The 72089-nt window shown below is 30.6% G+C and overlaps 7 protein-coding genes, 1 long non-coding RNA gene and 2 pseudogenes across 10 annotated transcripts in view; 7 read left to right on the top strand and 3 right to left on the bottom strand.

Moving 5' to 3' along the window:
* Nucleotides 1-3727: 3727 nt before the first annotated feature.
* On the top strand, nucleotides 3728-12534 carry LOC107170798 (immunomodulatory peroxidase-like). 2 transcript variants are annotated; one of them, XM_089216597.1, is made up of 10 exons: nucleotides 3728-3801; nucleotides 3951-4193; nucleotides 4283-4509; nucleotides 8005-8163; nucleotides 8244-8440; nucleotides 9900-10438; nucleotides 10951-11104; nucleotides 11772-11948; nucleotides 12030-12219; nucleotides 12284-12534. In XM_089216597.1, the coding sequence occupies exons 1-10, from the start codon at nucleotides 3734-3736 to the stop codon at nucleotides 12493-12495; spliced, it is 2166 nt and encodes a 721-aa protein (XP_089072723.1). In that variant the 5' UTR covers nucleotides 3728-3733; the 3' UTR covers nucleotides 12496-12534. The 2 variants fall into 2 exon arrangements, with proteins under 2 accessions (XP_089072723.1, XP_089072722.1); XM_089216596.1 differs by having other exon boundaries at nucleotides 3734-3857; nucleotides 3932-4193.
* Nucleotides 12535-18704: 6170 nt separating this feature from the next.
* On the top strand, nucleotides 18705-19891 carry LOC149062421 (uncharacterized). Its single transcript, XM_089215322.1, has 4 exons — nucleotides 18705-18735; nucleotides 18819-19103; nucleotides 19165-19326; nucleotides 19593-19891. Exons 1-4 carry the CDS (start codon nucleotides 18705-18707, stop codon nucleotides 19889-19891), a joined length of 777 nt encoding a protein of 258 aa, XP_089071448.1.
* Nucleotides 19892-29898: 10007 nt separating this feature from the next.
* LOC149062418 (uncharacterized) lies at nucleotides 29899-38672 on the top strand (annotated as a pseudogene). Its single transcript, XR_016189906.1, has 8 exons — nucleotides 29899-30088; nucleotides 30319-30492; nucleotides 30853-30948; nucleotides 31360-31452; nucleotides 31573-31626; nucleotides 31701-31960; nucleotides 32053-32215; nucleotides 38545-38672. The product of XR_016189906.1 is annotated as an uncharacterized LOC149062418 (transcript).
* LOC149062420 (uncharacterized) lies at nucleotides 32789-34634 on the top strand (annotated as a pseudogene).
* LOC149062419 (uncharacterized) lies at nucleotides 34524-35312 on the top strand (the record flags this gene model as incomplete). Its single annotated transcript, XM_089221819.1, has 2 exons — nucleotides 34524-34917; nucleotides 34994-35312. Coding segments are annotated over 2 exons (525 nt in total), but the record flags the coding sequence as incomplete, so codon positions are not given.
* A 6858-nt stretch (nucleotides 38673-45530) lies between the features above and the next one.
* On the top strand, nucleotides 45531-46998 carry LOC149062417 (uncharacterized). The gene is made up of 3 exons (XR_016190389.1): nucleotides 45531-45726; nucleotides 45802-45883; nucleotides 46796-46998. It is a non-coding gene; the product is annotated as an uncharacterized LOC149062417 (long non-coding RNA).
* Nucleotides 46999-47702: 704 nt separating this feature from the next.
* Nucleotides 47703-48191, bottom strand: LOC149062416 (uncharacterized). Its single transcript, XM_089215321.1, has one exon. The coding sequence runs from the start codon at nucleotides 48189-48191 to the stop codon at nucleotides 47703-47705; it is 489 nt and encodes a 162-aa protein (XP_089071447.1).
* Nucleotides 48192-57077: 8886 nt separating this feature from the next.
* On the top strand, nucleotides 57078-58534 carry LOC149062415 (uncharacterized). Its single transcript, XM_089215320.1, has 3 exons — nucleotides 57078-57245; nucleotides 57337-57496; nucleotides 58386-58534. Exons 1-3 carry the CDS (start codon nucleotides 57078-57080, stop codon nucleotides 58532-58534), a joined length of 477 nt encoding a protein of 158 aa, XP_089071446.1.
* A 10724-nt stretch (nucleotides 58535-69258) lies between these two features.
* Nucleotides 69259-70023, bottom strand: LOC149062414 (uncharacterized). Its single transcript, XM_089215319.1, has one exon. It carries the CDS (start codon nucleotides 70021-70023, stop codon nucleotides 69259-69261), a length of 765 nt encoding a protein of 254 aa, XP_089071445.1.
* Nucleotides 70024-70356: 333 nt separating this feature from the next.
* LOC149062413 (uncharacterized) overlaps nucleotides 70357-72089 on the bottom strand; it is a 3600-nt gene continuing 1867 nt past the window's right edge. The window contains exon 1 of the mRNA XM_089215318.1: nucleotides 70357-72089. This exon is cut by the window's right edge and continues 1867 nt beyond it. Within this exon, the coding sequence (XP_089071444.1) occupies nucleotides 70357-72089 (1733 nt within the window).

Here is a 72089-nt window from a genome sequence, read left to right as displayed (position 1 = left end):
CAGTAAAAATATTTTTGTATAAATGTCCATACAATACTGCTGGCAGGTGGATATTCCAAGTTAAAAAGATGAAAAATCTTAAAACATATGTCAATTGCAGATAAAATATTAAACATTCTATACTTTATGGAATCAAAATAAACAATAATTTCTTTATGGTTTAATGGAGTACCAACGAGAAGAATGAATGGTTGAATAGGCATATTTTCATTTCCAAGATGCAAAATATATTCTTCAATTTCGCCAATTGTATTTTTGAATACAAAAAATGTATCTTGGGAATCTCTAATTGAGTATTTAATTTGATTTTTTTTCCCATTACCATCCCTTGTTACTTTCTTAGAAGTAGGTACAAATATGGAATGTAGTAAATAAAAAAAAACTGTATTTTTTCCACCTATAAACAAAAATGTAATTTGTAGAATTTTATATAATTTAAATCAATAATAACAATTATCTTTAGAGGTAAGCGTGGATAGGGTCCAATGGAATTAGGATTAATCATAGGCGGAGATCAGGGGGGTAAGACCCAATACCAATTTATTTTTTTACGGTAATATACCGAACAATTAAGTTACAATTCACAACATAAAATATTGTAATAATAATATTAATGTAATTATTGTAATAATAAATAATTATTAATTATATTGTGTTTATATTGTACATATTTTGTACCAATTGGCCATTAATATATAATAACATATTATTACAGGTACTGTTCTATTTATAGATGGGGAAAATATCATTTCATTTCTAATATTTGTTATTTATCGAGAAGCGATAATAATTAATGACCTGTTGTAACGTTTATCATGATTGAATGAAATGTACCTATTCGTACAGTAATTCCGTAACCTTGTGCGTAACCGTATTGACTATTTTGTACTTAATTTTATTTTACTTATTGTTTGATGTTCTTGGGAATACATTTCTTTTGAGATTGTGATTTAGATTTTTAATAAATAATTTAGTTCAAATATGTTTGAAATATTTAAATTTAAATCAAAAACAACTGAAGAGATACCGAGAGATACTACTGATCAGTGATCAACTTGAAGTATAAGTTGTCGACGATTCGGATTTAGACATGGGTGATTTAGAGTCTGGTCCTTAAAGACTATAACTAAGGTTAGGTAGTGAATTTATATACTAAAAAAAATATTTCACCTCAAGTATTTCCTAATTTTTATAAAATGATAAAAACCAAGTAAAAATTCCAAACTTCATCATATATGGGTATTAAATCCCCTATCATAAGTGAAAAATAATGAACAAATGTCATCATCTCCCTTGCTGTCATTTTTAAACGAAATTTACTTAAGTGTAGCTCTGTGATTTCGGGAGACAAATTTCCACTTTCAAGTGGTCCATAGTTGAAATTTTTTTTTCTCAGGTTTAACGTTTCCAAAGAGAATATCTGTAAGTCAATATAGTACTTAATTATATGACACAAATTATAATGACAAACACCCTCAAAAATGTCATGCATGATATCAACAACATAATTTTGTGTCACATGAAAACTATTTAACTTATTTAGTATTGATTCTTTATAAATACCAGTTTCGCTAAAATTATTTAAAGCTACATCTTCTGCATAATTTTCCATAGTACGCATAGATGCACTATTTTCTTCACATAGATTATGGGAAACTAACTTGTGTGATTTGCAAAACCTACAATAGTAATTAGCAGAAAATGATTTACTAAACTCTAGTAAACTATTTAGGCCCAAGTTATCTCCTAATACTAAACCAAGCACAAAATGAATTTGTATATTACCAAATTCAGTAGAAATACTAACACCTTCTTTTTCTATACTGTTCATCTCATTTATTAACTCTAGTAAACAAGCATCATTACCAAACTCTTTTATATCAGTTGCTTTAATTAATGCTGCTAAAAAAATGTTTGATAGTTTAGAGTTATTTTCAACAAGGGGAAAGCTATAATAAATAGCAGAGATTGATTGAAAACCAGCATGTGATGATAGTGGATTGTTAATTTCTACATCATCAATATATAAGAAGTATGGAAAAACTAACCTTCCTTCAAACTGCCTTATTTTACTTTGCCATAATTTACCTTGTACAAAATTAGAAATAGTACTATTATCTGTTCTGAGACTCTCTACTCTATTTTTCATATTTTTGAAATTGTCACCATGTTCAAAAAAATTTTTAAATTGAAATTTTAAAGGCATTAGAACACCTTTAGTTGAATGTTCACTATAATTAAGAGTACCCCCAATATTAACAGCACACATCTCATTATTAATTGTAAATTGTTGTATACTTGTGAGCAGTTTTTTTTCTGCATTTAACCAACGTATCAAGCAATACTCAGTGCTACAATACAGAAAAGGGTCTTTAATTACTGATTCAAGATTATTAAATTTAGAAAGTTTAATAGGATCTTGGATTTCAATTTTTACTACATTATTTAAAATTGATGCCATTGGTTTTAAAATATTATCCTTTATTCCAGTCTGTATATTAATGACATCACTATTATTAAAATTATTATTATTGTAGACTCAAAATAAACTGCACGGTAGATTCATAAAGTTGTTTGACAGAATTTTCGAAATTAAATTCATTAATTATAGTAACACTATTGAAAACATTAACACCTTGGTCCTCAGAAATCATCATATCACTACTTAAAATTGCATTATTTGTAACATTTTTTTGATTTTCTGGCACAATTGAGATATTGCTAGGTACCATTTCCATATGTTTTTTATTCACGTGCCTTTTAAAAGATGACAAGTTACCGAACGATTGATTGCACGAGTCTTCACAACAAGTGTAATTACTGTCAGGCTTAAGCATGTGGAACACTTTATAGTGAGCCACTAATGCTGGTAACCATCCTTTAATATATGACTTACAAATATAACAAATCATACTTATTGTTTAAATTAAGTTATACTTACCTATCGCCTGATACCGATGATCGATTTTCAAATAACAAAAAAGAATTCTCGCAACTTCAAAATAATTGTGTTTAAACACTTAAAGCACTTTAAACGATTAAATAAAGCATGTGTAGCTGATGAATAGAACAATATAACAGTCGCGGTTGATTTATAAGTCATATTATTAATATAACAATAATCTTTTCAATCTAAAAAAAATATTGTTGTCCCTTTCATATTGGTTATATATACTGTGTGTATACTGTTTATAAATATAATATAATAATCTATAAATAGTATTGTCGATTCAATAATAATATTATACATTATTCTTTTCTTGATAATACATTTTTATCGAAGTGACAAAAATATAATTAATTCAACAATTATCTAAGTTAATTTAAAAAAGATTTTGTCAAATTCACAGTGTTTGCTTTGTTAGCAGTCAACAATTTTGCATGATCAATATTACTAATGGTTTTTCTTTGGGTGTACATATTTTATAATGTATTAATATATTTCTCAGGATCTTTAAGTTGACATCTAAATTAGTCGAAAATCACTATACATAACTTAATCAAATAAAACTGTATTCAGTGCAATTCTAATTCTAAATATAATTTATGGCGTTAAATTTTAACAAGTTGTATCTGCTGATATTTTGGTGATTAATTTGTGAGGCGTACTTAATTGCTTATGTATATTTTAATGAAATCAACAATACAACTTTAAAAATGTTAAATGAAGTAACAGTTATAGCTATTAATTATACATTTTTTTTTTTAATGATTACAGCTTATAATTAGCAGAATGAGTATCTATTTAAGTATACGACTATTGATTTGCATGGTGGTATTCTTACCATCATGTTGTAGAGGATTAGAAGATCCTTGTATGGCTCCAGATCGTCATATTCTTGATTTGTGTGAACAAAGTAAATAATACAATAAGATTTAGCATAGATATGTTTGCAACAATTAAATTATGTGAACTGTGTATGTTGCATAGCTTTGGATATAAACTCAACAAACTGGTACCAACATCTCAAAATTACCGAGGTGAACGAAGAAATTCGAAAAATTGTTAATAAATTTGATAAACGGAATCCTTCGGAGGATAAGTTATCGGAAATAAATGGTTTAATAATTGGAAGTCCGTTTCATGGACAACTGATTGATTCACAGCCTTCTAAACATGGACATTTAGCATCTCGGAATGCTGAAATTATTATTGAAGTTACACGCAGTTTAAAGAATACATATTGTCTGAAGTAGAAGCATATAATAAATATCAAATAAATAAATAAATATGTATATGTATATATAATTCTAATAATAAGCCTAAATAAAATTATTCCAGACATGGGTTAAGTGATATACAATGTACCAAAGACTTATCTAATGTGAAACTAACCAGGACAACTTTGAGCGAGATGTGTTCACCAGAGGATTATTTCGACACTTTATGCATACAGAAGTACTTTATTTATCGCAGTGCTGACGGTTCATGTAACAATTTGAGACGATCTCCTTTGGGAAAGGCAACCTCGCCTTATAAACGTTTGCTGTTTCCAATCTACACAGATGGTAATATTTCTTAATTGTTTGTATGAAGCACTTTACTTATAACATAATATATGTACTTTTTTTTAGTAAAAAATATTAACATACTCATATTACCAGTGTTGAGCCCAGATAAATACCCTTTTATCTAGATAAAGATAAAGATAAAAAATCTACAAATCTATCCAGATAAAGATAAAAATGAACAAATCCAAAATTATCTATTTAATAGATAAAAGATAAACAAAATTTATCTAGATAAAAAGCAGATAAATTTTTAAATAACAATGATTTAAAATTAAAATTGTACTAGAAGTCTAGTAAAATTTAACAGACTTATCACATATAAAACATTTATAGCATTTGTTTAAGGCAAACGCCTAATTGTAGTGTAACTAATATAATTTAAAAATTATTTTTTTGTTTAGAATAAAAAAAAAACATTGGTACATTTTGCTATCCAATATCTTTATTTTTGAATCTTATTTAAGTTTTTAATTTTACAACTAAAATTGTATATATTCAATTTTAACTATGTTTGATCTCTATAAACAAGACAATACAAGATGCATAAAAAAAATATAAATATAGTTATATTGTTATATAACCTTTATTGCTCAAATTAATAATCATAAAAACATAAAATAATTAATTGTGTATAATGTATTTCTTACAAGTTTCTTATTTTCTATACAGCATACTTTAAAGCCAATTACGGTTTACTCAAGAATTTCCAGTAGAATTAATCTAGCCTTGAATGACTTTTGTGCACAGGACACATTTCGCAAATAACTTTTATCCGTCATTCTTATTCGATACCATGTTATAGTATTTACCATCGAATAAATAACTTTTTGATACATTTATTTGTTCTATGGCATAGCATGCTATCACAGCAATCAGGTTCTGTTGCTTCTTCAGATGCGTGTGGAGAGTCATCAGAATCCGAGGCAAAATAATTTTTAGTTTTTTTTTGAAATATCATTGTTTTTAGAAGATATTGCCACCAAAAACCGTTTCATATTTTATTATTTATTTTATTAACATCGTTCAAAATAAATAAATAATTTATTACTAGGTAATAGGTATCCTTCAATAAAAAAAAAAGTAACGATAGTTGTAACTGTTGTAAGTTCAGGAGACGATCGTGCCAAGAATGACGAATGCGAAATGATAATTACTCATTGGGTGTTCACTGTCCAGTGTCCACTGATTATTGTTCTGATACCAGAAAAATGTGTGTATACCGTGTTTTGGGGATACTTTGCACCAAATATCTCGTTTTCTCAACTTAAAACATACACTGTCACTTTAATAATTATGATAGAATTTTACTTGTTCCACGGTCCTGTAGTTATATATGCTAAGAATGATTCTGTGTAAATAAAATTTGATCAACATAAAAATTTAGTTTTTATTTATTTTTTTTTTATTTGGTGCAAGGTTATATGTGGTGTTGTGTAACTTTGCACCAATATCAAAAACTCACCTAAATTTAGTTATAAACAAAACTGGTGCAATGTTAGATACACAATTCCTAATTTATATTGTGTAAAAGACCAAAATGAACATAATTAAGAAAAAAAACGCTCAAGGCATCATTTAAATAACAAAACATTTATATTTTCATAACATTTTTTTTATTAATTAACATAAATGTCATGTTTCTATCACAGCTTGTATAGATTTTTTTTTAATTTAACAGTCTTAATATAAATGAAATAGGTTGACTTACCTATCATTTTTTAATACAATATACATTTATTTTAATAGTATTTTAAATAATAAAAATTGTTTTTAAACACTTTAATTTTTCTTCCTATTCTATCTAGGTAAGATTTTAGTATCTGTCTTAAATCTGTTTTGTTCACTGGAAACCCAAACTCACTCATTTTTATAATGTGCTCTACAAAACTTTTTTCCTCTGCTTCACTAAAAGCATTTGGTCGGCCAATTGATTTAGTGTGTCCTTCTTTCAATTTATAATTTATTGTACGACGAGGAATATTGTATGCTCTTGCTGCATTTCTTTGTGTCATTACCTTATTTTTAACATCACTGAGACATTTATTTAGTGTCTCCTCTGTGTAGTCATGATAACGTCGTGAGCCAACTGCTCTTTTGTGTATCTTGGGCATCCTAAAAAACAAATATCTATTATTGTTCTGTATATTACATTATAATTGTGTTACTTTGCACCAATCGTATTGTGGTGCAAAGTTGAGCAGAAATTAGACAATTTTGATTTTTTTTTACAAAAATTTTTATAGCAATGAAAAAAAGTTGAATTGAACTTAATATCATACATATTCTTAATGCTTATAATATTTCTGATAGAATAAAAAAAGATTTACCTGTGAAATTGAAGTTTGAGTTAACGAACAGGCACAATTTTCCCGAGCGTCGTTTTTGTGTATTTGTGATAAGCTGTTATCAAGAGCACACGTTTTGGAGGGAAATCGACATATTGAAGTTAGAACCATTTCAAAAGACATTTAACCGTAACAGGAACAAAATGATAACATTTATATTTTTCTATCATTAATTGTTAACTAGATATTTTGTAAAATAACTTTTTTTTTTTTGGTGCAATGTTACCATGTATGGTGCAAAGTATCCCCAAAATACGGTATTAAAAATGCGAAAACAAAATCGCTCCACGTGGAGCAACATGCATGTTACACTGACGTGTAATTCGTTGCACCCATGTAAATAATGCATCCACTGTAAATAATCAAGGGATTTATTTTCAATGTAATAATAATTATTTATAGTTATTAATTTCTATAAAGTTCAAGTCAGAGTTTGGGCCTTTCCATGTATCGACCTGGAATGCTAGTTGCCGGACGTCTGCGTTTATAAAAATAATATTTTATAATAAGTTTTATTTTATTTATATTATGTGATTAAACTATATTATTATGAACATATTTTATATTGGATAATATATTAATATAATATACTCTAATAAGAAGTATAGTAATACTTAGTACAGTACAGTACTACTAGTATAGTATTTCGTTAGTAATAGAAATATTATTGTTTCCGTATTTGTTGTTCTTGTAATTTTAGTGGCTCAGACACAGACACACGGTGTCCGGCAACTAGAGGGGAAAAATTGTATCGTCTGAAAGCACTCTTGGTAAAACTCGTGGTAAACAAAATTATTAATAGAATCACAATATTATAATTTTATTTATAAAATATAAATCGTTTCCGACCCATGCGATCGAAAATAGTACAATATGGTAATAAGTAATTATCAGACACAAAAATAAAATATTTCAAAAATAATTTTTTAAACATAAAATATATAGATAAATTTTAGCAGATGACTGAAATCTTATCTAAGATAAATAAATAGATAACATTTAGATTTTTATCTAGATAAGTCTCAACACTGCATATTACATTGTTTACTCATCTAGCGCTTGCTCCCTGATAAATATATTATATGATGTGTTATAATTTACATTCATGTAGATCTAATTCTGTGATTTTATTACTCGTTCATACAAGGTATTTACAATATGTCAGAAAAACTGCCCAATCCTAGACTACTGAGCACAAATCTTGTCAACGACGAAAACTTGACTGACGACGCAAAAACGATGGTTATGGCGTATTGGACACTTTTCATAGGTCACGATCTAGCACACACGGCAATTTCCACCATGGGTAAATAAATGAAACACATAAAAATATATTATTTTATATTCAGATTTATTATAATTAATGCATGCGTATAAAATCCATAGGGAATAATAGGTTTGTTAAATGTTGTTATACTGATGGAAGTATGCAATATAAATTGAACAAACATTTAAGATCGTGCAAGCCCATTTCGATACCGAATGATGATAGATTTTTTAAACCAGGACCTCACAGGTGCATGAACTACGTGCGTTCGCGACCATCGGTGCACTCCAGTTGCACATTTGGACCTATGGAACAAGTAACAACCATTCTTGATCAGTGGTCCTCAACCTTTTTATAGTCACGTACCACCTACACAATTTGAAAATTTTTAAGTACCACCTGACCATTTTTTTTGTTTATTAATAATGTATACGTTTATGTTATATGTATAGAATTTTGTTAATAAATTAATTTTTTATAAAGATAGATTTTCTTCACGTACCACCTATAAGCTTTCCGCGTACCACAGGTTGAGAACCGCTGTTCTAGATAATACCATATTAATTATCTTAGATTTATATATTTATATTTATTTATTTATATGTATACAAAAATGGAAAATTTCTGTCTGACTGTTTGTCCTTTATGAATTCCTAAATGATTGGGCCGATTGCGAGAAAATTTGGTACAGAGATATTTTAGACCTGTGGGCAAAAGATAGGCTAAGTTAAAAAGTGATAGGTTCAACCTCGGGAGGTGCTCAAACACGCATTTTGAGATTTACGATGGAAATTTTTGTTTATTTATAAACGGTTAATATTATATAAAAATATATCCTTGAATAATTATTATCGGTGAATTTTGTAATCCGTGAAAAATTCTACCTCTTATACTCGTATGTGTTTTTTGAATTTTTGTTATGTCATTTCTAAGCAGTTATGCAGTTATGCTTCGCAAAAAATGATCGATCGGTAGTTGAACCTCTCAAATATGAAAGAAAATGGCAATACAAGCTTATCAGAAATATATATATATATATATATATATAAATTAATTTCTGTCTGTTTATCCTTTATGCATTCCTAAAGGCTGGACTAATTGTGATGAAATTTGGTACAGAGATATATTAGACCTATGGGCAGAAGATAGGATAAATTAGAAATGATAGGCCTAAAATTATTCAATCAAATATTTTAATTATCAGGCTGTTCTTGATAAAAAGAATAAAATTACATAATGATAAACTAAATTCAACATCGTTGTAAGATTATAAGCATATTTTAACCGTTATCTTTCTATATACATAAAAGTTATGTTAGCAAAATGACAGGAAACGAATTTTAACACACAGTGTGAGACATACAGGGATCTGACCCTGAAGAGTTAGGATTTTTAACGGGCTACGAAGTGCACGGGTTCAGATGGTATTATTATTATAAGAATTGAAATTAAATAAATAATTACACTTAGTGAAGCGATTATAAAGGGGAAGGGAGTAAGGTTATGAAGGGTGTTATAGGATAGGAAAAATTACTGAAAAATTTTAACAGCAAATTGTGTAGGTATGTTAAACAAATAATTATCTTTTTGGTTAATTTAATATGTTTTAAATACACGTTTCAACTCCAATTAAAAATTTAAAAAAGCGAATTAAACTACAAAAAACACTGTACGCGGGTGGTACAATTATTTCCAGTATTTCAGTGTTTAGAACTGATTTTGTGCACCACATAAAAAAAAGTACCCATTATTCAACTCATGTTTATGTTTCACAGATGAACCAAGCTACTCATTACTTAGATGGGTCAATGATATACGGTTCATCGGAACAACAGACGTTGTCGTTGAGAAAAATGTCGGGTGGTGAACTTTTAACGAACTCAATCAATACCGACCAGAGGTATATGCCACTGGAAACCACCGAAACGGACGCGTGCCAGCATGACAATGGCACGTGTTTCAGAGCTGGCGATATCCGGGCAAATGCTTTTCCCCAATTGGCGGTTATGCACACACTGTGGGTGAGGGAACATAATCGGATAGCCAGGGGACTGGCCTATTTCAATTCGCACTGGAATGACGAACGCATTTTCATGGAGTCCAAGAAAATTGTAACGGCGTTCATACAGCATATCACGTACAAAGAGTGGTTGCCGGCGCTACTCGGCGTAAACTACACCCAAAACAACGGGTTAGGACTGTTGGAGGTTGAATACAGCAACACGTACAACGAGACTGCCGACCCGACTGTTAGCAATAGCTTTGCGACCGCAATACTGCCATTTGCCAATTCTATGCTCAGCGAAACTATTAGGTTTGAAAATATTATTATTTTTATTGTGATGCGGATAGCGTATAACGGATTGATGATTTTAAAGAAAACTTTGAACAATTATATAATTATTCAAAAATGTTTCGAAAATTTAAAACCAATGTGTACATGCGACAATATTGTTATTTTATTTCACCCATGTGAACCCGTATCAGCTTTTGATTTTCAAACGTCGAACTTTACATTTAAATTATTTTCTTACAATTTAAATATTCATTCGAATATTATAGTGTAATGATCCAATATATTTTGTAATTTAGATATTTGTAAGAATTGAATTTTAGTAAAGTTACAAATTTACGAATTTAAGGCTATATCGTTCTTATCTACAATAATTATTCTTACGAATAAATAAATATATTGTTTCAGTATTTAATTTATTAATATATCAAAAATTTAAGATTTTACTTGCAGACATTCAATAATATTATCATTTCAAAAAAGTAAAGCTTTATTAAATTGTTAATTATAAATTTAATGTTATACGTGTTTAGTCTATACAGGGAAAACCGAATGAGGTATGCAAGTCTTTCGTTAAAGAATCATTTCAACCGTCCAGTTTATGTACTGATTACCTACATGGATCAACTTGTTAGAGGACTGACCACTCAGAATACACAAAAAGTCGATATGCTATTTACACAAACGGTATAGTTTTAAAGCAGTGTAAAATTTGTTTTTTTAAACCATCAATGATGATAACGTTAATTTTATAGAATATACACTGTATTACACAATGTTTACATTATTATTTTGGGTACTTGTTTGTTATCGACCCGCCAGTGTTAAATAAAAAAATTATTATGTCAGATTGTTGGAAACACTGTAATAATTTGCAGCAAGCGAGATTCATGCATAATACCATTAACCACACCTATAATTTTGTTGATCCGTACACAGGGGTTGCACACACCCAAAGTATCGAAAGGTTATGGGGTTCTGCAAATTGGGGAAATAAAAAGCGCGTGGAAATAATGTAAATTTTTTGGAGTCCTATTTGGCTGAATTTATGTGGAGAACACTTCTCGGGAAACAAGATGCATTTCAAGCTATTTTAAAAGATATTTCAGAGTTCTGGCCTCCTTTGTAATTTAACATTATTTTGTTTAAATTTATAATTATGTTAAATTTTTAAAATTTGAATTTTATACTTCTATACTATTTTTAATAATATTAAATATTGAAGTTGTTTTTATATTTATTGTATTTTTTTATTAAACACTGGCGGGGCGATAATTTTTTTACGGGGCACTGGCGGGGCGATAACAAACAAGTACCTTATTTTGTAACATTAGTTTTTTGAATTTTCTTATAGTTAACAAATCATTTGTATAGTAAAGATTCAAGGAATTGGATAGGAATGGACATTTTTAGCTTAGATATACAACGGAGCCGTGATCACGGTATTCCAAGCTACACAAAATTTAGAAAATTTTGTGGATTAAAAGACATAAAAAATGTACAAGATTTGTCCGAGATTATGATGAATGGTGTAAGTTAAAAAAATTTAAATATTAAATAATAATTTACTAACCTAATTTATTAATTACTTTTTTCTGTGTGTTATATTTAGTTAGCCCATAAATTATTGAATCTATACACAACTTGGGACGATATAGATCTATTGGTAGGTGCTTTGTCAGAAAAACACGTTGACGACGCAATGGTTGGCCCAACAATGAGGTGTATTATTAGAGAACAGTTTGTAAGAACTAAAACTGCAGATAGATTTTTTTATGACTTACCAGGAGTATTCACTTTAGGTTAGTAAAACTGAACTAGTTTTAATGAATCAATTTAATCATCATATTTTTTTATAATTAAAAGATCAATTGAAAGAAATAAGAAAAATGACTCTTGCCAGAATCATTTGTAATAACAGTAATAATGTCACAATGATACAGAAACAAGCATTTTTGAAACTGAGTCCAGCTAATGATTTGCGGCTTTGTAATACCGAAATAATTCCGACGACCTTCATCAATCGTTGGTCAGAATTGGTCACAGTAGATCCAAAATCATCTCGTATAAAACATTGATAAATTTATATTAAAAAAACAATAATATTAGACATTAGTATCTAGTGGGTACCTTACTATCTATAATTTAATTTTGTATCTAATAAAGTAATAAACAATAACTATTAATTAACTCTTAGTTATACTTTATGCTTTAAATTTATTATAAAATGCTTTTTAATAAATATTTTTTTTGACTAATTATTAAAAGTATTTATCAAAAATTCAATAAAATATTTTTTTAATTTTTTAAATATATTTTTAGATTATTAAAATTCTATGATAAATATGATTATTAATAAGTTAAGCGTTTGTATTTTTTCTCATGGTGATAAGGTTACCTTATATTTTTGCAATGTTGCCATGATAGGCATTTAAAGTTCAAATTTAGACAAAATTAGATGTTTAAATTTAAATTTTAACATAAATTTGTTTTTAGGCCGGGTTGGGTACAGACTATAGATATTTTAATTTACTAATTCTAATCGATTTTCGTAAAATTTCGTTGTTGTGGTCACTTTTTAAAATAAAACACGTCTGTGTCCCCAACCCCCCCCCCCCCCATCCAAAGAAAATCTAGAAAATTTCTATCCAAATATTTTGTATGTCATTTGTATGAATTTGTTTGACTGTACTTAGAATTTGTACGACACTAGTATTCGAGCAGTATTGAAAATACTGAAGAGGGCTAATGACACATGTCTCCAGCCCCCATAATATAAATAATTAAGTATTCATATATTTTATACTGCCAGATTCAATAACTCAATTTGTATGAATTTGTATGACCATATTTGGAATTTGAATGCGACCCCCTCACGAGTTATAATCGAAAAATCAATTTTCCAGTGTCCCCCGCCCCCCTTCAACGGAATTTTCTACTTTTTCCTAGGCCAAACAATGAAACGCTATTTGTATGAATTTGTATGCGACACCCTCCCGAGATATAATCAAAAAACCAATTTTCCCGTGTCCCCCCCCCCCCCTTAAACGGAATTTTCTACTTTTTCCTACGCCAAACAATTAAACGCTATTTGTATGACCATTTTTGGAATTTGTATACGACCTTCCCTCGCGTAATAGTGGAAGTCTATGAACCCATTTAAAAAGGTATTGATGTATTGTAAAACCTACATTTTTTTGATTACGGCACAGTTGCGGTCAATACCTTTTTGGTGGCACTTGCGGTCACTATTTTTTTTTACATATTTGAACTGGTTTTTACAATACTGATATAATAATAATAAACTTAAACTTAAACTATATTAACTTTCCTTCGCACTTTTACAGGCTTAGGACTGGCAATAAATATTATTTAATATTTACTTGCGTGCTTAAAAGTTGTTTTTTTTAAAATATATATTTATTGTAAACTATTCTGATATAAATATAAAATATTGGTGTGTCAATATGTGTCAAAAATGCTATTCAAGGTTGTCATCTGAATTTGGAAGGAAAGTGGCACAAAATAAAACAAGGAAAATATTAACATGCTGTGAAGGATGTAACATTTTTATGTGTAGGTATTGTTTTATTAAATTCTATAAAAGTTCTTTGTAAATTATAGAAATATGTTGTTGCCCATAATTAACAAAAAATACATTATAATTATTTATGTGTAATTTTATTTTACTTTTATCTATTATAATAAAGATAACAAGATGTTGTAATATAAATTTATTTTATGATAACCTTGTAAAAAATATAGTAAGTCGAAAAAATTAGTTTATAAAGACTATCTATTGTCTTGTAGGGTTTTTTCACCCCACATGTGTCATAGAGGCCTCGTAGGGTTCAGTGACCCTACTTGATTTTATTAAGTAATTGGATTCTACTAAGTGAGATAATGATATAATGTTATTAGGTAATTTTTTTTAAATTCATTTTTTTAAGGTCAAATTGGAAATGTTTGTTAGACAATACAAGACAAATTTCCGTTAAACGATATGTAAAGGTAAATGACGGGTCAATAGACTCCCCACGGCAGTCAACCTGAATGCACGTGTATTTAAATTACACTTCTAAAATTACAGGTTAAAACTCACATAGAAACGTATGGTTAGGTTTTATAAGCGTACATTTTGCTATGTTACGTACTTGTAAGACGGAAACAACAAATTGTGTGTAACGTCTTTTTAACCTAATTTCAAGAACTTTTGTATCTATGTTTGTCAGAATGTGGGGTTCTTGACACCCCACAAACTACCCACGGGGCATGGAAACCGTGACCTGCCAGCCGTACCGCGTGGTAAGTCGTGAGACTTACGTCGGCAGAGCTGACAGGTTTTTTGAACACGCAGTGACAAATGAATGTCAAAGATTTATAATATAGTACAATATAGGTTACCCTGAATAATAATTGAAAATATGACTTAGATTATGGTAATAAAGAATAATATATTTTAGTATAGGACATTTAAATAATAATGGTCTCATTTCAGATAATAATATGTAGTGGGCATTTTTGGCAATAAGGTACAAAATAATACGTTTAAACAAATAAGACCAATTGTCATCTAGTATACAAGTTTTACAACGATAGTTTTAGCGATCACATAATATAGCGGGCACATGGCATATGAACAAATAATAAGAATGGGACAAGGAATAATAAGAATAATATTCGCAGTGACGCTAGGCTATAATATGTCAGGATGTGTCTTTCGATCACATTCGACTAATAATACAATAATAATATTTAAACGCCAACTCCCGCCGGGTTCGCGTCAGAGTAAGACGTTATGTAACCCGGCCATGCCGTCTAAGCATGATAATAATATAAAGGAGCGCAAATAATAATCATGTTTTTTTTTTTATATAATAAATTTGAATAATTATAAGCTTTTGGTAATAATAATCTGCGTATGCAAATCAAGATAGATGAAGGAGGTGAGAGGGGTCAAGGGAGAATATAAATAATAATAATAATAATACGTGACAGCATGGTTGTGTCGCAAAGCAGCAAGCCATCCGGCATCCCGGCCCTCAGGCCCCATGGCGGTGTTTCAGCCCATCATGTTGACTGCCGTACTGGGTCGAATAATAATATGTAGATGGTCGACGATGCCAAGTGGTGAATAATAATAATATGTAGACGGTTGACGTGGTGGTTGGTCTTCAACGGTTGGAAAAAGACAAAATTCTTTAAAAACGTATCGGCCGACGGCTAGTGGTTGTTGGACGGCTTGCTGACCAGTGCGGGTGGAAGGGGGACTTTTGGTGCAATATTACAATAATTGGGTAACAGGTTGCACTGTCTCCGTTGCCGGTAGCGCAGCCGCCCCGACCGACAGTGCCAGCGCGGTCCCCGCCGTTGGTGTTGAGGATGGAGCCTCGCAGAGGGGGGGAATGTGCGGTGTACTGGTGACATAACACTGTAGTCCAGCTAGTTTTTGTCGCGCGTAATGTGTGTTATGTAATATAATAATATAATTAAAACCAAGAAAAATGCTGTGACGTTACATTTTTTATGATTTATGAAACACTTATTTTGGGTATCTAGAAAGACAATTAAGACCACTGTGGCCCGTTCAATCATTTGCTATACCGATACAGCAGATAACACTTGACAGTTGACACCTAACCTTTTATTATACTTCATATTAACTTTTAATTTTATACGTGTTCAGATACATAATAATTTTGGTGGCGTCGCACAGTGGTCTGAAACGTAATTTTGGGCGCTCAAAAGTCTTATTCAAAATTTATTCAGAAAAAAAAAATGTCAAAACCTTATTATCATATGTTCCTTAACTCAAATATAAAATTTTACAATCATACATTTATTTTTACCTTGTGTGTAATTATTAGAATGTAGAAAAAATTGTACGTTTTATACGATTTTTTCGTTATTTTTGATACTTTATATTGTATTTATCAGGGAAATATAATTTTTTTTAATGTTATTTCCTGTATGTGTATTAATGATACTAGACAGATAAAAAAAATATTTTTTTTGTTTTAGAATGCAAAGTTATTTGGAAATTTTTTAAATTTCAAGATTTTTTTTCTGTAGCGTGTAAATAAAAATTACTCAATTTTACCCAAAATCTGATATGTACATTGTACATAAAATAAAGTAAATTCTCAGGATTTTGAAAATGTTATTTTTTTTTTGCGTAAATAGGGGATTATAGCGCATAGAAATTATTTAACCTAAAATGAATTGTGTTGGATATTTATTAACTTTGACATTGGAATTGGGTATTTTTATGTCATTAACAGATAAGATAATTTTTACGGCGATCAATTAAATTATATTGATAATAATCATTTGAACTTGTCGTCAGTCAGTGTGTAGATTGTAGTTGTGCCAACGTGCAGTTGAAATGACATATTTATATTTAACATAATATACTTTTAAAGTTATAGAGTTTATTCTCATGAGAATATACATTCTTGTATTATTTTTAAATCTTTTATCATACTAAAATATTTTTTATTAAATTAAGTAATTTATATAATATATAATATAAGCTGTAATTGATATTATGGATAGCCAATTTGAAGGTAAGAGAAAATGTATATATATTTTTAATATTTTTTGGTATGTATGATTATGCTCAATCGGTTTTTATTACGTATTTTCAGTTGATCTCGTAATTAACAATAAGCATAAAAAATGTATTTTGAATCGTGAACTGTATGAAGTGGTACGTAATAAATGTTCTATGCAATCCGTGTCAACTTTTAGTACAAGACAATTACTGTTTATTTTTATTCAAGATAAATTCAATGGTTTGAAGTGGAACGGATTTTATATTAAAGCAGTAGAAAGTGCAATTTTAAAGTTTTCTTTAGCATTATCCAAAAAATGGGTAAAAGCTTGCCGGAATAATAATAAATTTAATAAAATGCATACTGAATGGCTTGATTCGTACTTTAAAATATCTAACCACAATAATATTAAAGTTTCAACCTCGTTAAATAAAGGTAGACCTATTAAACATTTTAATCAATGTGCAGATAGTTCAAAAAGACGGAAAATTAATATATCAATAACTACTTCTACTATGACAACTCCTGAGATACATTACGCTTCACAAAATAAATTTTCATTGGCTGGATAGCGAAATATTGTCCAACTTTTTAAAGAGGTAACTTCATCCGATAAAGCTTCAGACTTTTTAAAGTCTTACGCCAAGTTAGACACTTCAAAAATTATACCACTTACGGCTGATGAAGCGTTGGCATTTTATATTGAAAATGATTTAACTAAACATCAATATTTGAATATACGATTAACTGCGAAACAACATAATGCTGATATTTATCCACCTTATGATACAATTATTGCAGCAAAAGCATTGTGTTATCCCGAAAACTGCATAATATCGGAATCGTTTTGTGAAATAAAACTTCAAGATCTTTTGAACCACACCTCAAAAATAATTTTTGAAATTCCTTCAATAAATTTTAATGAAGATTATTTAAAAGAATTTGAAATTATATATAAATGGGGTTGTGATGGAAGTAATGGACAATCTTTATATAAACAACAGTATCATAATTCAAATGAATGTTCTGATAGTGATTTATTTCTTTTTTCTATCCTCCCTCTCCAGTTGCACTCTTTTAATGAAACTAATGAAAAAAATATAGTATGGAAAAATAGAAGAACTTCTTCTACACGGTTTTGTAGACCAATCAAGTTTAAATTCCAAAAAGAAACGAAGGTTACTACATTACACGAAGTAATTGCTATTGAAGACCAAATACAAAATTTGTTGCCTACTCACATAATATTTAATGGTAAAGAAGTAACAGTTAAGCATACTTTGGTATTTACAATGGTTGACGGAAAGGTAAATAAGTTATAAAATATTATATTTATTTTGAGTTATTATTTACTTTATTTACTTGTTATTATCATAAAGGTATGTAACTCCATGACAGACACCTCAAGTCAAAAATGTTACATTTGTGGTTATTCTCCAAAAGACATGAATAATATTGAACAGGTAAAAAAGAGATTAATTAACCACAAATCGTTGAAATTTGGACTGTCCACACTTCACGCATGGATACGATTCTTTGAATGTTTGTTACACGTTTCATATCGTTTGGAATGTAAGACTTGGCAAGTATGTAAGATTGTTATAATATACAAAATGTATTTAATCAATAATTACATTAAACATTAAAAATTACATTTTAGGTTAGAACACCAGCACAAAAGCTAAGTTCTGCACAACGAAAAAAAAAACATTCAAGAACGTTTTCGCACAGAAATGGGTTTATTGGTGGATGTTGTGCTACAGGGTAAAAAACAAACTAATATTAATTTGATAAAATATGAACTATGTAAATTATAGATGTATTTACTCTTACAAATATATTTGCAGGAAAAGGAAATACAAACGATGGTAATACGGCAAGACGATTTTTTAAAAACCCAGAAAAGAGCGCGGAAATAACGGGAATTGATTTTACATTACTTAAACGTTTTGGGAACATATTATCTTTAATTGCTAGTGGACGTGAAATTAATCCAATAACATTTGATAAATATGCTTTGGCTACGGCTAAATTATTTGTACATCTTTATCCTTGGTACTATATGCCAGCAAGTATACATAAAATACTTATTCATGGAGCTGATGTTATAAGATTCGCCATTTTGCCTATTGGTAAACAATTAATTTTTTTAAATATTTTAAAATAATACTTTTATATATTTATTTTTTGTAGGACAACTTTCTGAAGAAGCCCAAGAAGCTAGAAATAAGGATTATAAACGAACAAGACAAAATCATACAAGAAAAAATAGTAGATTAAATACCAATAAAGATTTAATACACATGTTACTCGTCTCATCAGATCCATACATATCGTCCATAAGAGAACTACCGAGTAAATGTCCACTCACATTCAGTGATGATTAGGGTGCGGATTTGTATGTATTTACATATTTGTCATGAATGATAGTATTCGAATGATTCCTTTACAGAAATATGTTACAGGTCTATCTGATTATTTTAAGTTATGGTTGGTATTACATATTTTTACATATTTAATCTAAATTACATATTTTTACATATTTTACTGATATTACATATTTTTGTTAAATATTGAGCTATTTACAGAATTAGTAATGTATCGCCGTTTTATATTATGAGTTGTTGGTATTACTTGGTTACAAGCTGCTGCATATTATTGCGACAATTTTAGTGTCATTGAAGATGTGATTTCCAAACTTGAAATAGATGCTGTTTCAGTAGAAAATGCGAAAAATTTAATTAAAAGTACCTCATTAAAATCTAATTTAGTGTACATATCCTCCAATACTACATTCCTTGCCAATTCTATTACTAAACTCGAAGCTCAAAACTTGTCTCCGAATGATAGCCTGGGTATTGTCTCTAACACCGTCAACAAATTGAAAGAAGCCCCTGGGGAGGTTGGAATAAAAATTTAAAAAAAGTTGAACAAGTACTAAATAAAAACCCAGGTTTAAAGACTATTGAAGCTATTGCAAACATTCATAACGGCAGCGATATGCAAACTTCTTTTCAATTTAGTGTTGCTGAATATTAGGAGCTTTTAAATTTGCTCCTATAACTTCCGTTAATGTGGAAAGATCCTTTAGCCGCTATAAAAACATATTGCGTCCTAATCGACGTCGATTTACTTTTGACAATCTAAAAAAATATATGATTGTCAATTGTTTTGTCAAGAATAAAATTTTTTTTTACATATATTGTATTTTTAATTACATATTTTGTTAAAATTAAATACATATATATGTACATATTTTTGAATTTTTATTACATACAAATCCGCACCCTAGTGATGATTTACAAAACCTGTTAATGTTTCCAGAATACTCAGATCAAAGTACAAATGTATTAAATTCGTCATTTTCAGAAATGGAAATAAACGAAAATGAATAATATATCATATTAAAATTATTATTGTTTTATTTTTTAAAATTTCAAAAATAAATTATATAGATACGTGACATACATTTACCTATTTAATAATTTAAAAATATAAATGTACAACATATTATATAGGTAAATACAAAAGTTATATGTATATATTTCAGGTGAACGAAAAATAAGAAATAAAAATAAATCATGTTTTGTTGAAAATATTGCGATACAACTTACAGAAATAATTTCTATGCGCTATAATCCCCTATGGACGCAAAAAAAAAATAACATTTTCAAAATCCTGAGAATTAACTTTAGTTTAAGTACATATCAGATTTTGGGTAAAATTGAGTAATTTTTATTTACACGCTACAGAAAAAAAAATCTTCATCATGCACCAGGATTATGCGCAAAAGAAAAAACGGACATTGGAAAAACTGGAGATATGGACACGATGACAAACAAACCCCTCAGGCTCAGAAGGGGGGGGGGGAACCCCGAAACTGAGAACACCAACAAAGGTAATAGCACCAGTGGTGACACGGTCAGTGACAATGATGACGATGCTGATGCATCATCGTCAGGCGGTAAGCGCCAACTTCCATGTCCAGGTCGCATAGGGCAGAACAAAAAAGCCGCGGTGGAGGTTAGGGTGGCCAAACAAGAAGTGAGTTCCATGCTTGGTTGGCTGGAGCAGACCGCTCATGCGGAAAGAGCTAAGAAATTAACTGTCGGAGCTTCTGAAGGAATTCTTGAACGTGTAAAGGGCCTTAGAGATATCTACACTGATCTCTGTCTTGAAGTCTCTCGACTGAGCGGAAAGGCACAGGTAACTCAGGAACAGCTGCAGAGTATACTGGCTACCTTCAGCAAGTCGATCACCGACAAAACGGTAGATATCGCGAATCTCCAAAGGCAGAATGCAGAGCTGAAGGCTGCCCTGGAAGCTCACCCGATTATAAGTAAAAGTACTCCTGAAACCGCACGGAGCTATGCGCAATGCGTCAGCACCAGCCAACCGGTGGTCACTCAAAACCAGGAAAGGTGTCGCCACGAGTAGGAAAAAGGAACTGGACAAATGCCGCAAGGCCGCGACGAGCACGCGACTAAACTTCACGATCCCCGAGGGAACGTCAGTAGCGCAGGCAAAAACGAGCTATGGAAAACTGTTAGGGGAAAAATGACCAACCCTATGGTGAAAACGTTCGTACGGGGCAACCAAATCACAATTATACCGGACGATGATAATACGTTGGAGGTGATCAGCCAGCTACCTAAGGTTAAAATTGCAGGCCCTAGATTACCGCGTGTCATTATTTATGATTTTGATGCGGAACTATCAGTGGAGGATATCTCCCACGGGTTGGTAACTCAGAATCCGGAACTTGGCCTCACCTTTGAGGACATTGACACAATGTGCGTCAAGCACAAACTAGGCCCTAGAACGGGTAGCACGGTGCACTGGTTGATAGAAGTCCCGGCTAAACTTCTACCGGTGATAGAAAATAAAGCTGTTTTCTCGGGGCTTACGAGATGTAGGGTCAAGCTGCACAAAAGTCTACCGCAGTGCTCTAAGTGCCAAGCGTTCGGGCACACATCGTTAAAGTGCACCGAAGAGCTGCCTACGTGTAGACATTGCGCGAAGTCACACGACAGTAGGGACTGTACAGAGAAGGACAAGGCGGTGTGCACCAACTGTAGAGGCGACCACAAGGCGTCGAGCTCGGCCTGTAAATCCCGAGATAGAGCCACAAAGAGCCTCCTCAGGCGCACAGATTTCGGAAAATGAAAAAATGATTAAGATTGTTCAGCACAATCTAAATGGCCAGCGCATAGCCTCGCTGCAGCTGCGGGACTATTGCGCAGAAAATAATGTAAATATCACACTTGTCCAAGAACCGGCCGCACAAGCAGGAAAAATTTACGGCTTCGAAGATTGCAGGGTTACAGCGGCTGACAACCCAGGGGCAGCAATTATCGTCATAGACACAAGCCTTCAAGTCATTAAGTTGTACATATCAGCCACGAGGGTAGGCCATGGGCCAGGGTCTGTGATACTAGTCTCGGCATACTTCAAATACAATGTGCATACGTCCGTTTTCACTGATAAACTTAGGGTGATACTGGAGGAAGGGACCGAGACTATCATTGGGGCCGATACTAACGGACATTCGCTGAGGTGGCACAGCAAGGACCGCAACCAGAGGGGTAGAGTAGTTGAAGAGTTTATCGACGACTTTAACCTCAGCGTCATTAACACAACAGGCAATATAGATACTTACTCGCACCCTGGTATGAGCTCCTCTAACATTGATGTTACACTCAGCTCACAGGGCATTGCGGACAGGGTCACTGAGTGGCTTGTAAGCGACGAGACCGATAGCGATCATCGCTTATTGAGTTACAAAGTTAACCAGGCATCACCAAGGGTCCGTTGTGAGAACAAAAGATTCGACGTCAGAAGGGCGAACTGGGACTTGTTCACCCAGGAATTAGCCGGAAGCGCCTTGACAGTACAGTCAACGGCAGGCATTAATGAACATGCGTTGAGTCTTACAAACGTGATAATTGATGCTGCCACCAAAGCCATTCCCATTAAGGCTGGCAGACGCTGGGCTATTTGCAGGCAACCGTGGTGGTTGGATAAACTTACCTCTATGAGGAAATCACTCAACCGGGGTAAAAGAATGGGGCTTATGCAGAATGATAGACCAGCTTATAATCGCCTTAGGAATGATTACCTCCACGAAATCAGGAGAGCTAAAATGGAAACCTGGAGGCTTTTTTCAGAGGACATTAACTTCAACACATGGGGCAAAGCGTTCAGATACGCTAAGAAGGGTCCCCGCATGCGCAATGTCACCAGTTCTCTGACTAAGCTGGATGGCACCCTCACAGAGACAGTGGAGGAGACGATGGATGTTCTGCTGGACACATTCGTCCCAGTTAATCAGGACCAAGTAGAGTCCTTTTGGCATGGACCGTTGGAACCGTTTGTCCCGGTCGCAGAGCAGCAAGTCAAGGATGCGATCTGGCGCATGAAGCCAACAAAAGCACCTGGTCTGGACGGCATAACTGCCGGAATCCTAAGGAAGGCATGGCCAGTGATCCAGGAAACCACGACAAAAGTGATGAACAGATGTCTGAAGAGCGCTACCTTCCCCAGCTGCTGGAAGGTATCGAAACTAGTAATTATTCCTAAGCCTGGAAAAAAGGACATGTACAGCCCTAAGGCTTACAGGCCCATAAGTCTCTTGCCGACGATGTCCAAAGCACTTGAGACATTAATAATCAATGCAATAAATAGTGAAACTCTGCTGAACGAGATAGACAACCAGCACGGGTTTGTGACGGGACGTTCTACCATCACAGCCATGAACTCAATGTACGACTGGGCTAATGAGTCCAAGTGCAGACATGTCTTTGGAGTCTTCTTGGACATCACTGGGGCATTTGACAACGTCAAGTGGTCCCCAATCCTCGAACGACTCCAGATGATCGGGGCTTCAATCAGAAGCATTAGGCTGATAAAGAGTTACATGGAGAACAGGTATGCAAGACTCCAGATGGAGAATATCGTTAAAACCAAAAAGCTAACAAGAGGCTGTCCGCAGGGGTCGCAACTCAGGCCAACCCTGTGGAAGGTAGCCATGGCTGATATCGAGACCTTGCCCGACGTAAGTACGCAGCACGTTATAACGTATGCAGATGACATCGCTGTGCTTATAGGCGCCGCCAGACCTCCAACGGCCTTCAAGCGCATGGTTGAATTCCTGGATAAAATGAAAGATTGGGCAGGGAAATACTCCTTGGAGTTTTCGGCGACAAAGACCCAGCTAATGTCGGTCAAGGGCGGTCTCAAACCGAATTACAGTATAACTTTCGGGTCGAGCGACGGAGCCGCATTGATAGAGCCGACCAGTACTGTCAGGTACTTCGGTGTCCTCCTGGATCCAAGGCAGTCGTACGTGGACCATATTTTCAGCCTGGCACAGAAGTCGAAGGACCTTTACAAAAGGCTTAGAGGCATGTCTTCCGCCAACTGGGGAATGAACAGAAGAGCAGCCAGGATTATTTATGAAGGCGTCTTCCTACCCAGGATTACTTATTATGCTGCGGAGATATGGTGGGAAGGGGTCACCTTTGAGAAGTGCAGAGAGAAGCTTGGCTCGATGCAGAGGGACCCGTTAAGAGCGATTACGAGTGCATATAACACGGCCTCTACAAATTGCCTCTCGGCGGTAGCTGGGGGACTACCACTAGACCTTAAGATTATAGAAACGGTTTACAAGAGAAGGATGAAGCTTGGCCTCATCACGCCTGAAGAACTAATTGATGAATAAAACGACCTACTCGATCAGTGGCAAGAGAGGTATATAACCTCTGATAAAGGCGAGTGGACAAAGAGGATGATTCCATCAGTTAAATACAGGTATCAATTTCCAATGGAAATGGATTATTATACGACCCAGATGCTTACGGGCCATGGAGACTTTCGGGCGAAGTTATTCAGTTTCAGTCTGGTCGAATCTCCCACGTGCGCGTGCGCTCTTGGGGGGGGGGGGGGGGTCAGAGACGATGGCTCACGTCCTCCTGAAATGCAAACGAACAGAGCAATTAAGAGAAGATCTCTAGGCAGCATTGCTAAGTGACGGCCAGATATGGCCCCCTGAAGATGGTGTCTTTCTCCGAACAAGAAAACTGTATGAAGCACTAAGGACGTTTGCAAAGGGCAGTCTCAAAAATAGAAGCGACACATAAACCGCGGTCATCCGCATTACCGGAACGCAGCCACCACGGTGGTGATGACTCACTGCTAGTGGCAGGCTCAGAGCATGGGGTGTTCCGAATGTGCAAGGACGGAGTAAGTGGCAGAAACGGAGAACACGCTCATGCGCGTTCCGGTAGGGCCTAGCACATGCGTCAGGGACGCGCAGGAAGGCTCTGTGGCTGGGGCTGAAGCCAGAATACCGCCACAGTATTCCCTGCTTGTCGTAAAAGACGACTAAAAGGGACTGGCCAGTCGGGGCCGGTGTCTGAGACGCGAACGCACCGAAACCCTCGGGGACTAGGGCGTTGCAGAGGTTTTGGCCGTGACCTCAAGAAGTACGGGTCGCTCTCTTCGGAAAGGCCTCGGGGAGGCGTAGACACACACCTCAGGCTACCGAGCTTCAAACTCGGGTGTCGCGGCCACCGCGTCGGCAGTGAGCGCTGCCCGGAGAGGGCCCACCGTGAGCCCGCGGTACACGGCCCAAATCTCGGGAGGACCACAGCCGAGGCATAACGCCGACGAAGCTCGGCCCGTCCATCTCACCATTTATGTGCTTTCCTAACGGGGGCGAGAATGGTACTTCGGGATGTGGGGGAGCCCCTCGGCGTTGAGCGATTGACGCCGTGCCCTCACACGGCGGCCGCGTAGCGGCCAAGGTTGTTGCGCGTTCGACGGCGGTTTGGTTTCGGAGTGGCTGTAGTGGGAGCTACCATGTGGTTACAAGACCGACGCTTGGTCTAGGGGAAGGCTGCCGAGTGAGTTTTCTCCTTAGCGCCCACCCAGCTTACCGGTGGAGCTATATGCATCGGAGGTTGCCCGTGACCAAAAACGGGAAGCGATGAGGATAGCTCGCGACCCGACCAGGGTGGCGAAGGGCACGTGCACGCCTCAGCCAACGGTACGCGCGCACTCTCTCCCGACTTCGGTGGGAACGGGTTTGCGCCAGGTGCTCGTGGTCCGTAGACGACGCGCGGCCGACGGGCGGTTGGCTTCGCCGACGTGCGCCGGCCGTGAACCTCCGCGGCTCTCGACTAGCGCACAGCGCTAATGTGAGATCCGCGGTTGTAGCCGTAAGGCATCAAACCCGGGAGTCCTCGTTTAGTAATAAATAATAATGTAATGATAGTTTGATGATAAGATATATGTGATAATATGATACTATGTAATTATTATATTGTTTGTGTTAGTAGAGGTGTAGTTAGTAGTAGTTAGTTCCTCTCGACGACCCATCGTGTGCGGAGTAGCCCGATGTCGAGTTATTTTTTATATGTTTTCTTTGATATATTTTTATATTTTGTCATATGTTAATTTTGATTTAAATAAAGGTTTTTGTGCCGCTGTGCAATAATTAATTATATGCGATATTAATTAATTTATCATTAATCCTGACCGTGGCGCCCCTACAGTACATATAATAATTTTGTTATTTGGTAATTTTGGCTTTAGCAGTCCACAAGTCTGCATTCCCGTTTATTATCAATCACTAATTGTTATTTATAAATATTGTCGATGAACAATTTATTTTTATTAATAAATATTGTAATAGTTAGATATTGTTCGTGTTTTTGCATTGGAAATTAGGTAAGTACCTACATTGAGATAATAGTTACATAAATATTATAATATTATTTTCAGTGGCGGCGCGTGAACAATTTTATAGGGTAGACACAAGACAACCAAAGATATGATGTTATATAAAATTTATTTAAAAATTAGATCATCATAAAAAAGTAAATTACATAAAATAATTATATTTGGATATAATTTAAATCAATTCGTTGATTTTGTTTTGTTGCGAATACATCTATTACATTGTTTATAAATGTTGGATCTTTTGATAATTCACCTAACATTTTTTTTTCGATAGCTAAAGCATTTTTCTTCATACGAAAAAGAACCAAGACCTTTGTTTAAAATAATATCAATAATATCTGACATATTAAGTTTTAAAAGTATGTCACTCCATTAAGAAAATGTATAAACATTAAACATGTGCTATTAACCACAGTCGGAATGCAATTAAATTATTAAAATATTACGTTGAGACATGTCTCTTCCATACATATAATTTTGGTAATACCCAGCTATGTCCCCTGTTTACCTCGTCATACGCCCGTCATCAATAGTGAGACACAATTCAATATGTCTCGTCCGATTTGACGGCGACAACGGAGCGATTACGGTATAGATAAGATATAAATAAAATTATACTATATATATTTCATCGTACTCGTTACTCACACAGGCACTTTAGAGACGAATAATAATAATAACATTTGAATTAAAAACTATGAAGAAATAAAATACATATATAGTAGGTATCATCTATCTACTTTTTTTATATTATAAAACGCTAAACGTGTGGCGCTACCTGGAGTTTAGGAACTTTGCCGTGTCTTCCACGGGAATCTTATTTCATCCACGGGTTCCTTATACCGTCCAATCGGGTATTTTCCTCGGGCCGGCCGGTTATCAAGCCTTTTTTCGTTATCAAAATATCAAAATCCGTTTTATCGTAGGTACCGTTTTTCGAAAAAATTACCTTTTTTCTCGATTTTTCAACTTTTCCGCCGACTTTTTTACTCTTAAAGTGTAGTTTATTTCTTTTAAAATCCGTCCGTATACGGTTTTCGCTCGAGATCGGTCCGAGCACTTCGCCTTTCCGACGCATCTGACGTTCGTTTTTTTCGTTTTTTTCCGATTTTCCGATGTTTTTCGTCTTTAAAATCACCGTATGCCCGTTTTTCGTGTTGTACGCTTCTTTTCGAACCCTTAGACGTGCCGTTTTCACGCCGATTCGGTCCGTATGCTTTGAAATCGCGTTTACAAACGAGTCGTTACGACGCGTATTTGATATATTGTATATACTGATAATAATAATAATAATAATAAATATACTGTTTTTGTTTGATTCAATAAATATTGCTTTATGTTGTTCAAGTACGTTGTAGTTTTATTTTTGATAACCAAACCTCTGTTTAAAATCCTCATTTTAAGCTCATGTCGAGACTACTCGGTTACATCACGAGTTTTACGAGTTAGTAGTTAAATATTTAACCGAGCACATAAAAGGTGCAACTACATGTGATATAATAATATGTATGTATGACTATATTCTATTTTATTTTTCGACTCAAATAATGTAATTATATGATGCACGGATAAGTTATTTAATATTGCTGATGATTGATAAGTTTGGTGTTATGAGTAGTCTTTGACGGTGGTTAATTATTTAATCGAGCACACAAATTGTAATGTACTGTAGGTACAGAACGGTTCATCGACAAAGGTAGTATCAGTCCAAGTGTACATTTTTTAGTGTTTTTATGTTCAAATTGATTAAATAGCTACTCGGTTATACCATGAGTAGAATATTTTGGTGATAATATCAACAGTTTAGTTCATTGACGGTGTTATGAAAGACAGTCTGTATTGCCACAGTTACATTATTAAATATTATTTATGGGTAAGGTAGATTTTATGAGTATACTGTAGTTTTATACATTTGTGGTGATCAAATAGCTACTCAATTATACCAGTGGTAACATATTTTGGTGAATATAAGAACAGTTTTATTCATCGACGGCTCTGTGAAGGTCATTATGCTATGGAACAAATAAGGTAATGAAGTAATTTGTGTATAACTCTTCTTGGTGTCACAAGGAAATTAATATTATTATGGTTGAGTAAAGGTCCAGTTCATGTTCGTCTGAATAGTTTTTCTATTGGAAAATTAAATAAGTCTTTATTAGACATTAAACAATACATCACCAGTGATTTTGTCAGAAAAACTAGGCCGATTAATTAAATTAACCACTGGAAAGCCACAGAACTTCGTTTATTTTTAATTTACATTGGTCCCATTGTCTTGAAAAATGTAGTTAAATATGAAGTTTATATTAACTTTATGTCATTTAATGTAGCGATGATGATTTTATTAAGTCCTGATCACAGCCATATTGTACAATTTGCAGATAAACTACTACATTATTTTGTTGAGTCTTTTGAGAAATTATATGGCACCGAACATGTATCATTCAATGTGCATGGTTTATTACATCTAATTGATAATTATCGTAGGTTTGGGCCATTGGGTAATTCTAGTGCATTTGTTTTTGAAAATTTCAAGAAAGAACTAAAAACTAAAGTACGGAAACATGATCAATGTTTAGAACAAGTCATTAATAGATATTCAGAACTGCAAAACAATTTCAACCCGGAACATCACAATGTAGAACAAAAGTTTCCCAAACTTGAACATGCACACCAAAATGGACCTATAGATACTAATTTAACTGGCACCCAATACGAATGCCTCAAACTAGAAAAGTTTAAAGTAAATGTGGATAATGAAAAAGATTGTTATATTCTGTCTAAATTTGGAGAAGTAGTTAAATGCATGAATATAATAAATACAACTCATCATGGTACAATTATTCTGGGAAAAGTATTTAATTCAGTATTACCATATTATAATAAGCCGATGGATTCATCCATATTTAATATATTTATAGTAAGAAATATATCTGATACTTTGGAACATTGGATATTGACAGATATTTAAAAAAAAATAATGATTATACTACATGATGATCAAATTATAGCCATACCACTAATACATACCGAATGTTAAAATCCAAATCATTAATTTAAGATTTTAATTTTGTAAATAATGTAATTTTTTCTTATAATTTTAAATTAGTGTTCTAATACTTATAAAACTTATAATATTTTAATTAATAATTTCAGGTACATATTATATAATTTATATATATAACAATGGACTCATGGATTGTTGTCAATTATTTAGAGGATGAATCCGTTGAGGCAGTACCAAACTTTTGGTATCATCAAAATAAATGTATTTGGCCCACAAAAAAAAATATTCTTAAGCACTGTATTGTCAAAAGAATCCCAATAACCGAATTTGATCACAAATTTTTAAAAGCTAGAATTCTATGTTCAGCTGGTAAATTACATTTTTTTATTAATTATTATTGTTAACTTATTGAAAATAATGCTAAAAATCAAGCCAACAGACCAGTTATTGAACCTAGGTTTTGATTACTTGCAGCCATATTGAGTTAACCAACCGCATTTACCTCAACTTTATTTCCAATCCCTGTTAACATTATTGACTGATAAATAATATATTATAAATTTATTAGTACATTTATTTTTTCTAATTTATATTTATAGTACCATATGAAGAAGCAAGGAAGAAGGCTTACATGGCGCAATATGATTCTGAATTGTCAGGTATTGAAGAAATTAAAAGTTCTAGAAAAGCCAGGGCAAAAAAAGATTTGAAGTTACAGTTCTTCTCCATCACCTTTGATGATAAATCGAAGGATCCTGATTATTCAATCATGGGTAATTTTTTTTTTTCATTAAAACTACAGATACTTAGTAGTTACTTAGTAGTATTATTAATATGTTTATAGTATAAAATGATAATATACTTTTATTATCATTGGTTATATTATATGGTGGCCTAGGCCATACAAATATTTAAAAACTAGAAATCACACCTACTACACAGTGCTACAATTACGTGCTAAATATTTTTTATGGTATGGGATATCTGTCTGTAATATTATATATAAATATATTATATAATCAATTATTTTTGTAATATGTGCAGAAGGGGTGGATGGATAAAGAAGAAAATCTAAAATTAAATTTTTTATGAATCATTTTCAAGAAATCTAATCTGAAATAATTATTTTATAGACTCAATGCCTGCTGAAACATATGACTGCAACATTATACATTCACCTGCTGGTAAATTTCTTGTAGAACTAAACGATGAACTAAAAGATAATACAGGTATTTTATTACATTGTTAATAGATTATATTTTATAAAATAAAATTTACCATTGTATGTCTTTGACTAATTTGGATCCCTTCTCTATTTTAAAATTGTTTCTTGTTACTCATCTATCAATTCATGATATATTATGAATAATGAAATGATATGCAACCATCCTAGCTAAGCTTGCAACTGGTATTACTTTAGATTTTCAATATTGGTTTCGCATCTCATGAAAATATTTAAAATGACGACCTTGATTATGTATGTTAGTCTACAGAATATTAACCCATTACGTTAATTCTATTGTTTTTTTAGTGTTCTGTTGTTTTATATCTATAATTAGGTACTTTACTAAATGAAAAAAAAACATTAAAATCGGAAATACTATCCAATTTGTTCACAATTAATATTATATTTTTTTAAGGAAATTCAAAGGTTATTGAAGTAAACAATATTAAAACAAATTTACCGAGCAACAAATATAAAAGGAAGTTGTTTAATAATGAAAAATCATTGAGTGAGTGGTGTTATAAAATATATATTATAATGAACTATTATTTTCATCATAATACACAAATTATAAATTGGAAATATTTAATATATTTTTAATATGTGTTGTTTAAATTTATGATTTCAGCATCTCCTCGCAAGCCTGCAGTTAAACTGAGTAGAATGGTGATTGATCAAGCAGGTAATTTTTAAATATGTAAGTTAGAAAATAATAATTTTTGAAATTAGTATTAAATAATACAATTTTTTAATTAGATTTTCAAAATTTGGTTACAAAACAACTTGTCACATTAAGATATACAGTTGATGTTATGAATACAAGCATTGCTGCAACCTTACAAAACATTGAACAAAAAATTGATGGATATTTAAAGTATGCAGCTACTGGAAATACGAGTGGTATTACAAACGATTCATTTGATGATGGTTTCTAGTGGCCATTAGAAAATGAAGAACAACTTCAGGAATTGGAACAAAAACTTAAAAATAATGATAATAACTTTAACCGTTGTCTAGTGAGTTCTAATTTATTAGAATGATAGTGTGGATGCATTTTATAAACTATTTCACCATTCAGTTATTACATGATATTATGTTTTGTTTGCAGGTAAATAAAATGTCGCTTATGAACTCCAATACAGTTGAACGTAGTGTCCGCAGAATTTTAAAGTATATGTTCACTGATGAACTTCTTGAGCAATTTTCATACACAGGATTTAAAAAACCTAAAAAGTCATTTTCAAAATTACTCTCATGCCAAATTGTTATAGGTATTATTATTTTATTCTTTAAATTTCATAATTATTATTAATTTTATAATTAACTACATTTGTATTTACACTGTAGGTACATATATATTATATAAATTATGTGATAAATAATTAATGCTAGGCATCAGTAGTTATAGAAGTTCCTTATTATTCACGATTTAAGATAGTATGGTTGCCCAACGACCCATTAGAAAAATGTTATCACACAGCAACGATTTGAATCAAAAAGTCACGTGATCTGTGACTGTTTCCGCATCTAGCGCTCATAACGGTTAAAATTATATAAACGAATTAACATTGTTATGATAAACACCTATAAATATATAATAATAATTAATAATCATATAAATCATATTATTATTTATTTATATTATAAATTATAATATAGTATAATAAAACTATTATTATATAATCGTGTCTCGTTGGGTTAGGTTAGTAACATTAATCCATTGCTAAATTTGTTTGGTTTATAATTATTCGAATTGTCTTGTTTTGTTGTTTTCAAAATTCAGTTTCCAAATATCAGTTTAATTATTTTATTATAATTGTTATTGTAAAATAAAACTTAGAAAAATGTCATGTTGTGTTCCTTTGTGTCCATCCAATTCTAATTCTATAAAGTCTTCTTTTTTTAAAGTACCTGATGATGACATTTTAAGGGTTGAGTGGGCAAATGCTTTAGGAGTTACTTTTAAACGATTTTCAAAAGTATGTATTAAACATTTTAAAAAGGAAGATGTAATTAGTACTTGGGAGTCTGGCAAAGGATTCAGCAAATACACGGTTAGAATAAAATAATACTTAAATTTCTGTTTTATTATTTTTTTCTTTCTTAAAATTGATTTTAAAATATTAAATTGTTCATTTTAAGATTTGTTTAAAAACACCTAGGCTTCGTAAAGGCGCAATCCCAATAAATAATTTAAATGTATTGAACACAACACTTTTGGAATCTAAGGTATCTAATTATTTTTTTACATAAAAAATGTATCAATATTATGTGTATAGTTACCTTTTAAAGACATTTCGAGTAGGTGACAAATATTTATCATGATCATTGTTATGACTTGGTGAATCACAGTAATGTGTCTCAAAGTAGTGATGTCTCTCCTGAACCAACAATTTATACTTATAAAACTGAATCATTAGTATTACCATCAAATGATGATACATTATTATTACCTTCTCCAAAAAGGATAAAGGTATACTTTTTTTAAATTCACCATATTATTGTAGTTACTATATAGTTATTTGGTTTCATTATATTTTCGTAGATACATTATGATTCGCATTGTTTACAAGACATTTTAAGACAAATTAATGTTACCATAGAGATACCTGCAAAATGGTCTTATGATGCTGAATTTAATTTAAAAAAGAACATAATTAGTTTTTATAAACTAGGACCATATAGATGTGACTTTACTAGATGCATAGAAAAACAATTAATTTTGACAGAAGGTAACAGTTAATTTAATTTGACTGTTAAAATTTACTATAATTTTATTTTGAAAAAATTGACAGATTTGCAATTGTCACTTTATGTTTATGGTAAAAAAATAGAAATGTCTGAAATTGGATGCATTCATAATTTTGAAACATATGACAATTTACAGCATATTCTTAAAACATTTGATAAAACTAAAGTATGTCAAGGTTCTTCAAGAAAATTATGTAATCTGAAATCTTCATATGGTTATAAATTTGTTGAATCGTGTGGGATGTGGAGACACATAAAGTGTAACACACTAATAGAACAAAATACAAAGTCTAATAAAAAACGGGTTAGAACTTACAATTATTAGAAATAAAAAAATATAATGTCAATATTACTCAGTTTCTTACTGATCATTGTATTATACATTTCAGTTTTATTTGTAAATGGTGTGAACGATTAAATTTTATTTTAAAGAACAAAATATCACGTGAGAAGAATAATCAAAATATTGTAATATCTTTTTCTCCGAATAAGAAAAAAACTCTACAAAAAATTAAAAAAACTAAAGAATTAATGAAAAAAAAATTTACCAGAGCATCAAAGAGGATTATTTATCTCGAAAAGAATTAAAATAAAGTTAAAAATGAGATGAAATCCATTTCTCAGTTGAGACTTGAAGAGCTCCTAAATAGTTCTAATATTTCTAATTCTCAATCTGAACTGATTCGAGAAATTTTTAATGCAGCTAGAGTTAATAATCCAAAAAACAGAAGGTACAGTGAAAATTGGATGCTTCTATGTATGCTTTTACAAATAAGGTAGAATTAATATTACTGTTTTATGAATAAATGTTATAATCTACATTGATTTTTAATAATTATTAGATCTCCTACTGGGTATTCATTTTTAAGAAATAATAAAATACTGCCATTACCATGTACTAATTCAATAAGGTCACATTTATTAGCAGTTGAGATAGGATGTGGATTCGATAAAATTTTTTTTAAACTTTTAAAGAAAAAGTTTTCAACTAAGACTGAACAAGAAAGACAGGGTGTACTTGTATTAGATGAAGTTTTCCTGAGGGAAAGCATTAGTTTAAACAGTCGAACATTGACGTATAGCGAATTGGAAGACTTTGGTGGAAAAATATACTCTGATAGTACCTCAAAAGCTAACCACGCATTAGTGTTTATGTGGCAGAGTCTTGCAGATAATTTAGTTCAACCTATTGCAATGTTTGCTTCAAAAGGAACAGTTAAAGGTTAATTAATAAATATACAGGTTAAAAAATAAAAATCATACATTTTTGCCATTGATAATTTTTTACTTTTAACCAGGAGTGGATTTAGCAAAACTCACCATAAAAGCAATTATGCTGATGGAAGATTCTGGTGGCCAAGTAGTTGGACTTACATGTGATGGAGCAAGTACAAACAGGACAATGTGGAGTCAATTAGGGGTGAATTAAATTTATATGTGTCTCATGTTATCTTGGCTTTCCATGATTTATATTTCATACAGAATAGGTTTGCCCCAATGCTGTGCTTATTTCCGTTGGGGCCTAAGGGCAATAATATTTGGCTCTCCTAATTTCACATACTTTTGCCCCATTTGCCTGTTCTGTTTGGCTCACCAACCTATATGTGTTTAATGATTAATCACTCTGATATTTTTATAATGATTGTTACAATGTTAGGGGGCAAACTACTGTTGTCCACACCTCAAATTAACTGATTTGTATGTAAATTGTTAGATAAGTGCAAAACCAAATAACTTTAAGAACTATTTTCAAAATCCGTATGACAGCTCAAGAAAAGTATTTGTGTTTTTGGATGCACCACACCTACTGAAAACAGTCAGAAATCGTTTGTTTGAAAAGAAACAACTCAGAGTACATATATCAGCAAGTTTTAAATTAGATATTTTATTATAATATGTATTAACTCTGATTTTTAGGTGCATCCTTCAGATAATCCAATAAAGTGGGATTATTATCATAACATTTTTAAGATCGAAAAAAATTCTATTCTTAAAGTATGTCCAAAGTTATCTATAAATCACTTAGAGCTTAACAACCTTTCAAAGATGAAAGTGAAGTATGCTGTCCAGGTAAGTATTAGTATAGATTAAAATATGTAATATAATATATGAATTAAATATAAGTTATTGTACCCTGGAAAAGAGTACATTTGATTATTTTTATATATTGTATATATTCTACAGTTGTTTAGTATGTCAATGGCAAATGGTATAGAATTTTACAAAAAAAAAAATGTTGAAGGGTTTAAGAATTCAGAATCAACCATTCAGTTTACTAAACTGCTCAATAATATGTTTGATGCTTTAAATAGAAAATTTCCTGCTGAAGGCATACGAAAAAATAGTCAAGACTTACAAGTATTTTATGTGTTGTGTTTGTGTTGTAATTCATGTATGTTTGATAAACATGTTGCAAGAAGATACTAAAAAACTAGAAAAATATATTATGTTCATCATTAATAATTTATAATGTTCACATTTGTAATATAGTTTAGTTATTTACTAACACTTATAATATTATCATGGGACAATACCCAAATTATATTATTATTTTGATAAATTTTTTTTTTTAATATTATAGGTACTAAATGAAACATTAGAGTGGTTATTAAAATGGGAATCTAATTTCATTGATAATTTGATTGATAAAAATGATTTTTTAACTCAAAATACTGCTGATGGGCTAAAAATTACTTTACAATCAACAATAGATGCAGTTAATTATTTATTAAATGAAAAAAAGTTTGCCTATGTATTAACGTCAAAATTTAATCAGGACTGTTTAGAAGTAAATATTCTTCACCACCTACTAATAGTACCTATTCAATATGCACCGTGTACATAATATATATCTATTAAAAATATTATAAAACTATAATTTATTTAACAGCAATTTTTTGGGATAATTAGACAAGTTTCTGGCCCAAATGACCATCCATCATGTCCCTCGTTTCTTCAGTTATATAGGATGCTATCGGTTTATTCTTCAATCAAACCTCCTAAGAGTGGAAACTGTAAGATAATGGAAGGTAATTACTGATATTATTCATGTTTGTTAAAAGTTACAACTAAAGAATTATATAATAATTCTAATTTCTAGATAAAGTGCCTATTATAACTATAGCTGAAATTAAAGAACTAGTGAATGAAAATAAAAATTCTTCTATTCGCATTAATAAAATTGATAAACTCAAAGAAAAATTAACTAAAATTTCCGATGAAGGTTGTTGGGATGCAGATGAGATTTTCTTGGAACACAACTACTCAGATAGTACAGTTTTTGATTGCATAGTGTACTACTTAGCTGGGTTAATATTATTTAAAAAAAAACCAATTTCCCTACACTAAATTATTTTATCATTATAATATCCAGGACTTCTTTTGGTTGTTGTCATTTTACAGATATATGGCAAAACGCATAACATCAAAAACTAAATGTAAGTCATGTGCATATGGTTTAAAGAACCTTAATGCTACGACTTATGGTACTAATGCTGATTTGGTAATTGCAAAGACTAGAGGATATCTTACCCACCCAGACAGCAATCTGTTTCAAATCATAAAAGCATTGGAAAATTCTCTTACAAAATGTATTGATTCTCCAAATGCTTTTGAAGAGACTTATGAAGATTTCTGTAATAAAAACATTTATTTTGAATTTCCGTGTGAAGAACATCGGCTGACTATTTTAACAGACATTTGTACACATTATATTATTATGAGAATGCGACAATACACCTTTATGCAAAACCAAAATAATAAAAAATTGAACAAAACAAAAAAAAAATTATCAAAATTAGTTAGCACTTAGGTATCTAATTACTTATTAAACCATAAAAATAAATATAATTTTTTTATACTACAAATATAATACTGTTTTGGTTTTTTAATTATATTATTTTAAATACATTGTAGAATAACTATAATTTGTTATTAATGTTATTATGTTTGTCTATTAATAATGAATAATATTTATTTCCATGACATAAAAAAGTTTATTATATTATATATACATGTTTATTACTATTTATTAATTAGTTTTTATTTTAATTTATAATGTGTTACGAATTTACGATGGTCATTGGTCGATGATAATTAATAATTGTTGTCATTATCATTATTGATGGTAAAATTACTTATTATATAGTATGTCATAAATACATTAAACAGTAATGACAATTTTAAAATAGTCCACCAAAAGCGCTAGCACCGGCATCAAAATTTAAGTCGTATGCCGTCTTATTATAGCTCGTTGGGCAACCATACTATCTTAAATCGTGTTATTATTATTTATTTATTATTCCCATAGAGACAATATTTTGTCTCTATGGAAATAAAAAATAGTTATTTAACTATAAAAAAAATTAAATTTTTTAGTTTCTCAAATGATTATAACTAAATTCTTAAAAGTGTTTTGCTTAAACTTAGTAATTGTTTAGATAACATTTTACCAGCAAGTCCTTTTCATTTATGTATGTTCCTAAGAAAACCCATCATTGAACACTTGATATATTACTATTAATTCATTTTGATATTTAAAAAACTAAAAAGAATTAATTAATACATTTTGATAGAAATATTTTTAATTTAACATTTTATAATATATTATAATCATTAATAAAAATAACTTATTTAAACTGCCTTGAAATTATTTTTCTCAATAAATATTTATTAAAAATCAAAATGCATATATATATATATATATATATATATATATATATATATAATATTCAAATAATTCATAATAGCTTTACTTTTAACAGTTTTAAACAACTATTCTATCTTTATTACCAATCTAACCAATATAAATATTATATATAATATGAAGTCTTTATGTGTTTTGTTTTAGATGCTATACTGAGTTCTTCTCTATTTAAAACCACAACACTGCAGAATATAGAAAAACCTATTAAGGCCTGGCTGGCTCAAGCAAAATTTAGAAAAATCTCCATACCTAATATAAACTGAAATATAATTATAATGTAGCAGTATCTATTTTATTAGATAGATTTATTATTATATTATTAATACTTCACACATTTCAGTTTTTAAGCATTTTTTAAAATTTCATATGTATAATAATGATATTGTTCTTTTTTTCATCTACTATATTTTAAATTGTTTTTGTCACTACAAAAATGCACAACATTTTATGATGATAAGTAATTAATTATTAAAAATAAATTCTATATAATGATTCAAATAATGTATGTTTTTTTTTAATAAGATTATATGTTAGTATCATAGAAAATAATTATTATGTTCTACAGTTAACACGTTTAGCAAAGGCACAACCAAGCAAGGGGTCGTTGAGTCCAGACACCCCCCCCCCCCTCACCTAACATGGAGCTCTAGATTAATTATACCATTATAGGTACCAGATTTAGTTTTTAGTTGAAATGTCTATGTTCTAATAACAAATATTGGCCACCCTCTTTGAAATAATTCTGATTTACCACTGCACTTTAACATTGGTACAACTTGTTACGTTACAATTACGGGTTAATTAATTTCCCTAATTGAAATAAAATACAATTATTCAATTTTAAAAACTGATTGAAAAATAATATTATAATAATAACTAGCTTAAATATTACTACAATATTTGAATACAATATTACTACAATATTTGACTATAATATTAAAAAAATATTATAATTTTGAACTTTTAATGATTATATAATATTATAGTAATATTTTAGAATTTTTTTATAATATTCTTCAAACATTGATGCAAATATTAATATTTTCATAAAAATATTATAATGACATTTTACAAATGAAAATTTGCTGACTGGGTTAATAATGGTCTGATCATACATTTTTTGAATACTAGATCATATTCAAACAGTGTATAGAACCATAACTGAGAATATATGTACATAATTTTTGATGGAAAAATAGTATACAAACGTCGAATATATTCAAATATACGATTTAAGGTTATCTGATACACAATCCATAGGAATTTAATCAGTTAAACAGTGTTAATGCTGTATATTCTGATGAATAGAAATGGTTTAAATGCTCAAAATTTCATATGTTAAACCATCCAAGTAGGTGTCTTGGTAGGTTAGGCGTTAGGCATATGTTGTTAGGGTATAGGGTTCAATCCTGGCTTTCGCTGTGGAATATCAGATGCACAGCGGCATTCCATTATAATAACATTGCAGCCTGGATTTTTTCAACTTTTTTCCCTTAATTTTTCAAAATTCTTATTATTTGATTGATTTTTTATCAAATATTGGATATTCATTAAATGCCTTCACTTTGTGTCACAACAGAGCATAATGTAAAAATAATAATTAACTAATTCAATCGATATTATCAATGACAATAGTTAGTATTAAAAAGGTGTGTTTACTGCGTTATGTATTTTATTTATATAATATGTTTAAAATGGCTATATGTTTATTTATTTTACTTTTTTTTGAACAGGTACTTAATACAATTATTATCATTGCATAGTAATTGTATATAATATGAACTTACTGAGCTTATTATGATATTTGAAATTTGTAAGTTATATATCGGCTATATAAGCGGATATAGCAAATAGAGGGTACATGATATTATGGAGAGACGTTTATTAAAACAAATATTATTATTACTATTTGTTTTAACTCATCTAATACAATATATGTACACTAATTTTAACGTAAGTGTATGTTTGATTGTTTATGGACCTATGTTATATATAAACAATACAAAGGTATATTATCAAAATATATATATGGTATGAGAACAGTATAATGTAGTTTTGATTAAAATATTAAAAATTAATATACTACTATATACATTATGTGTACAATACAATGTAAAAGTTTTTATTAAAATTTAATTTATAAGTTTATTATTATAATAATATTATTATAGTACAATACAATGAAATTATTTAATTTGTGAACAATTTTGAAATAAAAAAATAACGCCAAATTATATTATTGATCAGTGATCTTAATGAAATTATTTGTGCTGAAACCAAAAATTAAAATTCAAGGTTAGAATAACAAAAAAATTAAGTAATTACATATTTCACGAATAGGGTAAACGGAAAAAAAGTTTACAGTTGCAGTATAAATAAAACGATAATTCCGCTACACTTATTATTTTATTTATAAAATGAAATGGGTATGCAAATCTTATCTGCAAATGATGGTTCATGACAGTTTATTGATATAAGCTATATAGTTTGACAGTTACACATACGCTGATCATAAACCGGTATTTTTATATTATATTATACGTATTGAATTCCGTATTAGTTTCGAATTGTATACGCGAATGTTTCACCATGAAGCTTATAAAATCGAAATTAATTTAAAGAAAGTTTTATGTTGCACAAAATTGCACGTTTTTGGGTTTTTGCACAAAATTGCACGTTTCGGGTTTTTTTTATAAAAATGTACTTTTGTACGAAATAATTACTTAAAAATATGTTTTTAATCTACTCTTACAAAAATACGGGAAAAATTAACTAACAATTTCATTTACATTATGGTAGACGAAACGACTGATTCTAGAGGGCTGTATATTTGTAGTTTAATTGTTGGGATACTTCATCCAGAAATAATGCCTACTTCATTCCTGATTTCTTGCAAAGAATTGAAAAAAACCAATTATGAAACGGTTTCTCGATTTGTGAATGATAGTTTAATGGAATTTTTTGGAGACACGTTATTTCAAGACAAAATTCTGCTGTTTATTAGCGATGCGGCGCCATATATGATAAAAACTGGAGGAGCATTAAAAATATTTTATTCTAATATGATTCATATAACTTGTGTTGCCCATGGCTTAAATCGTGTGGCCGAAAAAGTTAGAGACATTTTCCCGGGTGTAAATAAACTGGTAAATAATGGAAAAAAAATGTTTTTAAAAGCACCTCATCGTATTACTGCTTATAAAAATTTTATGGACTGTCGCCTTCCTCCAGAACCTGTAATAACAAGGTGGGGAACATGGTTAGAAGCTGCTTTGTTTTAGGTTAGGTATTTAAATGTTGTTTTTGCACGTTTTTGCACATTTTAACATTTTAATTGCACATTTTTTAGATTTTAGCTGCACAAAAATCCGGTCTTTAATTATAACATTATTATAAGCTTTTTATTTTTTAATTTTTAATTAATTTACGAGAGGTAAACCATGATAATCATAGAATTAGGTTACATTTTATCGGCATTTATATATAGAGAAAAAAAATTAAAAAAATGGAAAATTTCCTTATGAACATCTCAAAACAAGTAAAAATATTTTTAAAAGTTTACGGTGTATAGAAAATGCTAATAGAGACTATTTCCTTATATCCTCAAATAGATAATTTAAAAATGTAAATAATATTCCTTACAGTTTTTTAATTATTTTGACTCCGATTTGGTCATGGTCGTGGTTGCCGTCGACGTTGCCGCCTGCAAGGCCGTGCTGCTGGCCGTCGTCGTCGTCGTCACCGTCACTGGCGTCCCCTTATTGTTGGCCGGGTTGGCCTTAGCCGCCATTTTGTTCGGTTTTTCGCCTGGAATACATATAACATCATATACAATTTTATTATGAAATGAGCTAGACACAATATAATAAATGTAAAATACTCACATTTACGGGCGATATGCCCGTAATCATTGCAATTATAACAACCTGAAACAAATAGGTACATTTCAGCACAAATTGAAGTATTTGTAGAAAAAGTTTATTAACTTTTAATAAACTTACGGCGTGCGGGCATCTTACTGCCCCTGGTATATGCAGGCGAATTATTACGGTAATTCACCTGCATATTGGGACAATTTTCAATTTTAAAAATTGTTTTGTTAGGGCTGTTCATTCTAAAAAAAAAATTACAACTTATTCACACTATGCATGTACATAACAATTGATAAATATAATTTTGGGTAAACACTCACGTGGGGTAGCTTGACGGTGCCTCGACGGTAGTCCAGCAGAAACAAAGTTTAAAGTACAAATCGCTTTCTCATGACGAGAATTTTGTATTTTGGTGGTGATGGATATTGTATTATAACAAGCTGGTTATAACTTACACCGCGTTCAAATTGCGGTAAACATGTTAGTAGTATCATGTTAGTATTACTCTTTGGATTGGACGTGGTTAGTAACGGAGGGGGGGTGGACGGGACCATGACAGAGCCGTTGAACGACGATAACGGCACGTAGCGTTCCAACCTCTGTACAGTACAGTTGATCGCTACTTTTTTTTTGCTTTTTCAATATTTTGCACAATTCCCAGAGATTTAACAATTTGTTCTTTTACTTACTTAAGTACTTACTTCAGTTCTTATTTCATTTTCATATCTTTCAGTTTTATTATACCTGACACTTCGGAGACCGGTGAGTACAAGTTTTCTATACGTATATTTGACGTGTACCCGTGTGTAAACAAATCATTTGTTATCGAATACATGTATTTAACAAAACGTTTTACATGTTAATCGATTACTTAAGCTCTATCATGTCTTTATACATTGCTGTTTATGATGATATATAGTATATACAATACATTATAGTGTATCGTGCAATGGCCTACACGCCTTTTTATCGTAGTGAGTGCTGTGTATGACTCATCGTAAATGCACGTAAAACCATGTGCCTATAGTATTTTCTTTGTATCTGTCTGCGGACATTGGATTTTTCGAGCAATAACGAAACGCAGTTATCGTGCAATTACCTATGTGTTACAATATAAGGATGACAAAAACATTGAATTGTGTTAACGGCTCTAACATTTCATATTACTTAAAAATCAATCAAGTAAATGATGAGTTCTTATTTGGCAAGGATTATCTATGCACGTATAACACTCATATTATGTTGCAAATTTAAACCAATATCGCATATAATAATACACTAACGTATTTCCTTTAATAACACATAATAACATTCGCGGTATGCCGGTATCACATATCGTTCACATCTACTGATAACATCGTTTTTTTAATAACACCGGGAGAAAATTTTTATTGTTTTCATAATATTCGATTTTTGCATGTTTGCGAATCACTATATTATTATTATTATTATTATTTTTTTTTTGTTTAATTCAATTTATTATTAAGACAAATTTTTACAGACTGTTCACACAATGGTCAAACGCTGTGTGATATGTGGTAACGTTGACGCAATTGTGGGAGTGTCTGTACACAAGTAATTATAATTTCACTGCATACATTTTATTTAAATACAATTATTGTACTGAAACATTTCTTTATTTCTAGCATTCCAATGGACGTCGTTCGTCAACGTTTGTGGATCGAATTCATCGAGAATCAGGGGTTTCCTGTCAACCGAAACTCTAAAGTGTGTTCAAGGCATTTCATTCCTCACGTTGACTTTACACCAGGAAATGCAATTCGCCGCCGTCTGACAAACACAGCAGTTCCGTCAATTGTAAGTTTATTTTGTCATGAGATATTTATTACACACACCTCAAATGGTAATTGTAGTGTTATATGTTGTATGTTGCTTACTCTTAGCCATATGAACTTAGCAAAAATTTTAACTTACTTTGTTTTAATTACGTATAATTTATAACACGAATACTACTCTTCAAAATGTATTCAAATACTTATACACTGTAACGTTCCCACAGACATCATAACATAGTGAATAGAGTATTATGCTCATTTCACATCAACAAATACAAACAGATACCAATATAACACATGTAAAAACTTTAACACTGCATTTCCTGTGTGCCATGACGCAGTTTTAAATAATACTTACCACAACTCAACAATATACAAAATCAACAATATAAAACAAATCTAAACTTTACTTAACATAGCATAGTTATACAGTGCAATACTTTTTTAATTACTTTTTTTTAAATCAATAACACCACAAACCAAGCATAAACATTAACATTTGCTTACTATTTTTATTATACATATAGGTACACAAGGTTTTTAATTAAACTATTTTTAGTTTAAAACCTATTTAACTATTTAGTTTGTTTATTATATAGTAGAAGATTTAATTTAATTTTTTTTTTGATAGGTATACTTTAGACCTGTACCTTAAACAATGGTTACATATTTTCATTATACTCAATTTAGATTTGTGGTAATAGAGTTAATTAATTTTTAAAATATTAGTTTAGCATTACTTCTAACAACACATCAACAGCATATTTATACACATATATACATTTCATTTCCTGTGATTAATGATATTGTTTTATATAAAACCACTGCAACACCAAATATCTAATTAAAACAACTTAAATTAAAATTATCATTGACCGTCATTGAAACATTAATTCAATAATTTCAATCTATGTTCTAATTTTTTGAACAAATATAGTTAGCTAACCTAATTGGTACTACTAATGGATAAATTTCAATTCTGAAATACACTCAACAGAGTATAATATAATTTTAATTTAAACGCATAACTGACTTATCGTATTCTAAATCTGTGTTACAAAAAAATTTTTGTGTAATGTTCAAATAGGTACGAAATATGTATATGTTAAATACACCAGAGTATGAGTTGTCTGTATATTAAATTACAACATTGATACATTCACTACAAACAAACTGTAGAAACCTTTTTTTATTTTTTTACATATTACATTGTTTTATAATTTATATATAAGTACAGGTAAATACCTACTTAAAAACTAATCATTTTTGTCAAATTGTGCTGTAAAAATTAAAAAAAAAAAATTATTCCTTTGTTTTTGTTTTAAACACTTTACTGACAACCCATGACTATATAGGTGGTTGGAGAGCAACCAGCACCTGACCGTGAACCACCTGCAGTTCCCGCAGATATTGACAATGCACACGGTGGCGCAGAAATCGAGTTGGAGGTAGAAGTCGTCCAGATAGACCAAGTTTTGATGAATGACGATAATTTTGAGGTGATTGAAGTTCATTTAGAGGACCAGAACGTCGAATTTATTGAAGTTAGTATGGACGACGTTGTGGAAGTACCAGACCTAGTGGAGGTGGTGGTCCCTGACCATAATGAAGAGATGGGACTTGAAATCAATGCTTTACTCCAACCCGTCGATGAAGAGGTCAGTGAATATTTCTTTATTTTAATATAGATGAAAAATAAAATTTGCTACAATTTTATGATTTTATAATTGCAGTTTGAACCAATTCCTCTGGGTTAACCTAACCAATGATAGACCGTCCTGCAGGAGTTAACAATCCATACGCCCAGGCATTTCAGTAAGTCATTAAATTTATTAAATTATTTGAAATTAACTCATCACATTGTACTTATTAAAAGTGATCTACAATCATTATTCCGCCTTAGAGTTCATAATTTTAACACATTACTTATATTTTTATATTTCAAACACATTACAGTTAATTCGACAAATTATTAATTTTTTTTTTACTCATAAGCTGATTCAATTTCATTATTTCGATGTGGTTATTAGGTATAATTAATAATTCGTACACACTTTTTATATACACAAGTGCTCACTAACATTTATTTCATTTTAAATTCATATTTTTGTAATGTTAATCACAATATGGTAAAATAATTATATTTTAGAAAAATAAAATAATTTCCAAGTAGCACTCCAAGAATTTTAAACTACCTGACTTAAGTTACTATTATAACTACAGCGCCAAACCTAAGTCTGGGTTTATTATTCATATGTAATTTTCTTCTACCGACCATCATGTCAGTGACAATAATTCAATTTTTTGTTTATTCTTCTCACATAACATAAATACATTAATAAACATTTTTCACATTGTTTTCCAACAGTTATAAAATTCTCTGCAGTGTACAAATGTACACTTATTAATGATTTTTACAAACTGTTTTTAAACCTATATATGCATCACTAAATTTAATTCTTAATCCATTTGGACGCAGAATTTCATGCATAGAACAAAGTGTTGAATTACTTGGCACTATTCATTTTAATAATATTCCAACTGCATTCTGTTGTATGTGATTCTGTATAATTCTAGGTATATACTTATAAAATATTAAACACTACTGTAATACCATATTATACAAAACAAAGTATATGGCTATTATGTATCTATATATTACTTTTCTCCTCCCTGCTTTGGTATGTGGAATTTGCTTTAGTAATAAACTTAAAAATATATTTTTAGGAACATGAGTCAGTATGCAAGGGCAATACTCTGGAGTGCGTTCAAGACAAAAATCCTCAAGCCATATATATTTGGTGCTTTTCTCACATACTAAATCTTGTAATTTTTGATACATATGATAAAAGTACAAGTATGAGAAACTTCTTTGGTGAATTGCAATCATTAATAAGTTTTATGAGAGCAAGGAAACGTATTGCTGTATGTTTGGGCCGTACGGCGATTTGTTTTTATTTAAATTTATCGAACGCACGACAATTAGAACTTTCAATATATACACACTAAAAAAACTAACGCTTTTGTTTAGCCAAACAATATAATTATATTTTATTTTTTGTTATTTAATATCTTTCTTATTGAGATAATTTAATACAATAAATTTTAATTACGTATAATTTTAATTTTTATGCTATTTGTGGTCTCATTTAACGCGCTTAGGATTGGCGATAGACAGTAAATCGATCGCAGCTGTCACGAGACTAAAAATTGCTCCGTTGACCGGTCGAACCGATAGCTCGTTATCATAGCTTATTTTACGTATGAATACAATAGTATAACAACCGCGATCAACCACTATTATCGACCGTCAATACTTAACATACCGCCCGACATTTTAGGCTGTGCTAAAATCTATCACAAAAAAAATGTATGAGAATAAAATCAAATCTAATAATTACAATACACAAGCAACAAATACCTTATTACACAATCACAGTAGTTTGAATACATCATTACAAATATTAAACTTACAATGTGTTATACATATACAATTTCAATGCTTGACCAATTAATACATAATAACTAATAATCAAATAATAACTCAAATAATAATATAAGAATAGATAATGAAAAAACTCATAACAACACACATCTCATTTTAATAATAATTAATTTAAAAAAAATTTTTTTTTTACTCGTCTGTCGTTAATATACATAAAGTTCGAGTTGCCCTCTTTATTTCACCTCGCGCGGTCTTCACCATTGCCACCCTTGCTACTCCGTCGTCGCCGGCTAGTAACCGCGTGACTCGCCCCAATCGCCACTGAAGTGGAGGTATATTGTCCTCCTTAATAACCACCATTGATCCCTCCTTTAGATTTATTCCCTTATACTGTATCCATTTTTGACGGCACTGCAACTCCGACAAGTACTCGGTTCGCCATCGATGCCATATCTGCTGTGTAAGCTGCACGGTTCTTTGCCACCGGCGCAGTCCATTTGATGACATAGTTGATATGTCAGCTTCTGGTATACAGCTAAGAGAGCTTCCGATAAGGAAATGACCCGGCGTCAGAGCCTTTAAGTCCGTAGGATCGGATGAGAGGGGGGTGATAGGACGTGAATTTAGACAGGCCTCAATACGCACCAACACAGTATACAATTCTTCATACGTTAACATTGCGTTACCTAATATTTTTCGTAAATGCCCCTTTACCGACTTTACGGCTGCTTCCCACAATCCTCCGAAGTGGGGAGCACGTGGAGGAATGAACTTCCATTTGACTCCTAATTCATTAGTCACTTCTTGAAGCTGCTGGTCAGGGGCGTGCCTAGGGGGGGGGGGGTGTTCACCCCCCCCCCCCCCCCCCCCGAAAAATAAAAAAAATTATTAATAAAAGTTGTACACTATATGATATATACGTGGAACTTGATTAGGCTAGGTTCACATGGTGTCTTTGCATCGCTATCGTGAAACACGCTCATTGTTTCGTATCTATTCATACTATCATGTGAGCAATATATCAATATATGTATAGGTATAGGAAATCCGTATACCCATAAATACGCGCGATTGACCGGAGCGCGTGTACGATAACACATCGGCTATTGTGCTTTATCTCCGAATTTCCGATATGATATATTGTGTTAAAAATGCGATAGAGAAATTTAATGATCATGAAAATTGCCAGTACCATAAACTATCTAAAGAAGTTAACCGGGCTAAGATATTTTCAGTTATGGCAGATGAAACTACTGACGTATCTAAACAAGAGCAAATGTCTCTATGTATCCGTTACATTGATCCCGATTTGACATACCCTTTAATTCGAGAAGATTTTTTAAAGTTTGTAGTTGTTTCTGATTTAAGTGGCCAAGGTCTAGCGAAAACTATTATTGAAAATGTACAATCGGCAGGTATTAACTTAGATTTTTTAATTGGCCAGGGTTATGACGGCGCGGCTTCTATGAGTGGTCATTTGAATGGTGCTCAAGCTGTAATACGTAAAAAATATCCAAAGGCATTATTTGTCCATTGCAGTGCGCATTCTCTTAATCTTGCAATCAATGATGCATGTAAAATAACTGTTGTCAGAAATACTGTGGGTAGTGTATCGTCAGTTTGTAATTTTTTTCGAGGATCAGCTCAACGCACTGATGTTTTAAAAAAGCATGTGATAAATCATTTTTCAAGTAGTAGACATACAGTACTGTTATCGATGTGTGAAACGAGATGGGTATTATGGGTAGAATGTGATGAAAGATTTTTCCCAAATATAAGAAAACTGTTGGAAATATTAGCAACTTTACCCGTGTCTACGGCAACCGCAGAAAGGACATTTTCTACTTTACGGCGTATCAAAACATATTTGCGCAACACAACTGGCGAAGATCGGTTAACTGGGTTAGCTCTTCTTTCAATTCAAAAAGAAATTAACGTTGATCCTAATGAAGTGGTAAGAAGGTTCGCTTTAATACCTCGAAGACAAGGATTCATTCTATGATTTTTTTCTTATATTATAATATATATGACGAGTGACGACAAATTGTTCAAAATTTATTTTAATGTATTATAAATTATTATTATTATTTGTTTTTAATATTATTACTATTGAATAATATGATGACACGATATAGCGAATTAATATCTAGTAAAATAAATACACTAAAATACGTTATTAAAAATTTTGTACCCCCCCCCCCCCCCAAGAAAATTTCTAGGCACGCACCTGCTGCTGGTTATGTTGATCAGACAGAAACAAATCACGCAGTAATTGTCCATTTGCACCTACAAAATTCGTGCCGTTGTCTGAATAAATTGATTTACTTAGTCCACGTCTCGACCAAAATCTTCTTAATGCTGCTAAAAATGAGTTAGTACTTAAGTCTCCAACCAACTCAAGATGAGCTGCTTTGGTGGCGAAACAAATAAATACACAAATGTAACCTTTTGTCGGCTGTGCGTTTCGTCGTAAATTCGATTTTACTAAGATCGGTCCCGCGTAATCCACGCCGCCAACTTCAAATGGTCTTCCTGGTTCTACTCTATCCTTTGGTAAGTCTCCACAAATAGGTTGGCATTTGTGTACGGTTTTTCTTGCGATGTTTCTTCCTTTCATTGGCCAATATTGTTCTCGTATCCTGGTGTCGCAGTCAAATCTTACCCCCGGATAATTTTACCGGGGTGGGGGGGTATGATTTTCCTAGGGTAATTTTACCCCCGGTAAGATGTACCTAGGTTATTTATACCCCCCGTTAAAATTATCCTAGGTTAATCATACTCCCTCAGGAGGGTAGGTTAGGCTAAGATAATCTTACCCCCCGGTAAGAATATCCTAGGCAAATTATACCGTGAGGGGGGTATGATTTGCCTAGGATACTTTTACCACCCCCCCCCCCCCACCGTACAATATTCCTAGCACTGTATTAAGTTTAAAATTTTTTTTTTTTTTTTTAAAGAAATTTACAATCTATACCTTAGGCACAATAAGTAAATGTGAGACAGAATATATATAAGGTATCAAAACAATTAATATTAATATAAAAACAGTTTACAAAGTTTAAAAATACTGCAAAAAAAAAAAAATTTTTTTTATTATTGAATTGTTTTTTTACATTAATAACAATGATGAATAAATTTCATTACTTTTTGTGTTACACGCCTAGTAAATAAAAAAAAAAAATGAATGAATGCGTTCTAAAAACATATGAATTATAGTTATACCTACCGAACTATCGAACTAGCCAACTATTCGAACTATCCTAAATACTAACCCTATCGTAGGTTTTTCATAGTAGACCAATTGTAATTTAGAACATGACAATTTATTATGAAAATAATTTTGCTTTTTTTCCTTATAATATTACGATAAAATTGAATGCATACAATGCTACAATTTATATTATTGGTACATTTATAACATGGTTCTCCTTTTACTTTTATAGTAGTATATAATTAATTAATATCTTGGTCTAGTGTTCATAAGCGCAACTAGACCTCCAAAACAGGGAGTGCTAAACTTTACGACCAAATAATTAAAACATTTTTCAGGAAATTTTCCATAATAATATTATTTAAAAACATAACGTTCATGGTATTTCATTAAAATAATAAAAGTTAGATATAAAAAACAGGGGGTGCTAAAGACCGTTTTGCATAATCGATGCATAAACGATAATAGAAAATATGACTCTGTATATCAACTCATTATACAGTAGAAGTGTAGAAGTAGGTATGTATTTGCATAACTAGTTTAGAACATTTTTATTTGTTAATAAAAATGTAAAATGATTACCTATTTTAGAATATGGAATACAGAAATTAAATGATTTTTTTGGTGATAATTATTATCAGTGTTCGAAATGGAGGGCGGTAATGGTACGGTGGGATGGTATCCCTCCACTTTCTATAATTCACATTTTACATCCTTCCAATTATTTTGTCCAAAATAATGCATCCCTACTACAATTATATACAAATAATTATATCCAATTTACATTGGAGTTTTGCATAAAAATTTTATTTTATTACGATGATTTTTCAATTTGTCTTGCATAAATAATACAGTGTTATTTTTTTATATTAATTAAGTATTTTTACTTTCAATTATTTTATATAATTATATTGTTTAATATTTATTTTGTTAACAAATATCAATATAAAAATGCAATATAAGCATGTTTTTAATTTTTATATATTTTGTTTCTAAGTGATTACACTTATATGTTTTATTATATTGTTTTGATTACTACTACGTTTTGCAACATAATAATGTCATTACTCATTAATCATTACCTAATTTGAAAGTTATAAATATGTTATTATAGGCTATAGACTACCTATACTCAATAGTCATATATAAAAAAGTTTAGTTACTTTTTTGTTTACACCTTACACCTTCTGTATACAATGCATAGGTACTGTAAGAAATTATTGATGAACTGCGCGGAGATAAATTATATATACATGCAAATGTGTTTTACGTTCTAAATAAAAAATATAATTATAAGTACATAAAAATTTAAGCATATCAACAATTAAGTCACCAAACTGAAAAACCAAAAATGAATATTTATATAATATACAAAATTGTATTATAAAACAGGTGTAAGAGTACAACTCATCTCTACCTCTAATCGCCTGCTGTGTGTAAACTAACTAAACCATAATAAATAAGAATGTTATGAAAATTTAGGCATCTCTCCACTTATTTTAAATCACTTTGACAACTGATTATTATAAGTTAGCTTTCAAACATTGTGGGTACTTAATAGAAAGTCTAAAGAATATGAATAAGAGCGTTTGATTTAAGTCCAAAAATGATTGTCTACTTTCTCTTACATTTTAAATTTTAACCTAATCGACTAACTGATTTCACAAAATAATAGGTACTTCTTCAGTAATTAGTATAGTTGACTGTTAACCAAAAAAAAATTTTAATTTTTATACAGTTATATTATATGCTAATATCTATCTATATTTTATTCTTATTATCATTCTCATAAGCACATACATATCTTTGAGCTTTTTTCACTCTAGTTCTGTCAATAGGTTATTAGCATTGAAATTGTGTTATATTTATGTAATATAATGATGGTTTAATGCCAAAATCCATAAAAATTACTTTTTATTTTTACACATCAGCTATATTAATTTAACAATTAATCAATCATAGTTTTATAATTATTATTGTCATTAAGATTTTAAATACCAAAACAATATTATTAGGTATAACATTAACATCAATATAGTCAAAAGTGTATTGTTTAGTAGTTATATAGTTAATAATAAGTACCTATATTAATAAATAAATAAATAATATTTTAACAATAACAATATATACACAGGCTCTGCAGAAGAAGCAGACTAGTCCATTAACAAAAAAAAAAAAAAAACAAAAATTAAAAACTTTTAAAACAAACTTAAAACAAAAAACTGTCAAAATAAAATAAATAAAACTTACAGTTTTAACTAGGTGTCTAGGTATAACAATATAAAATATATATTCTAAAAAGACTCTGCGCAAAAAGCAGACTAGTCCATTAAAAAAAAAAAAACAAAAAAAATTAAAAACTTTTAAAACAAATTTAAAACAAAAAACTGTCAAAATAAAATAAATAAAACTTGAAATTTTAACTAGGTGTCTAGGTATAACAATATAAAATATATATTCTAAAAATACTCTGCACAAAAAGCCGACTAGTCCTATACAAAAGTAAAAAATTAAAAACAGTCATATATATAGGTAATTACTAATTAGGTACTAATTTGTTGGTAACTTAATCAACATCTTAAATTACATTTGTGACAACTTCCTAGTGAGTATTATTTTTGTTGATTAGGTATAAACACTTTTATCCCCGTTTTGGTTCATCCTTAAGATTAATATTTTTACAAAAAAGCTGCAAAGTATGTAAGTTTTAAAATAAATAGCAGCCGCAAATATTTCAGTATCAGTACCCCAAACTCCTATTACAATCAGAAAAAAGTTGTATTAATGGTTATATACCACTTGTATCTACTTATTTTGATTAAGTAATGTTTACATACCTTCATTTTCTATTTTGTTTTCGTTTAAGTAAGATTGTAGCTGTTTTTCTCCGCCTACATATTTTAATATTTTTTGATTTGTATATACAATCTAAAATATATAAGATTTGTTATTATTAATAGTTAAATCATTATTAATCATTAATAGTTTATATTACAGAGGCTATGTTTTTTCTAATGATGAGATGTTGTTCTTCAGTACCAGTTACTATAAAGGAAAAAGCTCGAAAAAGACAATTTCCATCGCCGATAATATTTTTTGTTTCACATGGATGGTTCAACATTTTTATTTCAAAATCAGTTTCATCCAAACTTTTTTTTAGATCAAGCTTCAGTGCTCTACACTTGGCCTGTTGCCAGTGTTTTCCAACAGGGTTGAAATATCTTGTTTCGTTTTGCATGCTTGATGTCTGTACATACTCAACATCCATAGGTATAATTGTTTCTGACAAATTTCTTTCATAATATTGTTTAATGTTTTTTATTAAATGTTTAGTTTTTAATATTTTATCTCCATTTTTCAATACACATTAATTGTTGTTAATAATTTTGTGTATTGAATAGGGACCAATGCATGGCATTAGAGCCCATCCTCCTTTTCGGTCATCCCGTCTAAGATTTTTTAACAAAACTTTATCTCCAACTTTAAAAATACTATCTGCACGAGGATGTCTTTTGGCATACAATGTCTTCTGTAAATCTTGTACGTTTTTAATGTTCTCTGATACATTGTCTTGAATTAAATCTAAACATTGAAAAGGTTAGTTATTATGGTGTACTTACATCATCAAATTATTAAATAACTTTTATGTCACTACAATTTTGGAATATTGTGTGTTTTGAAAATTAGGATTAATTTATTTGAATTAAGAGTATCTATTATGTTATAAATTATTATAAGAGGAATTATATACACTAAAAATGTACGTCATATGTATGCATATATGCACTTAAATTTTAATCAAATGTATTTAGTTTAAAAATGTATTCATTAAATAATTAATATGGAACAAAAAAAATTTATTAAATATTTAAATGCCTAGTTGATATTATTTTATTTTATTTTGTTTGATGTATTCAATTGTATATTGCATTTTGAACATTCATTCATCTAAATGAAAACTCATGAATACAAATCAATTAAAACAAATTTAGTATATTTGTATAATACAATTAAGTTACCTGGAGAGTTACACTTATTACTAAAGACTTGAATAAATTTTCAAATAAAAATGCATATTATCGATCTTTAGCAATGTTTTTTTCTTTTCACATTAATTGCAGGTTTTACATAGGATTATAGGACATAATGTTAAGTATTAATATTAATAACTTAATATGTACTATTTTTCATAAACATGCATTAAATTTCAGAAAAATAGTAAAATATACATAATTAAAAATGTTCCAAATATGCACAAATATACAATTCTGGGCCCTAATTATAATATTAGGTATCTCTCAAAAAATATTTAAGTAATTCTGATTTTTTTAATTTTTATTATTATATGAAAGAGAGACAATTTAAAAATATCCCCTGGAATTTACTAACAACTTCATTTTAAAACTTAAAACCATTATTAACTTATTCCATATATATATATATATATATATATGTGTATATATATGTATATATAATATAATATAATATATATAATATATATACATTTTACAATATACATGGGCGCCCAAAGGTAACATTTTAGGGGAGACAAAATAAAAAAATTTTCAACTGTAAGATAATAAAGATTTAATGTTATTTTTCAAATATAAATGTATACATGCATGTTATATTCTTATTTGTATATATATATAAAGTGTATTAATAATAATTGCATTAAAATAAAAGTGATTTCAACAAATAATTTGCCTCGGCAATAAGGTAATATTATGGTAATATTTATTGAGCTACAATTTCATAATATTTTTTTCCCAAGGGGGCAAGTGCCCTGTCTTGCCCTCCCCAATGGGCGCCCATGACAGTATATAAACAACATAAGCCTTAATATTTTAATTTATAATCTAACTTCTATATCAAAATATTGATTACGTTATTGTAATAAAATAATATAATATAAATATGTACCTTTCATTGATATCATACATTCTAAAGTGTCTTTAAACTTGTCTTCATCAAATTCTCCTGTGAAATTATCCTCACCCAGATAGCATTTTCGTAATGTTGATATTTTATTAATGTCATATGTTCGTTAAAAAAATAATATTATGATATAAATATTTATATAATATCAATCAATGATTTTGTTAAATAATATTACGAAAATATTAAAAGTTTAACATTATAATCAAAATCATAAAATAATATTCTAAATTTGATATCACAACATGAATTGTTTAAATGATATTTTAAATATGTTAATAATTTAACTTGAAAAATGAAATGATATAATAACATTTCGAGTATATTATTATTATATTATAAGGAATATATTGTTTTAACAATATTTTGAACATGTTATTAATAAGATATCATAAACGAAATTATAAAATAATATTAGGAAAAAAACATCATAATATCATTTAAATTGATTATTTATATAACGAGTTACCTACCTATAAATTTATTATAATAGGTATATATAGAGATTCGCAGGAGCGGACTGGGTATCAAGGAGCTCGGGAGGTTATATTATAATCAGCAATATTGGGGCCCGGGATTTAGCCTATACCTAAATAGCTTATAATATGTATATAATATATATTTTAAATGATACATGTTTTTAGTAAATAGTTACATCAATTTAACTTCTTTCACACTTAAATGTTTTAAAAAATTATACAAATAAAAACAATCTATTTAAAATACAAACTTTAATTAAACTTCAAATTTTAAAAAATTAATAATTTGCTTAGTCCCGTTGTACTTTTTCCAATGTTATCTATGATAACATTGGTATCAGGTAACAAGTCAGATTCAATACTTATTAGCTTTAGTGACTCCAGTAATTCATGACTCATTGATGCTCTCAAACGGTTTTTAATATTTTTTAACTTTGAGAAAGCTCTCTCACAGCATACTTGAGTACATGATAAAGTTAAAGCAACTTTGTACACTCTATAATATAAGTATATTATAAATAGAGTATATTATAAATTACTGTACGCAGATGAATGAAAATTATAATCGTATAAAATAGAACATATTTAATTAAATATATAAAATTAATTGTGCGTATGATACGCACGTAATCATTGGAATATTTTGATTGAAAAAATTAACCACCACCAATCCTTTAACATATTACATATATAATTTATTGCATAATATTATTTTGTGTACAGTTTACCATATTAATATATGATACTTACGACTTACAAACGACGATAAAATGACGAATATTATCGGAGACGGTTTCGGGCACAATGTAGTAATGTAATAATATTTTATTTATAGAATTCTTCGAATTTAAAAGCCCGTTACAACATTATTTGCTGTAATATGTAAATTGTAAATATGTATAGTAAATGAACGGTGTCTAAGAGAAGGTGGATAAAATGTATGATAAATTATTGGAACCAAGTCGATTTGAAAATTCATCTTTAGAAAAAAATACTGAAACTATATTCCAAACTGAACTGTCACATCTTCCATTAGAAACTGAAGATGAGCTAGATGAATTTGAAAGAAAACTTACAACTAATAAAGAATTTAGATTAAAACTGGTAAAAATTAAACTTTGAATATACTATCTTTATACAAATATTAATATCTATATAAATTAAAACTAAAGAATAAATTTAAAATGCTGTCCAGATTGCAGAGCTTAAACGATTTTCACGTAACACATTGCCCAGTACTGTACGTATTATAATGAGACAATTGTTTAAAGATGTACTACTCGAGAAGTATAGCTACAAAGGTTTGAAGAAAAAGAAAGTATTCTATACATTGGCTACTTGTACAGTTATATTTGGTGAGAATTTGTTATATTAGAATAAATAGAATTTCAAACTTTAAAGAATACTTTCTCTAGTTAAACTTTTATAAATATTAATAAAGAATGTTATAAAAATATATTAGCTAATATTATTATTATTACTTTTAAAATTAATTTTATATTTTGTCAATACTAAAAAATTAAATTAGTATAGTGTAGAGGAACTGTGTTTTTATCAAAATGTATTTAATAAACAACAGCAAAATAAATAACCATAATATATATTTTAGCAGTAGTGAGTGGTCGTCCTTATATACCTAATGAGATTTTAAACAAAAACTAATTATGTAAAATATTATTTATTTAGTTAAATTTGCATTTTGCATAAAGTATATAATTAAATATTTCTAATAAATCCGATGAAAATTCTAGGTTTAAAAAATTGTAAATGTAAATTGTTTTTATTGTGTTCACCTTTGAAGTATATATAATTCTATATACTTCCTTGCAGTATTAATTCACTGTGCTTACTCTAACGGATTTAGGTATGTGGTGGTCCTTAGGTGGAGTGCATTGTTTTACTTATTAAAGTATCATAAAATTGTGGGGACCCCTGGGCTGCAGCCAACTCGGCCCTCCCATAAATCTGGCCATGGTGCTACTATAATGTGCCAGCCGTCAGCCACCAGGCCAAATAATTGAGTATTTATCAAAATTTGTTTCCATATTGATATTGCTATATTATATTGTGTATTTTATTAATTTTATTACATTGTGATATTATGATAATTATATAGTAATACAACATTACTATATATAAAATAAATATATAAAGAATAAATAATATGATACAATAATTACAATATATATTAATTAATATTTATATGGTTGTTCATTTTATCTACTTAAATATCATTATTTTCAGATGCTATAAAACAAATGAAAAAATTTAAATTGTGTGATGCTGTTGACATTGAAACTCCTATAAGAATATTTATTTCTGGAGCTAAATTTAGGGAACCAAAGAAAAATCTGCTGACCCCATCTAATGTACCTAATATCATTGTAATATAACTATAATATCCAGCGCGACGGTAGTGGCGCGAAGCTAAGTAAAAAAAAAGCGAAGCGGTCACTACCGTAGTATATTACACGAGCCAGAGTTTGCCCATTGAATGTGTGTAAATTTGCCCGTTTTCTTTAGCCAGGGCTACAGACAGTGCCGTAACTAGATTTGATTGGGCCCGTGTGTGAAAACTCTGTTGGGCCCCTTTTTCCTAAAAAAATTACTTATTTGAAAATCTCCATATTTATTTTGCTAATAAGACATTTTTTTTAACAATAAGTATAACTTGTAGTTTAGAAACAACATAAAAATTAAATAATTTTACATATAAATGTGGGTAAATAAATAATATAATTATAACTCTTAGGTAGGTAAGTCATAAAAAATATTCTGAAATTTGATCATAAATGTAATTGAATAAAATAATAATATTAATTAAAAATGTTACAAGTATATAATTTTCAAAACTAAATTATAAGCTATCGAAGAAAATTCTTTTTTCTTGATTTTAAATTTGCAAAGTCTTCAATGATTTTGTCTACATTAATATTTTCTGCTTGAAGTCTTTCGATGTTCAGAATAGCGATGTTAGATAACCGGTCTTGACCTATAGAGTTGCGCAAATAGTTTTTTATAAGTTTTAACTTTGAGAATGACCTTTCTGCTGAAGCAGATGTTACTGGTATAGTCATAAAAATGATTATACCAGTAAAAACATCTGGAAATATGGAAGTTAAGTCATCTTTGATAATGATTTCTCCTAAATTTTGAACAGTCATTTTTTGAAGTGAGTTTTCTTGATAAGTTGATGATAAATATGCTTAATAATAAATAAAGATAAACTTAATAAATGAGGTATTTACTTGAAGTAGATGCCACAGTTTCAATACAGTTCAAAATTTGTTCTTCTTCAACTTCTTCATCTTTACCATCAAAATTATCATTATTTATTACATTTTCAACTTCAATTTCAACAATACCTCTAGAGTTCATTAATATGGTTTCAGCTAAAAAAAATGTAATGCCTTTTTGATTAATAAATTATTTGAATTATCTATTAAAAACACTGTTTTATTGTTTAAAGTAATTTTACATTTAGGTTTGAATGGTTTGATAGTATTTGTTTTTAAGTATTTATATTTTTCATAATTTTCTTAATAACTTGTTTTATACAAATGCATAAACAATTATTTGGTAATTATTTATTCAAATTAAGGCTGAAGTAAACAGATATATTATAGAAAAATAGCTTGGGTATATGCTACAAATTTACTCAAAACATCTTGTCACATGTTTAATGAATAGTATGTAAATAAACAAAAATTGACATCGATACATTCAATTAAAACTTAGAAATTAAATTAATAAATAACTTAATAAATGAGGTACTTACATGAAGTAGATGCTAAAGGTTCAATATCGTTATTAAGCTGACTGCATCCGAAGAAACTGTTGATTTTTTTATTCGTATTTAAAATATAACTTTCCTTTTCTTGTTTTCTTTTCCTTTTGGCAGCACCACTTAGAATTTTTCGTGGCATATTTATTTATAATATTATATACGTATTTAATAAGGTAATAATTTTAATACACAAATGTGAAATGAGTAAAGATCAATGTTAAACAAAAAATACACGATAGACGATAGACGATAGTACTATAGAACTGATACGTTATATTCGTAATAAAATAATGAACTAGGTATGTCAATGTGTTTCATAGAAATATAGAATGTTCATTACAATTGACAATATTGACAAGATGGTAAAATAATAAAAATTGATTAACTTGATAATGATATTTGTGTTGTGCATAGATCTTATATGGTATAATAATATGGTCTATCTCTATTCTCTATGGTGTTGTGTATGTGACTATGTGTCTATAAAAATAATATTTTATAATTCGTTTATCGTTATCGTACAATTGGAAAATTATCAATACATCTATTTTTAGTTTTGTTCACGCCGCGCGCGCCGCGCCGACCGAAACGCGACGTAGTAGGTAGTACCACAGGTTATATGAAAACAGATTGTGCACTTCCTATATTGCAATGTAAAAAATGAATAAGATACTCTGATTGGTCTCCGCCCAAATCAGTGTAGCCACAAAAGTAGTAAAATATAATGGTAAATTATTGTCTACAAAAATCATATTCTTTTAAATTTTTCACAATATCAAACAATTTATTAACAATTAAAAATGATACAAATTACAATATTGAATATAACTAAATTTTACACTTTACACATAACTTACAGATTTTATTATAAACAATTAAAAGTAAATACATATAATAAATTATAAACATGGAAATATACAAATATAATATATATATAATAATATAATAATATATAAATGGCTTTCTTAATAACTAAAATAATAAGGTAAGTACTAATAATTTATTCATAAATGATTTAATATACATAACTTTCTATTTTATTTTATTTTTTCTGATATTAAATTCCTATTTAAAAATTTAATAGCAGCATGAATCCTAAATCTTATAAAATAATTAATTATATATTCTTTATTAAATAGGGGACATGGATGATTAAATACAATATTAGTCATACTTAGCATTAACCTTATACCTACTTCCTTATCAATAGATACATGTGGAAATCTATGAATAAAAATATCTTCGTAAAATGCATATTGTGGCATCATTAAATTTCCAAACATTGATTTTTCTGTATTTTCATAAGCTTTGAAATAACAAAGTAAGAAAGAGTCCATTTTTTTTTGTGATTTTGCATATTCAATATAAACATCGCAAGTATGATTTTCAATGCATTTCTTTATTAAAAACCCACAGACATAAATGAAAGCATTTTTTTCAGGCATTGATAAATTCCTATAATCCGGAGTGTTTATTGTTAATGTATTTTTTTTAAATTTAAATGGATTTTTATCTCGAAAAATTAGTTTAAGGTTTTCATCATTAATAGGGTCTGTATTCATTTTTGATAAAATTTCATCTAAGTCTGCTATACAATTAGCATTATCTGAGTGACTAAAATAATTAGAAAAAAAATTTTGCTTAAATGACCAGATAAATTGTATTGGAGTTGGATTTATGTTATTGCCATTATGTTGGGTGCGAAACGTGCCAAATAAATTTTCCAAACAGTCTTGGTTGATTCGATTTGTATATAAAACATAATTATTTTCATCAGTATTTGTAAATTTTAATGAATCCTACAATGTAAATAAACCTGAGATTAGAGATGTGAGACTGAAAAGTTTCTGAAATTTTCAAGTGAAACTTTTCATGAAATTTGAAAAGTTTCAAGGCTATTGAAATGAAAAGTATTAAAACTTTTCAATATCAAAAATTTAATTTCATAATCGTACGTATACAGTATACCTGCATACACCAATAGATAGGTAATAGAACAATAGTTTTAATATCTATGATTGTAATTGTAAATTGTAATAGGTATTATGGTAGCACTGGTATTCGCTGTTAATATTGTTATGTGTTATCACAATAATTGTCTATAAATTGTTATTAAATTTGCTAGTTATACTTCTACAACTATGATAAATCTATTATCTAGTACATTTAGTAATAAATAATAATAAGATTTTATAGTTTACTCCCTTGTAATATTTAAATATTGAATTTGTTTTCTATGATTTACTGACTTGTTAGTTAGTTACATACTTACATACCTACATTGGCTACATTGTAATGTTTACAAAGGTTTTTCATATTTTATAGTTTTATATAAGTACCTATTTAATATTGTTGAGACTGTTAAATAATAATATCTTAATCTATGCTAAGAACAGTTAATATTTAAGTTGGTTATAGACTTAAATAATTTTAAAAAAAATTAAAGGTGTATAAAAGTGTTAAGTCAAAAGTTTCAATTTTTTTGAAAAGTTTCATGAAAACATGAAAAGTTTCTGAAAAGTTTCAACAGGTCTGTGAAAACATGAAATTTTACATCTCTGCCTGAGATTGAAATTAACCAACCTCTGATCAATTTCATTTTGTTTGTCACTTCAACATTTGTTTTTTTGTTAAATACCTGTAATTTTTTAAAAAAGTTTTCCATGTATTTTAAATTTAAATGTGATATTTGAGCATCCGTATTTTTAAAAGGTTTGTTTTGCTGGATATCACTATCAGGTGAGCCACCAGTATACGATATGTTTCAAATATTTTTAATCCATCAAATGGTTCTGGCGGAGATTTATATCAGGGCATTTTTTTGTTTACGTCTTAGTGCACAATCTGTTTTCATATAATCTGTGGTAGTACGTAGACATAGATAAAGAAAATACGTAGACGTCATCGAGTATTGGTGTATGATTTATATGAATAATGTATAATATACTATATTATCGTCTATAATTTTTTTGTTGATTATCGATAGAATTTTTTTCTTAAATAAAAATTAATGATAGTCTGAGAGATCTGAGTGGGCCCCTAAAAATTTTCTTTGGCCCTGGGCCCGTGTGTTGCACACACTCAACACACAGGGCCGTATTAAGGGACAATGTATGGGGGAGCAAACATAAATATGACGCCCCTAATTCAGTATACGCCTTTTTTTACAAGTAAATAACCAAAAAAAAATTTTCTCGCTACGCTCGAACAAACATTAATACTTACAAAAAACTTTATGCTTACCTAATAATTAGTCATCTACTCTCCCTATTGTCTTATACTATATATTTAAACACATGAACCAGATACAATTTATACATATTAATACATTATTACATATACTACATGTCTACATATCATTATTAATTTCAAACTCATGTCTCTTGGTATCTGGTATATTCTATACCTAGCTATGAATTATTGTAATGATAAACGACCAAGGAAATAGGTATACTATGTTTAAAATTTTAAATATTATATAACAATAACATTACTTATCCTAAAAATTTACAAAGTTCAAAACTTTTGTGATTTCTTGTATAAATATATAGTATAGATACAAAATATGATAGGAAATTAAAATACACAAATAAATACATCATGTCTTTAAATTATTATTATTATTATTGTTTGCTTTATTTAAAGTTTTTCTTGCGAATTTTTACAGATAAAAATGTTTGAATAATATCAGACCATTCTATATTTCTAAGAATATCATTTTCAATACATAATAGCGTCAAGGAAGAAGTTTTGTATTGTGAAAGTGTTGATCGTAGGTAATTTTTAATTCTTTTAAGGACAGAAAATGATCGCTCACCACTTGCATTAGAACATGGCATACATGCATATATTCTTAAGACAATTAAAACATTTGGAAAAGTTAATGCCAAAGGGGAGTTGGATAGTTTTTGGAATAAACCGTTTATTGTTAAATCTTCTTTTGAAAATATACAATAATACCTATATATACTAATTTAATTTTAGAAATTATTAAAAAACTTTAAAAAGCGTTCCAATTGAGACCAATTGGCAGTATTATATTTATATAATTAAATAATCAGTTACTTTGTAAAAATGCAATTGAAACAATAGTTATAAAATATACACTTACCTTTAACTTAAAATAGTTTTCTAATTTCTCCGTTTTTTTGATCAATTGTTCTTCACGTTCTTTTTTTTCTTTAGATATTCGTCTATATTGGGAACCGCTTAACCTTTTACGTTTTAAGTTATTAGGCATTTTAAAAATATTTTGATCGTACGGTTTATTAGTATAACATGTGATTAATAAACGTAACAGTCAGTGGTGTAGTGGAGGGTACACGGGGGTACACGGCGTGTACCCACCTCCTAATTTTATAATAATGCGTGTACCTTTAACGAAAATCGTAGTACGCGGGTACACGGAACATAAATAAGATGAATTAACGTTACCCATCAAATAATATATATATTTATTAAATTTTGATATTTAATAAGTAAAAAAAGATAAGCGTAATTTGTTTATTTCACGGACTAAGAAAAGATCATAAAAGTCCATGGTTTACTTGTACCACGGCTATGGTAGTACACTAGTACTATCTTAAATCGTGTTGTACAGGGTCTTTTGTACACAAATCTATTTTTAAACCATTTGGTAACGTTTACAATATTGTTGTTTTGTCCAGTTATCAGTTATTGTTCCAAGTATTCATTACAATTCTATATAAACGTTTTGTCCCTAGTACTTTTTCACATTAGTATTATTATGGTAAGTTAATAGTGGATACTTGTTCAATATGCTATCTACCCTGAGTATTTTGTCTACCATAATTTTATGTTGATCGATGGCTTAATATGCTATTTATAAATGAAAATTGTGGTTTTGTTTACCAAATATGTTATAATCACTAGTAGAAAACATGAACGAGTACTAATTAGGGGGGTGTGGGGGGCGTAGCCCCCCACGTTTTATTTTACAATGTTTCAGGCGTGTACCCATAAAAATTTTTAGGACTACATCACTGGTAACAGTACGTCATCACTATTCACTACACTGACTACACTGTCGTCTGTCGAGATCGTCAACTACTCACTACTCTACTCGTCTATCAAGACTATGATATTATTATTATAACGATAAAAGTTTTAACAATATTGAATATTATAATCGAACAACAAGCTACAGATTTGCAGTATTGCAGTAGTAGGTACAATGGTACATGACAATATCGAATGCGGGTAGCTCCGTGTCCCGGCGGTTATAACATGTCTATATATATATATATATATATATAGTGAATAGTGATTAAAATAAAAATAGTACGATTAATACGTCAAATTCTAGGTATTACGAAAACAAGGTCTAAAAACAGCGTTCTCTCCCAATTAATAAGTACCTAATATTAGATTCCATTACGATATTATATAAATATTCCGACAATTGACATCGTAAATTCTTAAACTAAAATAATTAATATTTATTCTACTAAATATTTTTTTTTTATTATATTACAAACAACATTATCGACTTTTTTTTGCCGCCCTTAAATATTTGGACGCCCCTGCCGCCTGGAGCATCTGCTCCTTTTGCCCCCCCCCCCCCCCCCCTTGATGCGCCCCTGTCAACACACCCGGTTTTTACGGCACTGGCTACAGAACCTTATGAATGAACGGGTTGGTCTGTTTGTGGTATCAATATAGATCGGGCATGATTTGTAGATTATACCTTTGTCATTTTCGAAAAAATTGGTTGAATAGTAACGAATATATTAGCAAAAAAATCAAGTATTTTTGAAGCAAAAAGATATTGTGTTTGACCGTTTTTAGTTATTATGTTTCACGCAGCAGCGCACGAGACCGTATTACCCCCTCTATTCCATATACATTTTCGTCGCGGTCGTACACTGGGCAGCGGTTAGTGGTGGTAAACTGCTAATAATATTTTTAACAACTGCTATTGCTATTGCTATTGAAAAATAGCAATGAAAAATAGCTGCTATTGCTATTTTTTAACATGGTGAAGGAAATTACTGCTAAAGCACCCGGGTAGAAAAAGTATCAGCAAATAGCAGTCAATATTTTAAGTAAATAAACGTTTTAACTGCTATAGCAGTTTTATTTGTATGCGTTGAGCGTTCATCATTCCAATATTCCATAGTATAAATTATGTATAAATAAATCTAACTAGTAAATATTCGAAGATCAAAACAGATATTACTGATATTAGTTTAATTATAGACTCGAGATACTGTAAATAGCGTAAATATAACAATAAAAATGATAATTTAAATATTCAATATAAATAAAAATAGACATATTATACCCCTCGCACACATACAAAGAAATCACAGGAACTCGTGTATACTGTAATTACTAATTGTGCTGTTAGTCGTAACTCTAGGGCTATAGGCTGAAGTAATTATTTATTTATTTAAAAGTTCCTAGTCAAAAAAAATGAACAAAAAATTAAGTAATGTGTGGTCTCACTTCACGGTAATTGAAAATACTACGTTTGCAAAATGTGATATTTGCAAACGTAAGTATTCATATAAAACTAGTATAACAAATTTAAAAACTCACTTGGCTAGTGCACATTGGATACAAATAAATGCATCAAAAGTAAGTAATTAAAAAGTTGATTAATTTTTTTCAATTTATTGACTGGGGGAGGACAACATTTTGGAAAACCTACATCAATAGAAGAGATTGAGATGTTGAAAACCTGATTCCAAACACCAAAATATTTTTAAATAATAAACATAAACTTAATAGAACACATGTCACATATAACTTTATAGCACAATTGTTTTTTGGTATTTATTAATAATTAGTTATAATTAAGTCAATCTTTTATAAAAGTCCTTGATACCTTTATAACTAAAAATTTGCTACTGCACATAGTAGTCTATAAAATCATTTTAATATTTTGTGTTTTAAAAATATTTAATTTAAATGGTTTAAACTTTTATAGAACATATTATAATATTTTAATATTCTTTTAAGCTTTCAGTCTAAATATTGCACATAAAATAAGTAGCTATAAATCTAAAAAATTTTTATTGTTTAAAATTGATACTTATTATACTTTGAAAATAGTAACAAAATTGATGGTTAAGACATAAAAGTGTATTATTATTTATTATACTTAAAAGTTAAAATATTTTAAATTTTTATTATTGCTAGATAGTAGATAGTCTGTTTTATAGCAGCTTAGTAGCAATAAAACTTAAGACCAAACGAAAGATTATTAAAAGTCCTCCCAAGAAGTTTACTGTTTATTGTAATGCTTAAATTTTCTATAAATTATTAAACATATATCTAGTTTGAAGTTTCTTTAAATAGCTAAATAGGTATATAAAATAATTTATGAAACTCTATTGTAATATAATATGATGTGTTTATCCTATTTTGGTTTGTAATCTAAAATTAAACCAATAAAGTAAATAATTAGTTGTTTAGAAAATTGTATATTAGGCATATTAAAAAAAAACATTCTGTCTCTAAAAAGAGTACATTTAAATCTAGTTTTAGTAAGTTATTAGTTATGAAAAATTGACAAATCTATTTTCAGGGGTGCCTCCAAATTATAGTTTATTATATTATTATAGTTTATATTATTATTATTACACACTATGGCACCACAAAACCTAGTTGAGGCACTATACCAACGTTTATGTATATATAAATTATAAGTATAAATATTAAATAATATTTTTTAATATGATTAGTTTTTACTCTATCAATTAGCAAGTCCCAGTAATGTGTTTAAAATATTATAATAATAATAAATAAATTGTAAAAAAGTAAATTATGTTTAAAAATATATAATCAAATAATCAAATAGACTTCAATGACAAAAACCATAGTGTAACACGTACCAATCCCTTTAACAATAATCGGGAGATTGGACACGCTGTGCGGGTTCCGTAATGAATCAGAGGATTAGGCAGGTAAAAATAATTAACCAATATGTCACTATCATGAGCTTAATATTTTACAACAAAATTTAAATAATAATACAAATAAATGGACAAATAACTCACGACAGCGTGACAATGCAAAACACGATATGACCGGGACCTGGAGACTTGAGTTGCTGGGAATGGACGGTGACCGGGACCTGGCGACTTGAGTCGTTGATTATGGTAGGTTATGTTTAAGACGGCGAAACCGCACGAACTTAATGGTCGGGTTCAGGACGGCGAAACCGCGCGCACTAATTGACGTAACAATGCGTAAAAAAAATGAAAACCACACAAGAAGGCGGAATATACAAAATGAACTTATCGTCAAGCGGCGACCACGGCTTAATAGCATACGCCAGTCACAAGTTCGGACGCCGTATACACACTGGTTTTTTGTATATTAATATAGTATACTTGATCGCCGTACAACGCGGCGTTGACCTTTGGGCTAGGCGGATAACGACCCCACCAAACAGATAATGTATATATGTACATGACTGGGTCGACTCAGTATGTTGTATATTTATGCAACATAACTCCCCCTTGGAAGACGTGGTGTGTCTTCCAGTGTGCGCTGACGACGGTAGTGAAGATGGCTGGTATTTGATCGTAGAGTTGGCGGTCCCAGTCATAAATAGTGTTGGTGCAGACAGGTATCAAATTTAGTAAAGTAACAAATATATAACATGGAATTATTCATGCGTAAATAAACATAGATTACATAATTTATATAAAATATTACAATTGATTGACTATTATTATACGCCACTCGTTAAGCAACACATGGTATGATAGTTATTGGTACCTAGCGAGCAAGTATTATTTCGATTTAATATATTTTTTTTTTTGTTTTTAAATAATAAAGATTAACAGGAAGGATCGTCAGAGACGGGTAATACGGCTAATTTGACTACTGGGCGCTTGACTAATCCATCCGCTGTTTGGATCGTGGCCACTCGGACTATGCCATCGGTACCGGGGTGAACTTCTTTTACACGTCCCAAAGGCCAATACGTTGGTGCCTTATGAGGCAAATTTATTATTACAATGTCCCCAACTATAACATTTGGTTGTTGTCGCGTCCATTTTGTACGTCGCTGTAGTGAAGATAAATATTCCGACGACCACCGATTCCAAAAGGATTGGGTGCATTGCCTGATCAATTCCCAGCGAGTTAATCGATTTATCGGTATTGATGTAAAATCGCGGGATGGTAACGCTACTAACGGTTGTCCTATTAAAAAATGGCCCGGTGTCAGTGAGCGTAAATCATTTGGGTCGGACGATAAAACGGTCAGAGGTCTTGAATTAAGAATGGCCTCGATTTGCGTGGATAGGGTAGACATTTCTTCGAATGTAAACGTTTGGACACCAATAACTCGCTTTAAGTGGTATTTTTAGCGGATTTGACTGCAGCCTCCCAAATACCACCAAAGTGAGGAGCTGCGGGAGGGTTGAAGTGCCATTTACACGGCAACAGTGTAGTTTGCCGACTGGCTGTGGTCGTTAACATTTCGTGTAGTTCTCGGTTGGCGCCTTGAAAGTTGGTCCCGCAGTCCGAATAAATATTTGATGGAATACCCCGACGAGAAATGAATCGATTGAAAGAAGCCATAAAAGCATTTGTAGATAGATCTGATACAATTTCTAGATGTACGGATTTAATAACAGTACATACAAATACCGCAAGATAACATTTTATCGATTTAGCATTTTTACGACGAGATTCTTTTACTTGGAATGGACCAGCGAAGTCGACACCGACGTTGCTGAACGGACGGCACGGGCGAACACGGAACGACGGTAACGCGGCCATAATTGGTTGTGGCGCGGTGGCTCGATGTCGAGCACACACGACGCATTTGAATATGATATGGCGTATAGCGGATCGGCTGGACAAAATCCAATACGTTTGAGCAATCAGTGACGACACTAATTGCGGACCCGCGTGAAGATACATGAGATGGAAGTGCCGAATTAAAATATTAGTTAACGCACATTTCTTCGGCAATAATACAGGGTATTGTTGATGAACGTTAATTTCGGCATTCCGTAATCTACCACTAACTCGAATGACTCCCTCAGTATCGACGAAGGGTACCAATTGTGCAATAGATCTAGGCACAATAGGTTTGTTTTTCGACTGCATAAGTTTAACTAAACCCTTAAAGTAAATAGTTTGTGTTGAGCGAATAGCGCACGTTAACGCTTCATGAAGTTCAGTATTTGTTATTGTCCCTGTACGCGTTGGCAACCTCTTTAAACGCAGCCCTATGAAACGTCGGACATAAGAGATTGTTCTTTGTAACCGGACTAATGATGAAAATCGGGAAACCCAGTCGTCTGTGAGTGTAGATAGGGTTGTTAACACCGATATTTCGGCATCTATATTTTTTACTTCTGGCAATGATGACGGTGACAACTTTAGGTAGGTATCGATTGGCCACGTGTTTTCACATGATTGCAGAAATATTGGACCGTTCTAATATAACGACATCGAAACTGCTTGTAACGGAAGAAGACCACGTGAAACGCAATCCGCTGGATTTTGCCCCGATGAAATATAGTGCCAATGGCAGCTTGGTAATAAATCAGCGATTTTTGCCAGTCGATTAGATACAAAAACTTTGAATGTGGTTGGCGTAGTAGTCAACCACGAAAGGACCACGGTAGAATCTGTCCATGCGTGTTTTGTTATATTTGGTAATTGCATAAATATGGGACTGACGCGATGCATCGTTTGAGCTAGTAAAAGTGCGCCGCATAACTCCAGTCGTGGAATACTTATCGCACTGTCACATTTACCCGTTTTCACGGGGGCAACCTTTGATTTGGCCGTCAGAAAATGAACAGAGATACGATTATCATTGTGGACAATGCGTAAATAAATTACAGCCGCGTACCCCTTTTCTGACGCATCTGAGAACCCGAGTAATTGGACGGAAGAAAGGTCACTTATCGGAAGATAGCGTGGTATTTTTATTTTTTCTACTAACGGAAGTTCGTCTGAGAATATTCGCCAACTATCGACGATGTCACACGGTAATGGGTCGTCCCATTGTACTCCAAGCTGCCATAACTGTTGCATAAAACACTTGGCCCAGAATGTTATGGGTGCGAGCGCACCGACCGGGTCGTACAGTTTTGCTATGGTTGACAATATTGACCGTTTAGTGTACATATTTGTTGATGCAGTAGTATGGTAGCTAAATACATCCGACGTGGGTTCCCAATGTAGACCTAATATTTTTATTGATGATTCCTCTTTGGGATCAAATGACAATGTTATTGTTCTATCCTCAACTGGAATGGACCTTAAAACTTCCGCACAGTTACTTGCCCACTTTTTTAACACAAATCCACCGTGAGCTAATAATTTTTGAAGTTGTGATTGAACGAGAACTAATTCTGAAATAGACTCGGCGCCAGTGATGACATCATCAACATAGGTTTTTGTAGACAATATATTTTTTGCGGCGGGATATTGTTGTCCATTGTCTACCTCAAGTTGATGTAACACGCGAATAGCCTGGTATGGCGATACTGACACACCGTATGTCACGGTACACAATTCATATTCACATAGCGACTTCGATGGTGAATCACGCCATAATATATGTTGATATTGACGATCGCGCTGTGAAATCAAAATCTGCCGATACATTTTACATATATCGGCTGTGAACATATACGGGTAGAGACGACTGTGAAGTAATAGTTCAGCAATATCCGTCTGTAATTTGGGTCCGGTGTATAGTAAGGCATTGAGTGACAATTGTGACGTAGAGTGCGCGGACGCATCGAAAACCACTCTTAACTTTAATTGGTCACCCGTATACTTTACCACAGCATGATGTGGTATGAAGTACGTACCTTTACTTGTTGCGGGTTTCATATGCCCCAACTCTTCATATTCAACCATAAACTTCCGATATTCGTCGTATAAATTAGCATCACGTTGAAGTTTTCGTTCCAAATTATAAAAGCGCGAAAGCGCCGTGTGATACGAATCTCCCAATTCCGCGGGGTTTACCCGAAATGGAAAAGAAACGACATACTGACCATTTTCCTCACGTGTCGTCGTACGCGAGAATATTTCTTCGCAAATATCGTCGTCGGTAAACGGTACAGAAGGGGGAGACGGTTCTTCAATACTCCAAAAACTTTGCATCAATTGGTCAATTGACGGTTCAGTCGTTAACATAAGGGATGTAA

Source organism: Diuraphis noxia, unplaced genomic scaffold (genome assembly GCF_037042655.1).
Source record: "Diuraphis noxia isolate RWA-SAM2 unplaced genomic scaffold, SU_Dnox_SAM2 contig0001, whole genome shotgun sequence".
Classification (NCBI taxonomy): domain Eukaryota; kingdom Metazoa; phylum Arthropoda; class Insecta; order Hemiptera; family Aphididae; genus Diuraphis; species Diuraphis noxia.
This window is presented reverse-complemented; position numbering and strand designations above follow the sequence as displayed.

What these genes read in the sequence shown, in the direction of transcription:
- LOC149062416 (XM_089215321.1), bottom strand. Translation starts at nt 48,191, where the DNA reads ATGTTAACGTATGAAGAATTGTATACTGTGTTGGTGCGTATTGAGGCC.
- LOC149062421 (XM_089215322.1), top strand. Translation starts at nt 18,705, where the DNA reads ATGGGTTTATTGGTGGATGTTGTGCTACAGG. An exon ending in GGTGGATGTTGTGCTACAGG is followed by an intron (nt 18,736 to 18,818) that starts GTAAAAAACAAA and finishes ATATATTTGCAG; the next exon opens with GAAAAGGAAATACAAACGAT. An exon ending in GTCCATAAGAGAACTACCGA is followed by an intron (nt 19,327 to 19,592) that starts GTAAATGTCCAC and finishes TTATATTATGAG; the next exon opens with TTGTTGGTATTACTTGGTTA.
- LOC149062415 (XM_089215320.1), top strand. Translation starts at nt 57,078, where the DNA reads ATGTATGATAAATTATTGGAACCAAGTCGATTTGAAAATTCATCTTTA. An exon ending in AAGAATTTAGATTAAAACTG is followed by an intron (nt 57,246 to 57,336) that starts GTAAAAATTAAA and finishes AATGCTGTCCAG; the next exon opens with ATTGCAGAGCTTAAACGATT. An exon ending in TACTTGTACAGTTATATTTG is followed by an intron (nt 57,497 to 58,385) that starts GTGAGAATTTGT and finishes CATTATTTTCAG; the next exon opens with ATGCTATAAAACAAATGAAA.
- LOC149062414 (XM_089215319.1), bottom strand. Translation starts at nt 70,023, where the DNA reads ATGCAGTCGAAAAACAAACCTATTGTGCCTAGATCTATTGCACAATTG.
- LOC107170798 (XM_089216596.1), top strand. Translation starts at nt 3,734, where the DNA reads ATGAGTATCTATTTAAGTATACGACTATTGATTTGCATGGTGGTATTC. An exon ending in TCTTGATTTGTGTGAACAAA is followed by an intron (nt 3,858 to 3,931) that starts GTAAATAATACA and finishes TATGTTGCATAG; the next exon opens with CTTTGGATATAAACTCAACA. An exon ending in AAGAATACATATTGTCTGAA is followed by an intron (nt 4,194 to 4,282) that starts GTAGAAGCATAT and finishes AAATTATTCCAG; the next exon opens with ACATGGGTTAAGTGATATAC.